The sequence below is a fragment of the Leptodactylus fuscus genome, chromosome 11, assembly GCF_031893055.1.
Source record: "Leptodactylus fuscus isolate aLepFus1 chromosome 11, aLepFus1.hap2, whole genome shotgun sequence".
In the NCBI taxonomy this organism is placed as follows: Eukaryota; Metazoa; Chordata; class Amphibia; order Anura; family Leptodactylidae; genus Leptodactylus; species Leptodactylus fuscus.
In genome coordinates, this window is record NC_134275.1 from 85,991,069 (window position 1) to 86,058,450 (window position 67,382).

Below are 67,382 nucleotides of genomic sequence, written 5' to 3' on the forward strand. Positions count from 1 at the left end.
TAATCGAAACTTGCTCATTTAGGTATATACTGCCAGGAGGAATAACAGAGGAACATCAGACTATAGCTGTATATACTAAAAGAAGGAGTATAGTTATAGGGGTTGTAGTGGTAGTATGTACTACCAGGACCTGGACTATGAGGGTGCTCCAGAGGACCCTCTGACACTTAATGGCAAATGGTAAGCAATGGCCTCAAAACAGATTTTGCATTGGGACCCTGGGGCTTCAAGTGACACCTGTGAAAACAAGTCACTAAATCCAGTGAGAGCCATGATGGTAATGCCAGTGTACACAGAGTATACATGATACGTGGATTATTTGCTGGCAGGTGTTATAGTATAATCCTGTGTTATAAATGTAATAATCCTATGTCTTGTGTCTTTCTGTTTTGCAGTTCCCACATCTGGTGTACGCCGCTGTGGCCTCCTCCGCCCCGGTCAGAGCAGAGCTGGACTTCACCGACTACAACAAGGTCAGTCGCAGCTCTCTGGTTATTAAAGGGATTTTCCAAGACTTGCCTATTGATGACCTAACCTTAGATCTGGCCACTTTTCACAGGCCAGTGTGTGTCCACCAGCACCGAGCTCATTAGGTGGACATAGTTCCTCCTTCAGTAGGTGTTGCTGAGCTAATTTATATAGTATGGCGCCATCTGGTGTGCAGAGTTAATAGAAATGTGGATGTCCCGCTAGTGGGCCCGCTGCTGGTGGACACACATGCTCAGTCACTCTCCCCATACCCAGGTCTCTGCCATTCACTGAACAACAGCCAATAGAAATTGCTTTCTGCCTTGCGTGTTTGGTAGGGGCCGGAGCCTCTTCACTAATAAGAAAGGAAAAATTCTACATATTCTCTTCCTATTTTGTTCTAATGTCCTATAATTTTCTTTTCCTTTTTACAGGTGGTGGCTCAGAGCTTGTCCGATCCAGTCATTGGAGGATCAGCCAAGGTACAGTCCAGTCCTCTAACCTGTAGACAATTCCTTATGTCACGTGAACCCCTTAGTGAATGTCCTGTCACCCTAAACAACATCTTGTCATCAATTTTTAAATATCTTTATTGGTACTGTTTTTCTGATGTTGCACAATAAAATTCTGTCACCACTAGGGGGAGCTTACTGTATACTAGATCAATGTACAAACCGTATTCAGGAGGCTCCTGATCTCCCCCTAGTGGTGGATGCAGGCAGCCAGAACTTTACCATTGAACTCTGTCTATGCAGCTCTGTATCATATGGATAGCTGTGAGCACCAGAACATTGGACGTTCACTTTGCAGAGGAATATTCCCTTATTACATATAACATGTTACTGTCTTCTCATCATTGTGGATAAAACTCCATACAGTACAGAGTTTGCCGCATGTGGCTATAAACCCCATCTTACATTGACTAGATATGTGTATAGCTATGTCATGAGCATAGCCAGATAGATATATACAATATATATCCCTACACTCCAGGATCGCGACCAATGTGGAATTTCCACTCAAAGGCTTTAGGTGAATGCAAAAATCAAATGTTTAGAGAAGACTCTTAAAAACCAGCGGCTCTTGAAGGTCTGACGTCAGCGACATTCTTGACATATATTATGTGCCCATACAATGTTAATCCTCATTAGATGTAGCTTAAAGTGTAACTCACTTTTTTTTTTCCCCACTACTGTATCGGGGGTTGTTTGGTGGCCATGCTTGTAATATATTTTATTAGCCTACCTAACTTAATTTTTAATAGAAAACAGGCTGTAAAGTTCGCTTTAGCAACCCTCGAACTGATATGTTACAAAGGAAAATCCGTACATAGTTACATTGTAAATATGAAGCATTTACTAAAGAGGGGGGGGGGGGGTCACTATACATGGCTGTATCTTTGGTGTTATACCACCTACTATAAGGTTCTGTTACACAAGACTGCCTGCATATTCTACAAGAGGTATTAGATATAACCAAACCTAAAGTAACACAACTGAGTAATTGAACTTACACATCAGCTCGAGCACAATATAAAATAACGTCCCTGACTGTTTTTATCTGGTGATCTCTCTAATTCCTTCCTAGTAATTCAATCTTGCAGCAAACGAAAGCTGAGAATCTGGGTGATATTAAACCAGAGATACAGCCATTTGAAGTGACCATACGCCTTTCTTTGGTAAATGCTTCAGCTTTACATGCAGTCCAGGTGTATGGACAGACTCTCCCTGGCAGTGCTTAGTTACATCATTGCTAATGGGAACTTTACAGCCTGTTTTCTATTAAAAAGTAAGTTAGATAGGTTAATAAAGTATATTACAATAATAGCCCCTCCCTCCCCAGACAACTTAACTGCCATGATCCCCAATTGGGGATCGGGTACTCTAACCCGCCTATGAACGCCATCTGTCATTGAGGAATAGAAACAGGACATTCACATGTTCCAGGAGGATATCGCCCGTAATAGACAACCTAAATTGATTACGTGCATGCATTGCCTGGCGCATACGAGGTCATTTTCCAGCGCAGTTCCCATATTATTGAAAAAATAAGTAAATAAAAATTGGCAGTTAATGGGTTAAGATTACTTCTCATAGTTGCTTATGATTATGGGGTCTGCAATCTTGCTTGGGCTTCTTCTCTACCCTGTTAACAACATTTAGTGATCTGCTTTACGGCACGTTTAAAGCCATAGGCAGCAATAATGAGGAGCCGACTCACTGAGGTCTATGAGAGAGCTGGGAAGCATTGGAATGGGGACAGAAGTGTTCCCTGGAGGGGAAGTGAAGACATACGGCCTTTATATAGTCTGTTCTTACCCAATTATGAATGCAGTTTACGACTTCACTGGCTGGTTTGTGTGAGATCTGTTTTCTCTGCTAAAAGGTGAACTCCAGCCTGTCAGAGGAAAGAGAGAAAGCTTAAGCCCAGGCCCATTTTCAGTACATGTAAGATCAGCGTGTATCAGGCCCACTATCAGCACTCTAGTACAATGACTGGATACCACATAGGGATCACAAGCTACATTTTTCCCTATCAGTATGTCATTCAAGTATGGGAGGAAATCCTCGCAGACATGGGGAGATCATACAAACTCCTTGCAGATGTTGCCCTTGGCAGGATTCAAACCCAGGACTCCAGCGCTGCAGTGCTAACCACTGAGCCACCGTGTTGCCCTGAATCCTAATATTCAGGTATTTTATGTTCGCAGTGTCTGGACAGAGTGAGGGAGAGTTTCCAAGAAGTAAACTCCATGCTTCACCCAGGTAACACCTCTAAACTTGAGAAAGACTTCTCCTCCTGCTCGCCTCTCCACGCTCCTGAGGATTACGCAGAATTTGTCAGTAACCTGGCAGATATATTTATGGGAGCGGTGCAATACAACATGGAGTCTCCAGGCAGTGATGTGAGGAAGATTTGTGAGAACATGGTGGCTGCAGAGTCTGCCTATGAAGGGCTGAGGACTGTCAATAAGGTAAGTTCTGAGGGTACTAATGGGTTAATCTATGAAGATGTGCTATGATATGTGCCACACTACATGTCTATGGGCTTTGTCTCTGGCAGATGTACATGGAATTCATAGGACTGAAATGTGTGGAAAACTCCTACGAAAAATCCCTGGCAGACATAAAAAACACATCAATAAGCCTGGTGGGAGTTGGGGAGAGGCAGTGGTACTACCAGACGTGCACAGAGTTCGGCTACTGTAAGTGACTACTGGCTGTTTGCATCTATATTTATTTGTTGGGCGACCAATTTTCCTGACAGCTGTTAACTGTATTCAGAGATATGCTTTGTAGCAGCCACACGGAACATAGGAACAATATGGAGACTGGTATGGGGGAGTGTTGTGGGCATGCTCTGTGTAGAGAATGGCTACAAAAGGAATTAAAAATCTATAGGAAGCTTTTACCTCCTGCTCAGTCCACTCCTGGCTTTGGCTAAAAAAAAAAATGCAACAAAATCTGCAACAAAAAAAGCTGCGTTTCCGCAACATGGGGCCTTAGCCAAAGGGGTGTTTTTACAGGACTTGTTCATTGATTACCTTAAATGGGACAGAGCTGGGATTACACCATGTGACCAATGAATATGTTGTCAGATGATCTGTGAGCCAACATGAGTGCCACCTCAAGCAGCTGATCCACAGGGTCAGAGGTGTTGGCCCACATGGATCTTCAGATGAAAGGTCATCAATTTAAAAGACTTGAAAACCCCTTTAAATAAATACTTGTTTTATACAGTGGCTTATTTTTCACTATACATCCCCTTTAAGATGTAACCAGACACACACTTCCTTCCACAGATCAGACATGCGAGGACAGCTCTTGTCCGTTCTCCCCTCTCATGACTCTGAAGTCTCAGCTGGATCTCTGCACCGAAATCTTCCAGATCCCTCCAGATTCTGTCCGCCAGTCCGTTAAATTCACCAATGAGTTTTATGGAGCCGATCACCCCAAGTCCAGCAGAATCATCTTTGTTAATGGTAGGATAAACTAAATTTTGCATTTGTTGAAGGGGAATTTAATCACTTCAGGACACATTTTTGAAGACAAATAACACCAAAGAGTCCATGTGTCCTCCTCTACATTGGGGTAACGCCTCAGTTTTTCCCTTTAAATACCATCCCTTTAAATTGACATTTGCCTCCTCTTGTCATACCTGCAGGTGACATAGACCCCTGGCACGCCCTGAGTGTGTTGAAGAACCAGTCTCGTTCAGAAATCGCCATCTTTATCAACGGGACGGCGCACTGTGCAAACATGAATCCTTCTCGCACCTCAGATCCGCCGTCCCTGCAGAAAGCTCGAGAGGTCAGGAGAATACATTGCACTGCACGCTAATGTGTCCTTAATATAGAAAACGTTACTCACCGGATTCCCTTTTGTGTTGCAGGAAATTGCCGATAAAATTAGAGAATGGCTGCAAAGTGCTTCGATGATGGAGTAACACGTGACCCCTCTGCTTTATGGAGATGGAAGAAAATACCGCAATAGTTTAGAAAACACTGGAACAAACATGTCGGGGGGATTTTAAGCAATGCAAACACTCGTGGCTGCAGGGTGTCTATAATGCAAGGAGAAATGTGCAATAACAGGACTTTCTGTGCTCTGAGATGAAAGGCAATCTCTATCTCTGGAACTGAAGCGCGACGCATCCAAAATAATCAGGAATCTTCATATAATGTCCTACCATTTGGTGTCTGCAGCTCCTATGCAGAACTATGTATCTTCGTGGTGACAGACTACAAACAAGCCCTGTGTATCCAGTTAAAATACATTGGGTAGGCTAGCTCACAATGGAGGTCTGCGATATGTGACTACACGGGGCTCGTAGTCTGTTGCTATGGAGACGCATAGCTCTGCACAGCCTCTCTAGAAGCTAAGTGGTGGGAGATTTTTAAATCGAGACCATATGGAAAGATGCGGTGTACAAAACTCGTTTCCAGGTTGTTTTAATTGTTCTGGAGACATTAAGGGGTGCAGACAATTCAATGACCACTTAAGGTGTTTTTTAACGTTTTGTATATTTTCTATTTTTGTATTGTTTTATATGAATAAAGGTCTGTCCTGTGCCAGTCCGCGAGGCCGGGGAATCATGTCAGAATTCGGTCTCTGTTCTACAGAAATAAATGATGAGACTTTGAGGTTTTGGGTTATTATCTCTTGGATAACCTGATAGTTTATAGTGGGAGGGAATGTCCACGTGAGACTTACATGCTGAGGATTGGCCAACGTAGAACTGGGGGAGGAGAATCTTTGTTTCGGGAATCTTCACATGGTCGAGGCTGCAGTGAAAATCTTCTTACAGGTGGAAATGACTGACAAAGTAGCTGAGAATCAAAAAAGAAACAAAAGTTTAGCAGAATGTTGCTCCAGATTTCACCTTTGATTCTGCATTTCTACAGGTGTAAATGCCATCCCCTGAGCTGACGGCACTGTGGACCCTTAGGATGCTGCTAGAACACGTCACTGGACTGTCTACGGCCATCATGTATATACTATTCACTGAGGTTATCAAGAACCAGGGCGTAGCTGTAGAGCAATGGTAGGGAACCTCGGCTCTCCAGCTGTTGCAAAACTACAACTCCCAGCATGCATACTTGCTCTGCTGTTCTTGGAACTCCCATGGAAGTGAATGGAGCATGCTGGGAGTTGTAGTTTCACAGCAGCTGGAGAGCCGAAGGTTCCCTACCCCTGCTATAGAGGGTGCAGAGGGAGAAATCACTATCGGGCTCTGGAATTTACCCCAAGGCCTCTCTACCACCAAAGACAGCAGATAACATATGGTATGTGAGGGATTTGCATTGGGGCCCAGGAGATTCGGGTTACGTCTCTGTCCATGGCCCATATACAGCCTGGAGTAACTGTACTATGATTATAGGCAGTATCAAGGTGATATTGGATTCATAACAGGTTGAAAAAGTGGAATTATTTGCATATCTCTGCCCACTATGGCGGCAAACTTCATACATACTTATTAGAAATGTCTGCAGCTCAGGAATAAAGCGGCATCACTGATATTCACTACACCAGCAGGCAATACCCAGATCAGACATGCCGCCATACAGTGCACTATTATACACCGTGTAATGTCACACTAGTGCCCAGTAGTGATAATGGCAGGTTTTCTGTAGAAGCCATTACTGTACCCTGCCAACAGCGCCCACTGAATAATGGCGCCCGTCTTGGTTGTACCACCCACAATAGGTCCCTACTGTAACCCAAAGTGTAAGCAGCTGCTGATCTGTAAGCAGCACTTATGTGGGCATTATGGCGGACAGTACTTCCCAATATGGCACCCCGATGGGGGACGCTTTAAAGGTATTTTCTAACTGTATAAAGGTGGTGTGAAATGGGTTACACATGTAGAAGAGCTCACAGTCACATTCCCTGCTATGATGGGATGGAAGCAAGAAATAGATCCCAGCGGGACCGAGAAACAGACTAAAGTGCAGAGAAGGATCTGTCAGCGCGAGAAGAAGCGAATTTATTGTTTACTCATCAGCAGCCCAAGGACCCCCTTATACTACAGCTAAGAAGAAAATATTGTTCTGTGGGGGGAGGTGGCATGGAGGAATTCTTCTGTGGAGGGAGGGGGGCTCCATGGGGGCATTGTTCTGTGTATTGGGGGAGGCATTCTGAGATTCTTTTGTGTATTGGGGCAGTTTGGGGGCATTGTTCTGTGTATGAGGGCAGTCTGTGGTAGGAAATGCTGGGGGAGGGCAACATTCTGTGGGGGGAGGCGCTATGGGGGAATTGTTCTAATTGTTCTGTGTATGGGGGGGCATTGCTCTGTGTATGGGGGCATTGTTCTGTGTATGGGGGGCATTGTTCTATGTATGGGGGGCATTGTTCTAATTGTTCTGTGTATGGGGGGGCATTGCTCTGTGTATGGGGGCATTGTTCTGTGTATGGGGGGCATTGTTCTAATTGTTCTGTGTATGGGGCACTATGTGGGGTGGTTGCTCTGTGGACATTTTGTGTGTGGGGTATTTAGTGTAGGGGGCAGTAAAGGACCCTTATCCCGGTCAATGTACCCCACCAGTGCACGATGAAGGGTTGTGGGGCGCAGGAGAGTCATATACAGGAATCTGTTGCAGCTTTTACCTAATAACAAATCCTCACCTATAAGTCTGATAGTCTGCCCCCCCCCCCTGAGGTAACTAAATGCCCCCTGTACTATCTGCCCCTCTCTGAGGTAACTAAATGTCCCCTGTACTATCTGCCCCCTCTGAGATAATTAAATTATTCCTGTACTATCTGCCCCCTCTGAGGTAATTCAATTATCCCTGTACTATCTGCCCCCCTCTGAGGTAATTAAATTATCCCTGTACTATCTGCCCCCTCTGAGGTAACTAAATGCCCCCTGTACTATCTGTCCCCTCTGAGGTAATTAAATTATCCCTGTACTATCTGCCCCCTCTGAGGTAATTAAATTATCCCTGTACTATCTGCCCCCTCTGAGGTAATTAAATTATCCCTGTACTATCTGCCCCCTCTGAGGTAATTAAATTATCCCTGTACTATCTGCCCCCTCTGAGGTAATTAAATTATCCCTGTACTATCTGCCCCCTCTGAGGTAATTAAATTATCCCTGTACTATCTGCCCCCTCTGAGGTAATTAAATTATCCCTGTACTATCTGTCCCCTCTGAGGTAACTAAATGCCCCCTGTACTATCTGCCCCCTCTGAGGTAATTAAATTATCCCTGTACTATCTGCCCCCCTCTGAGGTAATTAAATTATCCCTGTACTATCTGCCCCCTCTGAGGTAATTAAATTATCCCTGTACTATCTGTCCCCTCTGAGGTAACTAAATGCCCCCTGTACTATCTGTCCCCTCTGAGGTAATTAAATTATCCCTGTACTATCTGCCCCCTCTGAGGTAATTAAATTATCCCTGTACTATCTGCCCCCTCTGAGGTAACTAAATGCCCCCTGTACTATCTGCCCCTCTCTGAGATAACTGCCCCTGTACTATCTGCCCCTCTCTGAGGTAACTAAATACCCCCTGTACTATTTGCCCCCTCTGAGGTAACTGAATGCCCCCTGAACTATCTGCCCCTCTCTGAGGTAACTAAATGCCCCCTGTACTATCTGCCCCCTCTCTGAGGTAACTAAATACCCCCTGTACTATCTGCCCCCCTCTGAGGTAACTAAATGCCCCCTGTACTATCTGCCCCCCTCTGAGGTAACTAAATGCCCCCTGTACTATCTGCCCCCTCTGAGGTAACTAAATGCCCCCTGTACTATCTGCCCCTCTCTGAGGTAACTAAATACCCCCTGTACTATCTGCCCCCCTCTGAGGTAACTAAATGCCCCCTGTACTATCTGCCCCTCTCTGAGGTAACTAAATGCCCCCTGTACTATCTGCCCCCTCTGAGGTAACTAAATGCCCCCTGTACTATCTGCCCCTCTCTGAGATAACTAAATGCCCCCTGTACTATCTGCCCCTCTCTGAGATAACTAAATGCCCCCTGTACTATCTGCCCCCCTCTGAGGTAACTAAATGCCCCCTGTACTATCTGCCCCTCTCTGAGATAACTAAATGCCCCCTGTACTATCTGCCCCTCTCTGAGGTAACTAAATGCCCCCTGTACTATCTGCCCCCCTCTGAGGTAACTAAATGCCCCCTGTACTATCTGCCCCCCTCTGAGGTAACTAAATGTCCCCTGTACTATCTGCCCCCTCTGAGATAATTAAATTATTCCTGTATTATCTGCCCCCTCTGAGGTAATTCAATTATCCCTGTACTATCTGCCCCCTCTGAGGTAACTAAATGCCCCTGTACTATCTGCCCCTCTCTGAGATAACTGCCCCTGTACTATCTGCCCCCTCTGAGGTAACTAAATACCCCCTGTACTATCTGCCCCCCTCTGAGGTAACTAAATGCCCCCTGTACTATCTGCCCCTCTCTGAGGTAACTAAATGCCCCCTGTACTATCTGCCCCTCTCTGAGGTAACTAAATGCCCCCTGTACTATCTGTCCCCTCTGAGGTAATTAAATTATCCCTGTACTATCTGCCCCCCTCTGAGGTAACTAAATGCCCCTGTACTATCTGCCCCTCTCTGAGATAACTGCCCCTGTACTATCTGCCCCCTCTGAGGTAACTAAATACCCCCTGTACTATCTGCCCCCCTCTGAGGTAACTAAATGCCCCCTGTACTATCTGTCCCCTCTGAGGTAATTAAATTATCCCTGTACTATCTGCCCCCCTCTGAGGTAACTAAATGCCCCTGTACTATCTGCCCCTCTCTGAGATAACTGCCCCTGTACTATCTGCCCCCTCTGAGGTAACTAAATACCCCCTGTACTATCTGCCCCCCTCTGAGGTAACTAAATGCCCCCTGTACTATCTGCCCCTCTCTGAGGTAACTAAATGCCCCCTGTACTATCTGCCCCCCTCTGAGGTAACTAAATGCCCCCTGTACTATCTGCCCCTCTCTGAGGTAACTAAATGTCCCCTGTACTATCTGCCCCCTCTGAGGTAACTAAATACCCCCTGTACTATCTGCCCCCTCTGAGGTAACTAAATACCCCCTGTACTATCTGCCCCCCTCTGAGGTAACTAAATGCCCCCTGTACTATCTGCCCCTCTCTGAGGTAACTAAATGCCCCCTGTACTATCTGCCCCCCCTCTGAGGTAACTAAATGCCCCCTGTACTATCTGCCCCTCTCTGAGGTAACTAAATGCCCCCTGTACTATCTGCCCCTCTCTGAGGTAACTAAATGCCCCCTGTACTATCTGCCCCCCTCTGAGGTAACTAAATGTCCCCGGTACTATCTGCCCCCTCTGAGGTAACTAAATGCCCCCTGTACTATCTGCCCCTCTCTGAGGTAACTGAATGCCCCCTGTACTATCTGCCCCTCTCTGAGGTAACTGAATGCCCCCTGTACTATCTGCCCCCCTCCGAGGTAACTGTCCGGCCCTTACCATCATTTACCGTATATAACGAGTACTGTCACCTGTAGAGATCACTCTCTTTAGGCCACACCCATCTCACGCACGTTCACCAATCAGCAGTCCCGGCGAAGCGAGTTCTGATCACGTGGTACATATTCAACATGGCGGCGCTCAGGCTGGTAGGTCAAATGTTAGAGAAATCTGTGTATTATGTGAGAGACTGGAGCAGACGGCCGGCAGCTGTATATACCCGAGTACGTGCGCAGTGTGCTGTACCGACCGCTGGTGCTGTGTCAGAGCCCGGACACCGGCTGTAGTTACCGAATATCACAGCGGCCGAATTTATGTAACCGGCGCCACTACAGATTCACTTCTATTCAGGGTAATACGGTACCAGCTGCAGTACGTGGAACACTTGTCAGCGACCAATTAGCGCGCTGCTTTTATTTTGTAACTTGTATTGGAATAATAAGAGCTGGAATCTGATTGGCTGCTGTGGACACGTGACCAGCTGTTGCCCTACAGTGTGCTTATAGAGTTCTATTGAGCTTATTAGTTTGTCAGTACTTTCCTTATAAAGTAGTTTCCTCTGGAAAATATATGAAAAAGTGACAACTGGGCGTTACCCTCCTCCTTGTCAGAGAGGCTTGTTGTATGCTGACACTGTACTGAGGGTGTGATATGTTTCCAGGAGGAGTAACAGAGGAACAACCCCATACAGGATTGTAAGGAAAGATACTCCAGGATTGTTGTTTAATGGGAAATACAAATATGTCAGGAGAGGCCACACCTTGTAGAAAAGCTGCAGGAGGGAGACGCAGAACAGAATTCTAAGCGCTTTACTATATAGCTCCCATTATTTCTGACGTCACCCAGCTTCTCTGCAGCGTGTGGCCCGTCCTTAAAGGGGTCTCCCATACACATAATCATATCCATACTTGTAGATAATTAAAAGTTAAACATTTTTGCAAATATAAGTAGTTAAAAATTCTGCAAAAATTTAAAGATTTTCTCTAACTTTCTTAGTGGTGACGGTCTGTTATCTTAATCGGTTGCCAATGGATATGACCACTAATGCAGAAACTTTCCATGGTCTGGGTCTTGTCAGGAATGCAGCTATGATTTCCTTATTGTAGCCGGGTTATCAGGCAGGGACACTCCATGTATCAGAAGATATCCCGGCCACAATAAGGACATCATGGCGGATATTCTGACCTTAGAAAGTCCCTGCATTCATGGTTGTATCCCCTGGCAACCGATCAGGATAACAGACTGTGACCAGAAGATATTTGGGGAAAATCTTTAAAACTCTGCAGAATGTTTAATTACTTATAGTTGCAAAAATGTTTAACTTTTAATTATCTACAAATTTAAAAATAATTATGTAGATGGGAATACCCCTTTAAGTGTGTCGGTCACCAGGGTGAAGTATATCCCAGCTCCATAGGTCGGGCTCACCTCTATGTAAACCTTTTCCACTTATGCAGATTTTGTTCCTCTGTTGCCCTGATATTTGTTCATTTCCATATATGCAAATAAGCAGTCCGAGGATGAGTCTGCTGCCTTGTTTTCAGTGTGAGGCAGAGATTGTAGCAGGACACTGAAAAATGATGCGTCCTGCTCAATCTTGCTGTGGGGGCAACGGCTGATTCACGATCAGATATGGCGGCTCGAGACTCCCTGCTCATAAGGGCCATTCCTCTGGGCTTAAGGCTGGTCTTACAATTGCGGACACATTATATTCAGTGCGGCCTCTTACACCACCGGATATTTTATCTGTAGTGTGCCGGTCCGCACTTTATAAAGCAGGTCTGCAAAGGCTGTGAATTCACGGCACTGCACGGACTCGCCCATAGAACTCTATGGGCGAGTGCAGCAGTTCACTGCGTCTGCGGTGTCTATGTTGCTGATCAGCATCCGTAAAATCATTGCGGCCGTGTAAGACCAGCCTAAATTTGTGACAGAGAGGCGATGTTCTACGTCGCCATCCCATTATGGGTACACCACTGCGGAAAATGAAGTGGTGTTCCACAACCAAATCCACGCCGACTTCCTCGGTGTGAACTTACCCTTAGGAGGTCGGGATTCCTTCTGTAACTGGGGCCAATGTATCAACCCCAGATAACGGGGAAGTTAACAAAAAAATAATGCAATGTTAAAATGTCCCCCAAATGTTATCACTTTATCTATGGCACAATGTGTGAAAAAATATACAAAAAGTAAAGAGTGTGATAAGGCAGACCATGGCTGATCCGGGTACTGTGTCCGTCACGTGGACTGTAATGGCGGACTGTGCGAGCCATCAAAGGTTCATTTACTGATCGATTATATATGTAATAAATACAGTCACCTCTGTATACTGGTGTCATACATGACATGACCTGCCTCACCCACTGATGACCCCAATAATGACCGGTCAGGATGTCGGTCTCACTATTATAATAACTTCTGTCCTGTCTCAGCTGCAGAGTGTCCGGGTGCTGCGCGCCCACAGTCACGGCGTCCTCCGATACAGCTCGTCCCCCATATCTTCAGAAACCATGGAGAAGGTCCGGCAGTATCTCATAAATAACTCACCGACTATCCAGACTTTAATGAAGTGGAACTCCAACTACAAGTTATGGAGACTGAAGAATCAGAACGAGTATGTATTGTGTGTCCTGCAGAACGTGGAGCGCGTCGTCACATGTCACGGATAGTCCCTGTTACCACCTGTGAGCTAGACTATATAGGAGCGCTGGTGTCACCAATAGGGCATCACCTGATTGTTCACATTATTTATTATGTTTCTCCTTCTTCTTTTTAGGAGTTTTCATGTGACCGAACGCTTGTATGGAAAGAATGGTGCAGCGGCATGTTACACGCTGGAGCAGAAGGGAGGTGTGAGGTGCGGCCCCCATACTGCATGTATCTATAGGGGGAGATCACAGAGAACAAGTACTATCCTTCCATGGTTGGGGACCAGCTAAAGGACAAGTGGGGGTCACGCTGTACTTTGTTTTTTGGGGTGGGGTAATCTACATGTTGCTGTGTGTTGTCTTAAAGGGGTCCTCAAAGCCATATGCTATTAATGTCTGGAACCATCACCTGTCTCCAGAACAGACATCTCCCCAGGCAGGTTGAGGGTCGGGGGACCTCTATTCTAGATTTGGGATCCACATCCATCTTTCCTGTAGAGATGACATAAAGACGGGAATACCCCTTTAAGGAAATACTTGGTGGGCTCTTCACTCCCTCATTGATAGCCAACCAAGAAGGCTGCAGTTACAGCTTCCACATATCATATTAGCTGTCACCCAGCTTTTCTAGAGCCATGAACTACAGATGTGCCTTGTTGTGCAGAGTATATGGAGCAGGGATGCATTGTACTTTAGGAAAGCTGGGTGAATACCCCTGTAAGGTGATGTTGCCCCCCCTTCCCCCATCCTTTACACTGAGCGTCACCTGCTTTTTTTTTCCCTCCAGGTTCAAAGGTCACACGGAGTGGTTCCGGCCAGACCACAAGGGACGTTATAATTGGGATTTCCTGCAGCACAAGAATGTTCCTATAGAATGTGTGGACTTGAGCGGCAGCACGGTGACCTACATGGGCCTGGGCAACCTAGGTAAGGCCACCAATGACCCATCACCTGCCTGCCATCTACTGACATCAATCTTTAGATCATTTTACAAGATTTCTGTTCGCTGTCAGTGAATGTGAACTGTGCTGTGTACAATATTCAGAGGCTGAATGTCGATCCTGAAGAAGTCACATGCTCCCATACACTTACTGTATCCTGCAAATGTGTAAGACCTAGGATATACAGCAACTGAATGTAAGCAATGATGCCGCTGTTCACTGACAGCAAGCAGAGGCTGTAAAACATAACGTATATGGGAGAGTCATTACATCAATCAGCCTTATTGTAGAGAAGGGAAGGAGAAGAAGAAATTACGGGATAAGCACAGACACCATTCAGATTTTCTAACATGGCGCACTTTCTTCCACACAGTGGGACTGCATGAGCTGCGGGAGCTGAACCTGAGCCGCTGCCAGTACATAGACGACTGGGCTTTAAGTCGACTGCATGTATTCAAGGATTCCTTAGAAGTTCTGTCATTGGCTGGATGTCGTCAGGTGACAGAACGAGGCTTGGCCACCCTGCACCACCTACAGTGAGTGCTCCCCTTTAAGTCAGTTCACTCCAATGTCTGTACTTCTGGTTTGTTGTGCAGATCTCTTATATAGAAAGTCTATTGTTTAACGACAACTCAGCGATTGTTAGAGCAGGTGTCCGGGTGTATACAGGTTTATTTGGCCACCCCGTCTACCCACATGGAGAAACGATCAAGAGCTAAAGGGGTCTTTCAATCTGGGCAAGATATGCATATTTAGAGGTAGCTTCTACATGTATATATGGAGGTGAGCACAGAGGCAGTCTCTACATGTATATATGGCAGTGAGCGCAGAGGCCGCCTCTACGTATATATGACAAATAAAAAAACAAGAAAACTTGGTGATCTTCAGTAGTTGATACCTTTTTAATGGCTAACTCAATGAGTTAGCCATTAAAAAGGTATCAACTACTGAAGATCACCAAGTTTTCTTGTTTTTTTATATTTCTAACCCACTGGCTAACACGGTACAACAACGAACATTTTCCTTATACTATATGACAGTCCGCACAGAGGCAGCCTCTACTTGTATATATGGAGGTGAGAGCAGAGGCAGCCTCTACGTGTATACATGGCGGTGCGGGTAGAGGCCGCCTCTACGTATATATGACAGCACAGAGGCAGCCTCCACATATATATATAGAGGTGAGAGCAGAGGCAGCCTCTATGTATATATATGACAGTCAGCACAGAGCCAGCCTCTACATGTATATATGGCAGTGAGCACAGAGGCAGCCTCTACATGTATATATGGCAGTGAGCACAGAGGCAGCCTCTGTATATACTGTATATATGGCAGTCAGCACAGAGGCAGCCTCTATGTGTATATATGGAGGTGAGAGCAGAGGCAGCCTCTATGTGTATATATGGCAGAAAGCACAGAGCCAGCCTCTACGTGTATACATGGAGGTGAGCGCAGAGGCAGCCTCTACATGTATATATGGCAGTGAGCACAGAGGCAACCTCTATGTGTATATATGGCGGTGAGCACAGATCAGGCGAGGATCACATCTGTATCTGCAGAGTCCGCTGAAAAGTTCTCCACGGAGGACTTTTTCCTCTGCTTTCAGTTTAAAAAAAAAAAATGGACCCCCATCATAATCAATAGGATCCGCCGGGCTCCATGTGTACCCACTTTTTTAGCAGTCCGTCTCCCCGTTGTTCGGCTCCCCCAGCAGGCCTGAACAATGGAGGGCTGGTGCGAGTCGAGCGTTACTCTTCTGCTTGTATTATTGGTGTGGCCTAACCCTCAGCACTTTCCTCAGGAATCTGAAGTATTTGGATCTGTCGGACCTCCCGGCCGTCAACAATAAGGGATTAACACTGATCCTCCTGGAGGAGGTGCTGCCGGCCTGTCAGATTGTAGGGATTCATTACACCGATGGGCTTCAAGCAGAGGGAGCTGCGGACGGCTCGGAGTGTGCGAATTGAGTCGAGTCATGGAGGCCGTCGCTGCTAAGGTGAGTGATATTTGCATTAGAAGGTGTGAGCGTGTACCTCGGACATGTCTTGTACTTATGACTACCTTGACATATTAAAGGAGTTTTCCAGGTTTTATTTACTGATGATCCATCCTTAGGATAGGAGTCAGTTGCAGATCAGCGAAGGTCCAGCACCTGGGGTCCCTGCGGATCAGGTCATGGGTCACATTGCCTGTCCATTGGTCACATGGCTTGTTTGCAGCTCAGTCCCTTTTACGTGAATGGGCTGAGCTGTGATACCAGGCACACACTATACAATGTACTTGGTAAGAGGCCGTCTGAATGCTGCAGCCTCTTCAAACAGCAGGTTGTTGGGGGTCCTGGATGCCAATCTTCAATTCGTAACCTACTTAAGGATAGTTCACCAAATATCAAGCTTGCAAAGCCCCTTTAAAGGCCATCCGTATCTGATCTGTAGGGGTCCCACTTCTGGGCCTGCACCGATCAGCTGCCTCTGGGCCTCCGAAGCTACAAGGCCTCCTATTTAAGCAGCCTGCCCACCTCTCCTGACATGTCTGGTTTACTAAATACTTGCATGGCCAACAATATAACAAAACTCTGTTATGCCTTTCCTCTGTTATTCCTCCTGGAAATGTGCTAATACATTGACAGCTGAGTGATCCTATCACCCTTACAATCGGCTGTATCCCCGCACCGTGTGATCGCAATTGGACAGCCCACCACTAATAACATCAAATATTGGATTATTTATGAATTCCCAGGAGGAATAACAGAGGAATGACATAATGTCCAGCTATAAAGAGATGATCCATAATTGTTATATTAAGGGAAATCTAAGTATGTCGTAAAGCAGACATTACAGGAGAGGACACGACCTGAATTATAGTCCGGAGCTGCGGTCACGATTTCCCAGGCTCTATTACTCCAGTATTCCTTCCTGGCAGTGCTTGTTCATCTGATGCCCCGTGAAGAGCGATGTAGGGAAAAAATATCATCTTGACCGGAGTTCTCCTTTAAGTAGCCGAAACACCTTTATAGGAATGGCGGTCACATGACAGGAAGTCCAAGCATGGGTGAGGTAGTCTGTCGCTGCTATCATGGCAACTGCAGGGCCCGATTAACCATTACATGGCTGTTGTTGTTCACCAATTAGGAGAAGCTGAGAAAAAATAAAGTAAGACGTATGCCGGGCCGTGTTCACATTACACGTAAGTCTTCTATCCAGGGTAGCAGACCGTACAGGTATATGTCTTGTATATCACACGTCGGCTTTCTTGCTAGAAGCCATATATATAGTGTAGTATACATTTTTAGAATAGCGCGGCCTACTGCACAATAGTATATATGTTGCCGTATAGCGGCCTGACCGTGGCCTAGTGTTCTTGGCACCATACAGCTTAAGGCCAGGTTCACACAGAGTATTCTGGCTCGTCATTTGGTACATAGACGCCGCGGGAGGATTTGCGGGCCGTATACGCTCCCATTGTTTTCAGTGGGAGCCGATACCGTACACGTGGCGCTATTTTGCGGCCGCCGCAAAATCACGGCCGCAAAATAGCGCCGCGTGTACGGTACCGGCTCCCATTGAAAACAATGGGAGCGTATACGGCGTCTACGTACCAAATGACAAGCCAGAATACTCCGTGTGAACCCGGCCTAATAGTGAGGTGAACAAAGCCTTAGGACGCAGATTACGGATAAACCGATTCACATAAATGGTTCTCATGAACTAAAATACTCTAAAAACTGTGGATCTGCCATTAAAGGCCTCGTTGCCCCTAACAACCAATCACAGCGCAGCTTTCATGCCAAATACTGCTCTGAAGAAATGAAAGCTGCTCTATGATTGGTTGTTATGAGTAATAGGGGACTGTTTGCTGTTCCTTCCCTACATCCCTATTTTCCCAGCGTAGTCGCACCGGTGACATCTGACATTGACCCCCTGGTTGTGAAATGGACGTGCAAACAAAATGGTAAAAAGACAACGCGAGGATTTGGCTGTAAATTCTCTTACGCCATGACTATATAATACATAGTTATCAGGTTTCTCTACTTGCTGACTGACCTCATTTACACTGCAGGGCAACAAGACATCTATTCGGGGACATAGCAACAAGCTCCGCCTTACAGACTCCTTTAGAGATGGACACGCCCCTTAGACTCACCTGATATTTCCTGAAACAGCAGCAGCGCCCTCCAGAGGGGAATCCATACACTGTGGCCTAATGGGATGACTCTTTTTAAAGGGGTTTTCTGGCCCCAAATGAATTTTCCATACTAATCTGTATGTGATCTGGGGCGTCTGACACCTGGACCCTGCACAGATCCGCTAGTGTACAGGCAGTACAAGTTAAAGGAGCGGTGCTGCAATTCCCGGGTCCAGCGCTATGCAGTGGATGGGGGCGCTGTACTGCTCCTATTACCTACAGAGATTCGGGGGAATATTGTACCTTTGCATGGTATATTAGGAGTAGCCTGTCAGGTCTCAGAGCAGGGGGACTTTAATAGAAGCAGCAGTGCACCTTCTGATGAAGCAATGCAGAAAGAATGGTTTTTTTTTAGGTATATGCAAATCAGCCTGCAAGTGCACCAGGGGCGGGGCCTGACTTACCAACAGACTGCCACAAGTGCTTTCACTTTCCTCTGCCCAATACCATCCCTTTAGCTGTTTTTGACATTTGTGCCCCCTGTCTGTAGGCAAATCAGGCCCCGCCCCTGTTGCACTTGCAGGCTAATTTGCATATCAATAAAAAGATGATTATCTCTGCATTGCTTTATTGGTTTGTTTCCACTCCCCTACTTGCACTATTGTTAGTTTCGGAGGCATTTTGGACCCAATAGACTCTCTTTTTAAAGGGATTTATATTAGTGCTCATCCTGAGCTGCCTGGTTCATAGCCAAAGCAGAACTGTCAGATAAATTATTACACCCTTCTAGATTATAGGAGATAAGAAGCAGGAAGGTTATTGTAGACTTATAGGCCATTCAGAGTCTGTAGAAAGCTGAGTGACAACCTCACAGGCACGGTAATGGCTTGTGTTGTTGTCAGCGCTCCAGCGCTGGGATGATCCGACTACCCCAGTACATTAGATTCTGGAAGTGATCGCCAAGGTTCATCCTTTGCTGAATAATTTAGTGCTGCTGAGACTCTTGGGTTCTTGAGAATAAAGTCACTGGTGAGACAGGAGGAAGGAGGAGAAAGAGAGGGGAGGGGGGAGAGGCTGCTGGTACATAGGAGGAGGCCGCGGGCTGGCAGGGAGTGGTGACGGCACAAGTCACTGGAGCGATGCTGGAATTATCTGTGCCACATCTGTGTAAGGTAAGCCGAGTGTCAGTGACAGCCACGCTGTCCGCCGCAGGTCACATGGAGCCGCTGCTGTTACCAGTCCATTTATCTGCATAGGAGGCTGAATATTCCAGTGCTGTAGATATATATACACTGCAGGCAAGGGATTTACTGTGTCAGCTACAAGCTGCATCTCTCCGGGAGCGTCTAGACCTTAGGGAACATCCATCTAGAGGAGACGCCGCTTCAACACCAATATGGGACATTACCAATGTGGAGAACTGGAGGAGTCAGGACACTCGGCTGCCGGGGGTCTGCCTTATAGCAAATGTGGTGGAAAGTAGGCGAAAATGTGCACCCTGGAAGCATGGGGTTATCGGGGGGGGGGGGGGGGGGGGGTAGCGTCCAGTACCTGTTGCTGATACATTGTGACATCAGCCGTAGTCTGCAGACTAATTACATTACCATTAGAGACGATTGGACATGTCGTAATTCAGTCTTATTATAGTGATGGATATTCTGTATCCTCTGCCATCAATATAATATTCTGTATCCTCTGCCATCAATATAATATTCTGTATCCTCTGCCATCAATATAATATTCTGTATCCTCTGCCATCTCTATAATATTCTGTATCCTCTGCCATCTATATAATATTCTGTATCCTACACATCTATGTAATATTCTGTATCCTACACATCTATATAATATTCTGTATCCTACGCCATCTATATAATATTCCGTATCCTCTGCCATCTATATAATATTCTGTATCCTACACCATCTATATAATATTCTGTATCCTCTGCCATCAATATAATATTCTGTATTCTCTGCCATCTATATAATATTCTGTATCCTACACCATCTATATAATATTCTGTATCCTCTGCCATCTATATAATATTCTGTATCCTACGCCATCTATATAATATTCCGTATCCTCTGCCATCTATATAATCTGTATCCTACACCATCTATATAATATTCTGTATCCTCTGCCATCAATATAATATTCTGTATCCTCTGCCATCTATATAATATTCTGTATCCTCTGCCATCTTTATAATATTCTGTATCCTCTGCCATCTATATAATATTTTGCATGCTATGCCATCTATATAATATTCTGTATCCTATACCATCTATATAATATTCTGTATCCTCTGCCATCTTTATAATATTCTGTATCCTACGCCATCTATATAATATTCCGTATCCTCTTCCATCTATATAATATTCTGTATCCTACACAATCTATATAATATTCTGTATCCTCTGCCATCTATATAATATTCTGTATCCTACACCATCTATATAATATTCTGTATCCTCTGCCATCTATATAATATTCTGTATCCTCTGCCATCTATATAATATTCTGTATCCTACACATCTATATAATATTCTGTATCCTCTGCCATCTATATAATATTTTGCATGCTATGCCATCTATATAATATTCTGTATCCTATACCATCTATATAATATTCTGTATCCTCTGCCATCTATATAATATGCTGTATCCTACACATCTATATAATATGCTGTATCCTACACATCTATATAATATGCTGTATCCTACACATCTATGTAATATGCTGTATCCTACACATCTATGTAATATTCTGTATCCTACGCCATCTATATAATATTCCGTATCCTCTGCCATCTATATAATATTCTGTATCCTACACCATCTATATAATATTCTGTATCCTCTGCCATCAATATAATATTCTGTATTCTCTGCCATCTATATAATATTCTGTATCCTACACCATCTATATAATATTCTGTATCCTCTGCCATCTATATAATATTCTGTATCCTACGCCATCTATATAATATTCCGTATCCTCTGCCATCTATATAATCTGTATCCTACACCATCTATATAATATTCTGTATCCTCTGCCATCAATATATTCTGTATCCTCTGCCATCTATATAATATTCTGTATCCTCTGCCATCTTTATAATATTCTGTATCCTCTGCCATCTATATAATATTTTGCATGCTATGCCATCTATATAATATTCTGTATCCTATACCATCTATATAATATTCTGTATCCTCTGCCATCTTTATAATATTCTGTATCCTACGCCATCTATATAATATTTTGCATGCTATGCCATCTATATAATATTCTGTATCCTATACCATCTATATAATATTCTGTATCCTCTTCCATCTATATAATATTCTGTATCCTACACAATCTATATAATATTCTGTATCCTCTGCCATCTATATAATATTCTGTATCCTACACCATCTATATAATATTCTGTATCCTCTGCCATCTATATAATATTCTGTATCCTCTGCCATCTATATAATATTCTGTATCCTACACATCTATATAATATTCTGTATCCTCTGCCATCTATATAATATTTTGCATGCTATGCCATCTATATAATATTCTGTATCCTATACCATCTATATAATATTCTGTATCCTCTGCCATCTATATAATATGCTGTATCCTACGCCATCTATATAATATTCTGTATCCTCTGCCATCTATATAATATGCTGTATCCTACACATCTATGTAATATTCTGTATCCTACACATCTATGTAATATTCTGTATCCTACACATCTATATAATATTCTGTATCCTACATCATCTATATAATATTCCGTATCCTCTGCCATCTATATAATATTCTGTATCCTACACCATCTATATAATATTCTGTATCCTCTGCCATCAATATAATATTCTGTATCCTCTGCCATCTATATAATATTCTGTATCCTACACCATCTATATAATATTCTGTATCCTACACATCTATGTAATATTCTGTATCCTACACATCTATATAATATTCTGTATCCTACGCCATCTATATAATATTCCGTATCCTCTGCCATCTATATAATATTCTGTATCCTACACCTCTATATAATATTCTGTATCCTCTGCCATCAATATAATATTCTGTATCCTCTGCCATCAATATAATATTCTGTATCCTCTGCCATCTCTATAATATTCTGTATCCTACACATCTATATAATATTCTGTATCCTCTGCCAACTATATAATATTCTGTATCCTACGCCATCTATATAATATTCTGTATCCTCTGCCATCTATATAATATTCTGTATCCTACACCATCTATATAATATTCTGTATCCTCTGCCATCAATATAATATTCTGTATCCTCTGCCATCTATATAATATTCTGTATCCTACGCCATCTATATAATATTCCGTATCCTCTGCCATCTATATAATATTCTGTATCCTACACCATCTATATAATATTCTGTATCCTCTGCCATCTCTATAATATTCTGTATTCTACACATCTCTATAATATTCTGTATCCTCTGCCATCTGTATAATATGCTATATCCTACACCATCTATATAATATTCTGTATCCTCTGCCATCTATATAATATTTTGCATGCTATGCCATCTATATAATATTCTGTATCCTCTGCCATCTATATAATATTCTGTATCCTCTGCCATCTATATAATATTCTGTATCCTCTGCCATCTATATAATATTCTGTATCCTACGTCATCTATATAATATTCTGTATCCTCTGCCATCTCTATAATATTCTGCATCCTCTGCCATCTATATAATATTCTGTATCCACTGCCATCTATATAATATTCTGTATCCTCTGCCATCTATATAATATTCTGTATCCTCTGACATCAATATAATATTCTGTATCCTCTGCCATCTATATAATATTCTGTATCCTACACCATCTATATAATATTCTGTATCATCTGCCATCAATATAATATTCTGTATCCTACGCCATCAATATAATATTCTGTATCCTACGCCATCTATATAATATTCTGTATCCTACGTCATCTATATAATATTCTGTATCCTCTGCCATCTCTATAATATTCTGTATCCTACACCATCTATATAATATTCTGTATCATCTGCCATCTCTATAATATTCTGTATCCTACGCCATCAATATAATATTCTGTATCCTACGCCATCTATATAATATTCTGTATCCTACGTCATCTATATAATATTCTGTATCCTCTGCCATCTGTATAATATTCCGTATCCTCTGCCATCTATATAATATTCTGTATCCTCTGCCATCTGTATAATATTCTGTATCCTCTGCCATCTATATAATATTCTGTATTCTACACATCTATATAATATTCTGTATCCTACACATCTGTATAATATGCTATATCCTACACCATCTATATACAGATAGGAAGGACTAAGCAATTGCAATAACCTGCGAGCAGGGCAGGATGGCTTTGGTGCACTTTGCTGCCTTTTTATGGTGCAATCAGACATTGGATGTTTCCCAGATTTTTCTTAAATTTCTGACATGAATCCAATGTCTCAGGGGCGATTCCCATCTTATAAAGTGACAGCGTGTCTGTAAGTGGGGACCCAAATGATCTTGAGACTAAAGGGGCTCAGGGTGCTGTACCGCTGTCACTATTTTTCCTTGCACAGCAGCGCTCCATCTGCAGGAAGTTGCACCATTGCTCCATTCAAGGTAATTGGTCTGGCTGCAGTTCCCTGCACGGCCAGGTGGTCAGGGGCGCTGCTGTGCAGGGGGATCCTAGAGTGAGATACAGCACTACACCAGCGATGCCACACCTTCATTCTTAGGCTCTGCGGGGGTCCTGGAGAGATATGACAACACTTTATATAAAATGGAGAGACCCTTTAAGACTGAGATCACACAATACAAAAAAAGATGCATTTTTCGTCGCAGATTTTTCAGTTTTTAAGTCAAAGCCAAGAGAGGCTTCAGAAGTTCTAGGAAATCTAGAGGAACACTTTGTACTCCTCCCTTCTGCCTGGCACACCTGGCTTGGCCTAAAAAAAGAAAAAATTACAAAATCTGCAAAACAAAATGCGGTGGGCCTCAGCCTTAAAGGGGAACTCCACAGTGAGCGCTCTGTATCTGAACCTTTATTAAGCTGTATTAAAGGAGTTTCCCTGCTTTTCTGTTTATGGCCTGTCCCAAACAGCTGATAGGTGCGGGAGCTTTCCAGGATCGGGGTTGGGTCTGTTATTATAGGGTGCCCCATATTGGGCAATCAGTGGGGTTTGTTATTATAGGGTGCCCCATATTGGACCATCGATGGGGTCTGTTGTTATAGGGTGCCCCATATTGGGCAATCGATGGGGTCTGTTGTTATAGGGTGCCCCATAGTGGGTAATCGATGGGGTCTGTTATTATAGGGTGCCCCATATTGGGCAATCGATGGGGTCTGTTATTATAGGGTGCCCCATATTGGGCAATCGATGGGGTCTGTTATTATAGGGTGCCCCATATTGGGCAATCGATGGGGTCTATTATTATAGGGTGCCCCATATTGGGCAATCGATGGGGTCTGTTGTTATAGGGTGCCCCATATTGGGCAATCAGTGGGGTCTATGAGCTCAGATCCCTTCTTTATTTCATCGTTGCATATACCAGTAGTCTCCACCCATTGGCTCTCCAGTTGTTGTGGGGTTACAATCACCAGACCGTCACACAACGTCTGGAGAGCCGCAGGTTGGAGACCCCGGTCCTCTTCAGTATGGCGTCCTGTAGCTTGACCTTCTTCCTTTTTGCTTGTTCTTGCAGTGTCTGGCTCTATAGGCGACCCCTAGACCTTCTGCTGGACTAATGATTTCTATATGTGATATCTTTCCAGCCCATGTCACGGTCAGCCATGGTGCGATGCCGGAAGTTCAGCATCTCAGTGGTCGCCCTTTTTGCTCTCGTTGTCATCAAAATTTTCATTGATGTGAATTACCCTCCACTCCAACTCTCTGACCCGCCATCTATCTCCCCAGAACCGGACAGGAACCCACTGGTCTTGTTGGAGCCCTTACAGGATGATGAGAAGTCCGCCATGGCCGCCCTTCATTCCTTGGCACAGAACTTGAAAAAACTGGTGCCCACTGCGGGCGCCTACTGGAACATGGCGCAACTTCAGCTACTGGACCTAAAGAGGCCGCAGGCATGGACGTGCAGCAAACCCACCGCTCAGGTAAAACCCGCCGAGCCATATCCAGAACTCTTAGTGTCCTTTTTGGCCCAGGATCAATGTCGAAACCATAAGATGATCATAAATCAACCAGACAAATGTCCGCTCAATAGGACTTTTCTTCTTCTGGCCATCAAGTCTTCTCCACAGAACTTTGCACAGAGGCAGGCGGTGCGGGACACCTGGGGGGCCGAGAAAAGCTATGGGGGCAAGTACGTAAAATTAGTCTTCCTCCTGGGCACGGTCTCGGTCATTGATCTATCGCCTTTCTTGGAGTATGAGAACAGCCGCTCACACGACCTTCTTCAGTGGGACTTTGAGGATACCTTCTTCAACCTGACCTTAAAGGACCAGTTGTTTTTGGGGTGGGCGAGGACCTATTGTGCCAGGGCCACTTATATACTGAAAGGAGACGATGACGTTTTTGTCCGGACGCCCAAGGTGGTGCACGTCCTGTCCTTACTGGGCGGCCATAAACATCAGTCACTCTATATGGGACATGTCGTCAAGTTAGCCAAACCCTACAGAGACCCTCAAAGTAAATATTATATTCCTGCCTCTTTCTATATGGGGATGTATCCGCCCTATGCGGGGGGAGGAGGGTACGTCTTTTCAGGCTCGCTCACCCCATGGCTCTACTTGGCGTCCCATTTTGTGTTCCCCTTTCCCATTGATGACGTCTACACTGGGATGTGTTTTATGGCATTGGGGGTGAAACCAATCGGGCATCCTGGATTTAAGACATTCAGTACACCAAAGAAGGAGAAGTCGTCCGGCTGCTCGGAGAAGAACCTTCTCTTAGTACATCAGAAAAGCCCCCAAGACATGTTGAAGATGTGGGGGGAGAATCTGGAGGGGGCACCGACGCAGCAGTGCTGACAGTGACAGGGCCTGGTGTACCGTCTGAGTCTTCTCGGTCCATTCTGACAAATCCAAATAGGACCTGCTGTAAAAACATGGGAACGGAAGACCGGAAGGTTCTCAGGTAGCATGGCGGCGGTGTGCATGACGCCTTATCGTACACCGGACCGCCCCTTTATTCCCGTGCCTCCACCTACTTGCCTGTTCTTGCAAATATGTTCTGGAGTATGGCCAAGGCGAAATGTGATGTCGGGACGTTGTCTGGTTTGTGCTCTTTATAGGAAACAATACATTACATTATTTATAATAAGAAGGGTTTCATCTCTTGTCCATGTTCATTGAAATATATGGATGTCCAAAATTCTGCACTCTGATCCTAAATGATCTGAGAATCTGCCCCTATCAATACAGGGCTATGTGCTTCCAACAACAGCGCCACAGCGGTGCACAGGTTGTGTCTGGTATTGCAGTTCGATTCAATATTATGCACAATCTGGGGGGAGGGGAAAGCAGCCTTGTTTTTTTTTTTTATTATTATTTTTCTGTACAGTCTCATGCACGTGGTGGAGTCCGGACTGCAGAGTCCATGTTTGTCGGCCATGTTACCTGGCTCGGACTCCCTTCATCATAGTGATCTATAATGGCCAACATGTAGACCATAGGGCGGGATCATATATCACTGGGGCGCAGGAGGTTTGGTCAGGATTCCTCTGTGTGCACAAGGTCTTACATTTCATGGAATTGTTCACACGGTGGTGAAAGGTAACTGAATTCTGTGACGTCCTCGCGGTTTCCATTAGCACTGGGATGAGATGAGAGCGGTAATCTCCTTTCCTCCCTGCTTTGCTTTACAATCCATCACGGTTACAGAAGTGATTATTGTAGCGTTAAATAATGGGTTAAAAGCGCCGACTTCCCGCCATGCCGGAGGACCCCGGGCCCCATGGTGGCTGCTCAGCTGCATTATCTCATGTGGTGTCATTAGGACGCAATTACAGGGAATACTGGGAGTAATTATGGCGAGACTACTACAGAGCGGGATCAGACGGAGACGATTGTTACCGCCATAAAGGGCAATTATATACCGCAAGGAACCGTGTCATGGCCGCCCTCGCATCTCATCGTACAGATATGGGTTGTGGTGTGAATACAGGAAATGGAGATGACAGTCCAGACGGGAATAAGATTGTCGATGAGCCCTTAACCCTGTAATGACTGAGACCACTAATTTTTATTTTTTACTTCTGAATTTCTGGTAACTTTGTTATTTTTACACTGTTAGGGTGCATTCACACTACGGACCGCCAGCGTGTATCAGAGCCGTACACGCTGGCATTACAGCAGGGCTGCCGGACACTTCCCATTCATCTCTATGGGAGCCGGCATGCGAGCGCTCCCCATAGAAATGAATGGACTGCTTTTTTTCCATTCATTTCTATGGGGAGCGCTCGCATGCCGGCTCCCATAGAAATGAATGGGAAGTGTCCGGCGGCCCTGCTGTAACGCCAGCGTGTACGGCTCTGATACACGCTGGCGTTCCGTAGTGTGAATGCACCCTTACAGCTGCGTGCGGCCATCTTATTGGTGTTTTTTTCTGCAAAGTGCAGATGGGATTTACGTGAAGCGACAAAGAGATCAAACCTCTTTCATAACATAATTCAGGATCCCAGGAGAGAAGAGTATAACGGTCTGTTAGGTTTCGCCTCCGCTTATTATACGTGTAATTATACAGAGTATCACATTAGCAGTTCCGGATCTTGTGAGATAAATCCCTCAAGGTTCGCCAACCCTGGTATTTACTACGTCAGGGGAGGAGATCGATGCACTTTGTGTAAGGAAAAGTCTTAAACGCCCCTATAGACTCCTTGTCGTAGCATCTTCACCTATAGGCCCCTATTATACATCTATATACCCCATAGACACGCCTGATATGCTGGCACACCCCAAGAACGGCACAGAGAGACCCCGCTGGTGCCCAGAACCATGAGACATTTATTCACTGCAATGCCATACAACCTCGCCCACCATTAGTTAGATTTAGTGTTCTCATGTTATAAAATAACTTACGTGACGTCACCATTTCCTACCCAGGAGTTCCCCTCGTCCCCCTCCTACTATTTACAGACCCCGCAGAAATCAGAAATGTATCTATAAAAAGGAGGAATGAGCAGCCCTGAGGAGGAGGAGGAGACCCCGCCGCCTGTAACAGGAATCCTAGGGTACCGGCGTCTTACCGCCATGTCTCTGCCGCACTGGGCCGAGCTTATTTCTCAAAGTTGTCCAAGGGGTAATGTTCCCCATAAACCTTTAGATGTTTCTTCAGAGACTCCTCCTGTTTCTTCAGATGTAGCGGCATCTCGGAGTAGACGTCTGTGAACATGTGTTCGATGCTGGGCTTGCGTTTCCGCTCCGCCTGTTCAAAGGCTTCCATAACCTACGGGAAGAAACCGTCTGTTATACACAGAGACAGCGCGGAGCCCGGACAGACCTGTCATCTCTCACAATGGATTCCCTCACCTCCACCTCTATTGGTTCTGAGAACAATTCTCACTTCTGACTATTTTTTCCTGAAATGAGGCCGGCACTTAGGTGAATACGGCCTCGCACCCGCAGGGGTCCGCGCTTCAATTTCCACAACAGGGGATTCTTTGATCCATCGACTGCCAAGCCATTACAGCCAACAGCGGAGCAATAACTAGCATTAGCTTTAAAGGCGACCCTAAGACCCAACGTTGCGAGTTGCAGACAAATAAATTCAGTTTTTTTTCCTGCAGCAGTTTTCATAGAAATTTCTCGGAGGTTTTCTCTGCGGACTTTCTGCCCCTGTTATACCTATAGGGATAATGCCAGCGTTGCTGTAGGTATAATTGAGATGCTGCAATTTACAAAAACGCTAGTGTTTTAGAAATTGCAGAAAAAAAAATCCACAGCAGAAAAGCTTCAATGTGTAGATGAGATTAGCCAGGACCCCGTCCTACTTTGCAGGCGGCAATATGGGGCCCTGGCCTTACACTGGATTTTTTTTTTTTATTGTTCATTTGCTTCCAAAATGCAAAATTTAGGCTGCAATCACATGACATTGTGAGGTACCTTTAGTGTGTCTGTCCGAAAGTCTCCTTATCTACATTCTGAGGTTAATAGATTGTCCATTTGGCTGCTGTCTGGCCAGTGTGCAACAGAACAACAGTATATAGACTAAAAAATATCCCATGCTAGTCTAAGGGCTAGTTCACATGTGGGCAAAGGGGAGGTTTTTGACAGCGGATTTCGCTTCGAAATCAGCCCCTTTACAATGGAGCCCTATGTGAACAGCTAGCTTTTTTTTTTTCTGCTAGTTATTTTTCAGCTAGCAGAAAAAAGAAGCGACATGACCTTTCTTCAGGCGTTTTCCGCCTGAAGAAAGCAATAGAAGTGAATGGGAGGCAAAAACCGCACGTTTTTTTGCAAGAATAAGTGACGCGTTTTTTTGCAAAAAAACACGCGGAAAAAAACAGCTAGCGGTTTTTTCAGCCCATTCACTTTATGGGAGGGGAAAACAGCCTGGCTTTTTTGGAAGCGGTTTTTACAAAAAAAAGCTTGGCAAGGTCAAAAAAAAAGCTTCCTAATTAGGAAGCGGTTTTTTTCAGGACCAAAATAAGCCAGGAGGTTTTTACGTGTGAACTAGCCCTAAGGGTATGTTCACATGTATGTTTTTTGCAGGTGGATTTTGATGCAGAATCTGCCTCTCTGCAAAATTGGCTCTCATTGAATTCAATGGGAACCGCTCGCTTTTTTTCCCCCTAGTGGAATAAAGAAATGACATGATCTATCTTGCCACACATCAGCATGCTGTCGCGGCTAGCTGCACTGACGTTTACACAGAGGAAACCATTTTCCATCATGTGAACATACCCTAAATAATCTTCGTTCCAAATGTCCTATCTTGCTGCTGTGGATTCTGTGCGACTCCTTCACCCAGCCGCTGCCACAGACCTAACAGGGCGCTGCTCATGGCTGTGACCACTAGGTGTTAAGCTCTTCTTGTTGGGGTACGTCATTGAGCCCCAACAATAAAGAGATGGACGGCTAAAACAGTGGTTACACCCGGAGCCTGACAGACTCCATCGACTATAATGGGGTCCATCATTTTGAAACTCAAAAAATCCTCTGTGCAGGACTCCGGAAACGCTAAGACAGGGGTAGGGAACCTTCGGCTCTCCAGCTGCTGTGAAACTACAACTCCCAGCATGCTCCATTCACTTCCATGGGAGTTCCAAGAACAGCAGAGCAAGTATGCATGCTGGGAGTTGTAGTTTTACAAGTATGCATGCTGGGAGTTGTAGTTTTACAAGTATGCATGCTGGGAGTTGTAGTTTTACAAGTATGCATGCTGGGAGTTGTAGTTTTACAAGTATGCATGCTGGGAGTTGTAGTTTTACAAGTATGCATGCTGGGAGTTGTAGTTTTGCAACAGCTGGAGAGCCGTACGTTCCCTACCCCTGCGCTAAGAGATGTGAACCCGGCCTTAGTAACACTAGCTGTAGTGGCTGGCCCCAGTTCCTGAACCTCGGCTTCCCCCTCCAATACCAAAACATAAAGCCTCACCGTTTTCCGCGACTTCTTCCTCCATATTTTCTCCTGCTCATCGTCCCACCAGCCTCTGTGCATCATGTAGTGACGAAGTCGAGAAATGGGATGGTCCTGTTTGTCCCAGTAATTGACCTCATCTACAGAGCGGTAGGCAGAGCTGTCATCGCTAGTGCTGTGGTGTCCGATCCTGCAATAAATCGTAGTGAGACGTATTCAGCATCATGTACGTACTGCAGGTAGAAGCCCCCCTCCCCCGCATATCTCACACAGCCATACTTACCTGTAGGTCATGGCTTCTATGAGGAATGGCTGGTTCTCTGCCACTGCTCGTCGTCTTGCCTCTTTGGTAGCATTGTACACAGCAAAGACATCATTGCCATCGACTCGAATGGACATAATACCGTAACCAGGACCGCGGGCAGCTGAGACAACAGAGACACCATAATGGTTACAAGGGTGCACCTTTATGGGGGTCGTACCCATTACATGTGATATTAAAGCACCAATGAAATGACAGGGTGCTCCTGACCGGTCTTACACTTTATTACTACCATGTACACACACGTTCACACTCACCGATTCCGTCCCCGCGGTACTGCTCCGAGGTGGGGGTAGATATAGCATAGCCATTGTTCCTGCAGAAGAATAGCACGGGGCACTCCAACGTGGCGGAGAAGTTAAAAGCAGCGTGGGCATCTCCTTCACTTGCTGCGCCTTCACCAAAATAGCAGATGACAGCGCGGTCGGCATTTTCCTGTTTCATGGCATAGGCGGCGCCCACAGCTACGAGAAGAAGAACGGGTTTATTATAGAGTAGGTGTATAAAGATGGCAGACGTCAGGGTCTTTGTGGGGGCACTAATGGGAGACACGGGAAACCCTCCCACTCTGAATGTTTAGATGCCCTTGATTTCAGCATCTTAAGGGTTAAACGGACAGGAAAAGACTTCTCTCTGATCTGAGCCATTGAAACGGAGTCTCAGCTGTGCAGCCAAGTACACAACATAACATACATATTCAGAAACTAATGTAATATACACACACGGTGCGCAGGGACACCACGCACCCTGGATAGCAGCACAGCGTCTGTAGGGCACCATATTATAGACCCCTGGTCACTCCTAGACTTTGCACCCAGACACATCTGCCTAATAACCAAAGGCTAACAGGAATTTGGTGGAAGCAGGTTGCCCTGCACCGATATTCACCTTGTGGTATTTGCGTTGCTAACGGTGAGGAAATAGTCACGAAATTCAGATCTTTGCAGCCGTAGTGTACAGGCATTTGTCTTCCTTTGCCAGGATCGGAGGCGTTACCATAACATTGCGCCATGAACAGATCTAGCGGATACCCCCGGTACATCAGGACACCTGGAGAAAACACAGAACACTATGAGCTGACATACAGAGTGTATATGGTGTATGGCCGCAGTATGGACGTCCTCTCACCTGCCTCCCGATACTGCCCAAACACAAGGTCTGTGTCCCGAAGGGCGGCAGCACTGCCCACGTGTGTCCCCTCCTCGCCGTAGTTTGTCATATAGAAGGAAATTCTTCCCTAGGAGAGAAGAATAATGGTCAGTGGAGATGTATAAAGGCCTTTACAACCACGGCAGCAGGTATAGGGGGTAGCGGGACCCTAAAGTATATCCTACTATATGATGATTGACTTACATAAAACCTATGCAATATCTAGTGTCTCTTATAGGTAGTGACCCTACAAGACAATGACTGACTCATTACAGACACTTATCCCCTCATCCTCTAGGCCAGGGGTAGGGAACGTTCGGCTCTCCAGCTGTTGCAAAACTACAACTCCCAGCATGCATACTGGCTCTGCTGTTCTTGGAGCTCCCATGGAAGTGAATGGAGCATGCTGGGAGTTGTAGTTTCACAGCAGCTGGAGAGCCAAAGGTTCCCTACCCCTGCTCTAGACTATGGGGCTGCCAGGACTGCAATCTGCGGCATCCACATAGCAGTGAATGGGGTGTTGCTTCATCCACAAGAGTATGCAGGGGAAGGGGCTTTAAGTCCTCCATTCTCCTGATAAGTGGGGGACCAAGTGCAAATGGAATAGGAGTCTGTAATCGGACAGCCCCTATCATGTCCTTACTTCCTTCTGGAGGGGAGTTAATTTGCATTGTCTTCCCAGGAAGCATTGCCTTACAAACCCCCTATACCTGCTGAATCTCCACAAGGAGTACCCGGATCTTCAAGAGTCCGACACGAATCCACCTACCTGTCTCTGGGACTCGTACAGGATTCGATCCATGGTGTTCAGCAGCGTCATCGTGTGGTAAAACTTCAGGACCTGCTCCTTAGGGAGCTGCAACAAAACAGACAGATATGTGAAGGAGTCCCTGCACGGCCAACATGGTGGCTCAGTGGTTAGCACTGCAGCCTTGCAGCGCTGGAGTCCGCGGTTTGAATCCCGCCAGGAACAACAACTGCAAGGAGTTTGTATGTTCTCCCCGTGTTTGCGTGGGTTTCTTCCCATTCTACAAAGACATACTGATAGGAAAACAAATGTACATTGTGATCTCTATATCATATATCCCTATAGGGGGCTCATAATCTACATAAAAAAGGAGTCCCTGCACGCTCCATGTCTAGTCATTTCTTGTATGGCCTCATTATGTTGGCAGTAGGTGCCTGTTCAGACAGTGAAGTGCTGCTGACAAATAAAAGACAGGGGCGTTTGTTTTACACAGGCCTATGAATAGGGCCGGGATGCTGCGGTACCAGGTGGTCGGCACAGGCAAAAGTGCTCCCGAGGGTCAAGCTGATCATTGGGGGTCCCGACTGTCAGACCCCCACCCTCACATATTGTAACCTACTCTAAGGATAGGTCATCAACATGTCAGCTCCGTAAAAACAAAATACGTGGCACTTACATTGGGGTCTTCACTGGAGTTGAGGATCTGCCCCTGACGGTCCATCACCCTGTAGATGGGGATCCCAGAGATGACATTGGGCTGGATGAACTCCAAAGAGTCCACGAACTCGGCCGAGGCTCCGGGAAACTGCGGCTTCTCCTCCAGGGATGTGAACTCGCTGCGGGATCGGGTCACCTGCAAGTAAGTGACAGTCTGCATGAGGACGTGCACGGGTCACTAATGTCAAGCACTGCTATGAGCGGAGAGGGTATGGCCGTGCCGGGGGGCCCAGACACATGAAGCAAAGACTACAGACATAGAACAGGGGTACAATCTGCAGCCACCAACACATGCTGACTATTGTTATGTGTGACGCTGCCACGCAGCCACGTTTGTCCTTCAGGGTGCAGTACATTTTTATTTTACTCATCTTAAAGGGTCACCACCATACCTTTAAATGTCTGAATTGGGGAGGTGCTGGGGTAGTGGTGGTAGAAGGTCGCCCCCTACCTGCACTTGATGCACTGCAATGGAGTCCCGGACAACTAAGGGGTAGATCTGTCTGATAAAGGTATAGCTGGCCAGGACTTTATAAATGGGGAATCAATCTCTGAATCTGTCACCGAAAAAGGGGGCCACAGAACTGATTTACAGCCGGTTCCCTCCTAAGTTACCTCTGCACAGCAGCACCCCGGTCACCCGGCTGTACAGAGGACAACAGTGAGCAACATTCACAGGGGTACGTGCAACTGTGCACCAAAAACACTGAAGGATCTGCCATCGTCCAGAGGTCGGACCCCCACCGATAGGTCATCACTTATCAGATGAAATATCCCTTTAAGAAAGAGCCAATAAACACCACACTGGAAACTACTGGTCTCCCCGGGACTTGTGCAGTGATATTGTGTGTGGAGGGGGGGGGGGGGGGGGGGGCGGATTTTCCGGTTTACACACCTCCCTGTGAGCAGCCAGTCAGGGCTTAGATCTGCAGCCGAGCCTCCTCATACAGGCGCTGACCTTCTAGTCACTGGGATGCCGGCAGCTGTACGGGCACAATGTCACCCTGTCACTGGGAGCCCGAGCTGTGCAGCCGCCTACTGACATCAGATCTGCCACAATACACGAACTGAATGCAAACACCTCCAGCTGCTGCCCGGGCAAACGTCCTCTAAGGTGGCAACACACAATAACACGTCCAACAAGGTCTGTGCCAACAGAGACCACCGGACAGCTTATGGGATATACACAAGAGTCACCCATAACACTGCGCCCGCACACAAGGGTCACCCATAACACTGCACCCGCACACAAGGGTCAGCCATAACACTGCACCCGCACACAAGGGTCACCCATAACACTGCGCCCGCACACAAGGGTCAGCCATTACACTGCGCCCGCACACAAGAGTCAGCCATAACACTGCGCCCGCACACAAGGGTCAGCCATAACACTGCGCCCGCACACAAGGGTCACCCATAACACTGCACCCGCACACAAGGGTCAGCCATAACACTGCGCCCGCACACAAGGGTCACCCATAACACTGCGCCCGCACACAAGGGTCACCCATAACACTGCGCCCGCACACAAGGGTCACCCATAACACTGCGCCCGCACACAAGGGTCAGCCATAACACTGCGCCCGCACACAAGGGTCACCCATAACACTGCACCCGCACACAAGGGTCAGCCATAACACTGCGCCCGCACACAAGGGTCACCCATAACACTGCGCCCGCACACAAGGGTCAGCCATAACACTGCGCCCGCACACAAGGGTCAGCCATAACACTGCACCCGCACACAAGGGTCACCCATAACACTGCGCCCGCACACAAGGGTCACCCATAACACTGCGCCCGCACACAAGGGTCACCCATAACACTGCGCCCGCACAGAAGGGTCACCCATAACACTGCGCCCGCACACAAGGGTCAGCCATAACACTGCGCCCGCACACAAGGGTCAGCCATAACACTGCGCCCGCACACAAGAGTCAGCCATAACACAGCGCCCGCACACAAGGGTCAGCCATAACACTGCGCCAGCACACAAGGGTCAGCCATAACACTGCGCCCGCACACAAGGGTCACCCATAACACTGCGCCCGCACACAAGGATCACCCATAACACTGCGCCCGCACACAAGGGTCACCCATTACACTGCGCCCGCACACAAGAGTCAGCCATAACACTGCACCCGCACACAAGAGTCACCCATAACACTGCACCCGCACACAAGGGTCACCCATAACACTGCACCCGCACACAAGGGTCACCCATAACACAGCGCCCGCACACAAGGGTCACCCATAACACAGCGCCCGCACACAAGGGTCAGCCATAACACTGCGCCCGCACACAAGGGTCACCCATTACACTGCGCCCGCACACAAGGGTCAGCCATTACACTGCGCCCGCACACAAGGGTCAGCCATTACACTGCGCCCGCACACAAGGGTCAGCCATAACACTGCGCCCGCACACAAGAGTCAGCCATAACACTGCGCCCGCACACAAGGGTCAGCCATAACACTGCGCCCGCACACAAGAGTCAGCCATAACACTGCGCCCGCACACAAGGGTCAGCCATAACACTGCACCCGCACACAAGGGTCAGCCATAACACTGCACCCGCACACAAGGGTCACCCATAACACTGCACCCGCACACAAGGGTCACCCATTACACTGCGCCCGCACACAAGGGTCAGCCATAACACTGCGCCCGCACACAAGGGTCAGCCATAACACTGCACCCGCACACAAGGGTCAGCCATAACACTGCGCCCGCACACAAGGGTCAGCCATAACACTGCACCCGCACACAAGGGTCAGCCATAACACTGCACCCGCACACAAGGGTCAGCCATAACACTGCGCCCGCACACAAGGGTCAGCCATAACACTGCGCCCGCACACAAGGGTCACCCATTACACTGCGCCCGCACACAAGAGTCAGCCATAACACTGCGCCCGCACACAAGGGTCAGCCATAACACTGCGCCCGCACACAAGGGTCACCCATTACACTGCGCCCGCACACAAGGGTCAGCCATAACACTGCGCCCGCACACAAGGGTTGCCCATAACACAGCAGTGGCCATGAAATATGTAATCACACGGCAAAGCCAAACCCTAACACATGGGGCAGCCATGTCATAGATGGGGATCATTACCAAAGTAATGGCCCCCTCACAGACAGGAGGAGTGTTATGTTGGGAGTGCATGCCCCTGGTGAGGGTCCCACAGCTGGGGCCCCAATGATGATGAGAATAGGGGCCCTGTGCACCCTTGTCTGATCTGAGGAGGAGCTGAGTTCATCTCTATGGGACTACAAGACAGAGCATTCCCATCCTATTGGGAGAAGAAGAGTCCACCATGGAGATCGCTGCCCAATAGTGTCCAGCTGTCACCAAGCAAGAGGAAGATGAAATCCCAAGGGCTATTAAACCCCCCATCCAAAGACCTTTAAGCCCCCCCCCACGTCCCAAACAAGAACGATAAGACCCCAAGGACACACGAACCCCCAACCCACACACCCCTTATCCACCCCCTCCTCCCACCCGTTCTTCGCTTTGGCAAAACCAAATGTTTTTCTTCGGTCATGCCAATAAATTACATTTGTATAGGTAAGAGGAGTGGCAGCGTTTATTACAAGGAACAGGGGACCCCCCACTCTAAAGATCAGTGGGGTCCCCGTGGAAAACTAAACTAGCTGTAAACCTGGATTTGTGGAATTATAATAAAATGCCATCAAAGGAGCTTTCCAAGACTGTAATAGGATGGATCATTAATATCAGATTTGTGAGGATCCGACACCCAGCACCCCCACCAATTTGTAGTGACAGGGCTGGGTTACTGCAGTACTCAACAGAGACCACAACATTCAGGTGAGCATTGCAAGTGAATAGCAAGCACAGCGCCATACAATGCCTAGAGGTGGTACTTGGTATTACAGCTCAGCTTCAGTCTCTTGAATGGGACTGAGCTAAAAACAAACCACATGACAGATGAATGTGATGTCATATGGCCTGTGATTTGGATCTGACGACCTCACCTATGAACAGGATATCAATAGTGAAGTCCCCGGTAGGTCCTTAGTCAGTCTTTTTCCGCAGTGTCAGGAATCCTGGACTGTCTCACCAAGCTCAGTCCCATTCAAGTGAACAGTCAGAGCTGTGATCCACGTACAATGCAATTGCGCAGACTCACATGAATGCCGCCGTCAGCTGATCCACGAGGGTCCTGGGTGTGGGACCACCACCGATCTACAGTGAAGCCCTATCCTAATTTGTACACCTAGCAATCCCCCCTCACATTCTTGCATTTTTTTTTTTTTTTTAGATGTACATTGTGAGCCCCACTTAGAGCTCACAATGTACATTTTTCCCTATCAGTATGTCTTTGGAATATGGGATGGAAATCCATGCAAACACGGGGAGAACATACAAACTCCTTGCAGATGGTTTTATGCCCTTGGCGGGATTTGAACACCAGGACTCCAGCGCTGCAAGGCTGCAGTGCTAACCACTGAACCACCGTGTGGCCCCTTCTTGCATTCTGTTTGATAGGTGATGTGCTGCTCCTCTGTTGTTCCTCCTGGACTCTACCATTCCCCTTGTCAATGGCTGACTGGACAACCCCTGCGGGAAATAGCTGTTCATGCTTCTATTTCCAGGAGGAATAACAGAGGAACAGCAATACAGTGAGTTGCTCCTGAATCCAAGCACTTACTGACGCGGCCAGGACAGGATAGAACATGCGGATTATACTGAGGAGTTACAGCACATTCTGCCTTAAAGGGGAACTCCATAATAAACCCCCTCAATGGCCAAATGAATGGGGGACTGTATAATAGGGAGAACTCCCATGTGTTGCTTTCCAGCTGTTGCAAAGCTTCCATTTCCAGCATGCTGGGACTTATAGTCCTACAACAGGGCACTATGGGAGTGGATCAGTGCAGTACATGGTATACAGGACAGGTGACCCCTGTACCCTATAGACCCTATAGACCCTATAGACACACCGCCCCTGACTGACAGGAGGAGGGCTGGAGGATCTTCTCACCTGTCTCCCCCCGGCCAGTCTCCATCCAGCTGCAGCTCGGACCCTCAACAACGTCCTCAGCGCCGCCATCTTTTTTCGGACTGCCACTGCTCTCGCCTGTTTTCGTCTCAGGTCCCCGTCCGCACCCTAGGACCGTGTTCACTCCTGACGTCAGGAAACATCGCAACGGTTACCCTGCGTCTAGAAGAGCACACGGAATATTGTCACTACCGGACACAACTCAGACCGGCAGTAACCGGGACAGGCCGGCGAAGGACCCCGGAAGTGAAAGTGCCCAGCACGTGCCGTGATTGGGAGAAGGATGGAGGTGTTGGAGCCCGGGCTGAGGGAGATCGCGTGTGAGCAGAGCCCGCTGAGCAGACCGGATGGCTCCGCCACGTTCGTGCAGGGTAACGATAGACGTCACGTATAAGTTATAATGAGAGCGGTGAAAAACCTCCGAACGGGGACAGACGGAGGCCGCCACAGAAAGCACCGGCGCCGAGAAGAGTGGGGCGTGGCCCGCAACAACCAATCAGACTCCAGCTTTCATCTTTACAGCTGATATTAGAATATGAAAGCTGGCAGCTGATTGGTTGCTATGGCAAGTACTTTAGTCTCTATCCTACACAGCCAATCAGACTCCAGCTTTCAGCTCTACATCTGATATTAGAATATGAAAGCTGGCAGCTGATTGGTTGCTATGGCAAGTACTTTAGTCTCTATCCTACACAGCCAATCAGATTCCAGCTTTCAGCTCTACATCTGATATTAGAATATGAAAGCTGGCAGCTGATTGGTTGCTATGGCCAGTAGTATATATAGATGGATCAGAGTTTATAAGGCCTTGTGTTGGACCGAACCACATTATAACGGTATGACTGGAGTGTCCGGTTGTGCAGGCGTTACTCCAGTCATGGCTCAACACTCTACTCGGCTTCTCTAACAGTCCCCATAGAGATGACTGGAGTGGTCGTGTGCCATTGATATGTATAAAGCAGGACCCCGTTCTCAGGATGGCCGGGGGTCTCAGTGGTCAGACTTCTACCAGTCTCTAAGCTCTCGCCTGTCTTGTGGATTCTCTTGCAGGGACGGCTCAGCCCAACAGATTTGCTAGAATTTCTGACGAAAACGTTAGCCCAGCTCCCGGCTGATGTAAGTTTGGGTTCTGGTGTTCGGGACCTCCCAAGAAGCACCAGGATTATTACAAGGCTGAAACAACTTAATATTTGGAGCACCTCTCACACCAGCAGGGAGCATGATGAAGCTACCTGGTCTGGGGGTCCCGAGTCATGTGATCTGAAGCAGCGCTCCTCCCTGTACTACGGGGACTGGCTTTACTATAGTCTGCCAGCCCGGTGAGATTACCTGTGAGACTGAAGAAGGGGTGAAGTGACCAAGGAAGCCGAACTCTGTTTTGGATCACTTGACCCCGGGGTTGTGATGTTGCTGGAACTTCCAGGTCCATCATCAGCTATCTTCAGACCAGCTAAGAAAATTACATCTGTCCAGACGACCCCTTTAATAAGTCCGGATGTCAATTTTTGCATTATCATAAACTTACATTGTATACTTTGCAGTGATCAGCCAGGAGGCCACTGATATACATGATGTGCAGGCTTCCTCTGCTCTGCAGCCTCTGATTGACAGCTATTGCTTTGCATAGGGAGTAATCTGACGATCAGCAGGAAGGAGAGGAGGGCCGGTAGTTTATGAATATTAACAGACTTGGGCTACATTTACATTTCTGATGGAGACGCTGAAGAAAAAGCCCTGCATGAAGGACACTTCCCTCTGTCGATTTCATTTTTAACGTCTCGCCCAGAAGACAGAGAGACAGACTAGTGTGAACCTATTGTGAAGTTCAGCGCCGGTTGTCTTATCCGCTGCAGAGGATACGCCTGATTAATGGGAGGAACACGTCTCATAAATCAGGCGCACCTTCCACATAAATATCCAACTTGCGCAAGAAAAATTGTGTTTCTTTCATGTGTAAATAAATCTGCCTCATTACCTCTGACCCCACGTTGTGACCGCTATAGAGGGTTCCTGCAGCCATTCTCTGGGACTCTCTTGCACTCGCAGATATGTCAGTCAGTTTACTAGAGTAATCCAGCACCATGGACAGTGAGGCTCATCGGAGCTCCTTTCGGTAAACTGCGCCTTGTTCTGATGGGACTTGCAATTTTGCAACATATCCAGACTATGGCATTGAAATAATGGACTTTGTTTTGCAGCTTGTTGTAGAGAAAATCTTTCTAGTCTCTGCTCAGATTATAGTTCTTTATTCTGGATTACCAGATTAAATACATTGTGATGTCTATGAATACAGGGCCCTGGTTATATTTGTGCTTCTTACTTTTGCTCCAGGAGACACATCAGTCCTGGCTGGAGTATACGGCCCCGCAGAGATTAAAGTCAGCAGAGAGATGCATCATAAATCCACTATTGAGGTGATGGTGCGGCCAAAAGTGGGATTACCCGGTGAGTACGTGTAACGGGGCTGTGGTTAGTAGATGTAGGACTTTCACCTGTTTCTTCCTATCCTCTCGACTTTCAGTTCACACGGCCGAATCTGCCATAAAAATTCTGTTTCCTGTTTAATTTCAGTAGGAGGCAGACTCTTATTTCACGGCGCCCTGTCCGTCCCTGTCGTCAGGCTGATTCTGCCCCAACCTCCCATTAAAGTGAATGGGATCAGGAAATGTTTCTTGTGACAGCAGGGAGATTTCTATGATGGATTTTGAATGGCCGGACCTGCAAAATCCGCCGTGCGAACCTAGCCATAGGATTACTTACATATTAAATACCATGGTTAGCGCAGAGGCCAGAGTCCTCCATATAGTTTACATCCAGTATAGTAAAGCAGACCGGCTCCAATGTGCAAATCTACTATCCTAAGTCCGAGCATCCCATCACCCGCAGGTACCAGCGTGCGCTTATGTGACTCTCTTTGCAGCGAGCTTGAAATTCCCTGTATGGCCATAGAATTAAGGTGGTACTCCATCTCAGATATGTATGGCATATCTACAGGATATATATATCCATATATGTGCAATAGATGCAACACCCACAGTTGTATAAAGGGTCCCCCAAATCCAATTCACATGGATGAGACAGCTGGGACTTTGGAGGCAGCCAAGCTCACTTATATATTCTGTTTCTCTGGCTCTCATAGAAGTGAATAGGAGTTACAGAAACAACGTTGCGTGTTAAGCCGCACTTGTAGCCGTCAGGTCTTAAAGGAATCCCAACTGCTGTGAGACCCTCCCTCTGTAAAACCACTTATTGACCACTTATGTTGGAGGTTGAGCATGCTGTCAGCCGTATAATTCAGATGACTTCCTCCTCACTTCTTCATCCCTCTTGGCAGATGCTGTAGTCGTCCTACTAATGGAGCCATCTTAACTGGAATTCTGCTTTTAAGGGGCACCCCAGCACTGTAATATTGAGGACCTGTCCTGTGGGGGGGGGGGTTCCTGCTGCAGCGGCGACTCCCCAGTATAATGGCATATATATCTTAATCTCATATCTTTATTTTTTTTGCTTTCCCAATCAGCCATACAAGAGAAGAACCAGGAGCAGATGATTCGGGAGACCTGTGAGGCTGTTATCTTGGGCACACTGCACCCACGGACATCGATCACCATCGTACTTCAGGTCATCAATGACGGGGGATCTGTATCCTTATTCCTTTACTGTACCTGTAATACCCATGACTGGCCACCGGAGGGCGTTCTTCACACGATAATCCTAATGAGCCTCCCTGCAGTTCTTTCAATTACTTCTCAGCCTCTGAATGTTATCCTGCAAATGTTTTATTCCTTTTCATGTCTTGCGCTATCAGTACACGCTTTTCTTCCTGTTGCCCGTTCCCTTCTGGTCTTATCTTGTCTTTATCTTCCATTGATAGAATGCCAGCCATTGTGCCGCGCCGTTTGATTTTATGCCACAGTTGGCTCGGCCTGATAGCGGCACAACAGAGAGATTACATTCTAGGACAGATTTCGACTTCTTTAAGGAGCCGTAGAGATGGAAGTGTCACATGTTTCTTTCAAGCCCAATCAGGACACGCTTAGATTAGAGATATAATCCCGGCTCATGGAAATTTGTTAAATTGCTTACAGTGAGGTGTTCTGGGTGACATATTAGGAAATTGCATATTCTCGTTACATCCTTGTAGCAGGATCAAGTTTATGGGACTTCGCTAAAGCCCTGTAACCCTCTAATGGCCATCAGTGGGCCCTTATAAGGGGCCATATTGTACCCCAGCATGTTGTTACAAGCATGCTTGTCTCATGCTCCACAGTTGGACCATGAGACAACTTTCGCCGCACAGTTGGAATTTTTTCTCTCGCCCCCACCATTCCTGAGTAACTGGTCAGTTTTGGTGCCATTTAGACTCTTTATGGTCAGGAGGAGCAGACATGTGACTGTGTGTTTGGGCAGGGAGCCCGGGTATCAGACCTCACGATCATATAGTGACGATCTAAGGTTAGGCCATCTATATGGATGTTTGTGAAAAATCCCTCTAAGGTTCCTATGAGACTTGAGAGCAAAATCAACCAAATCTTCTAATCTTGGCAGAATCGTCCGGCTTAGCTATGTGTAGTGATCGGCAACAACAGAAAGATGGATCAGCATCTTGGATTTAAGCTCGATTCTTAGGGAAGGATTCTGGTGGCCGCTTCCACTCCTAGACAACACATGCACAATCTGACCTCCAGAGGGCAGTATAGATATACGAGTTCCATTATGATTGATCAGGGGTCACTGTAGCGACCACTGACCACAGCCACAAAACAATAGGAAATCTGGTTTATGAGATAGAAGACTCTATTGTGCACCTTGGGCTGAGTATTTGGTCTGTACAATGGTGCCTGGAGAAGTAGTGCAGCCTCCTGTAATACGTAAAGTCGTCTTCGTTAATTTGTCAGGAATTAGCAGGGTAATTAAAGCTGCACAGGTAGCGCTAGAATTAAGATGTCATGTACTCCCGAATGGAGGATGTCGGCACTGCTGGGAAATCGGCTTAAAATAGGATGTGGCTGATTCTTGTCTCCGCTCTCATCTTCTTGTCTGGGTGTTCGAGAAGCGTCATGGCTAAACTTCTTTAATGTCTGTTTCCAAAGATTTCGACAAAACGCTGTTCAGAGTCTGCGCCTCGGGGGTTACGATAACACTGTCTGTCTTTGCCTGGCTGACGGCTATTTTTGTATTGTAGGAGGAGAAGATGGCGACTTCCTAATGTTAATAGTAAATCACATTTCCCAGCGGAGCTTGTCGCTCATATTGTCAAACTTTGTTCACACATTCAGGATTAGGGCTGGGGAGGTCTCTGACTGTGACTAGGGAGGTCTCTGACTGTGACCGGAGAGGCCTCTGACTGTGACTGGGGAGGTCTCTGACTGTGACTAGGGAGGTCTCTGACTGTGACTGGGGAGGTCTCTGACTGTGACCGGAGAGGCCTCTGACTGTGACTGGGGAGGTCTCTGACTGTGACTGGGGAGGTCTCTGACTGTGACTGGGGAGGTCTCTGACTGTGACTGGGGAGGTCTCTGTGACCGGGGAGGTCTCTGACTGTGACCGGGGAGGTCTCTGACTGTGACTGGGGAGGTCTCTGACTGTGACCGGGAGGTCTCTGACTGTGACCGGGGAGGCCTCTGACTGTGACCGGGGAGGCCTCTGACTGTGACCGGGGAGGTCTCTGACTGTGACCGGGGAGGTCTCTGACTGTGACCGGGGAGGTCTCTGACTGTGACCGGGAGGTCTCTGACTGTGACCGGGGAGGTCTCTGACTGTGACCGGAGAGGCCTCTGACTGTGACCGGAGAGGCCTCTGACTGTGACCGGGGAGGTCTCTGACTGTGACCGGGGAGGTCTCTGACTGTGACCGGGGAGGTCTCTGACTGTGACCGGGGAGGTCTCTGACTGTGACCGGGGAGGTCTCTGACTGTGACTGGGGAGGTCTCTGACTGTGACTGAGGAGGTCTCTGTGACTGGGGAGGCCTCTGACTGTGACCGGAGAGGCCTCTGACTGTGACTGGGGAGATCTCTGACTGTGACTGGGGAGGTCTCTGACTGTGACTGGGGAGGTCTCTGACTGTGACTGGGGAGGTCTCTGACTGTGACTGGGGAGGTCTCTGACTGTGACTGGGGAGGTCTCTGACTGTGACCGGAGAGGCCTCTGACTGTGACCGGGGAGGTCTCTGACTGTGACTGGGGAGGTCTCTGTGACCGGGGAGGTCTCTGACTGTGACCGGGGAGGTCTCTGACTGTGACCGGGGAGGTCTCTGACTGTGACCGGGGAGGTCTCTGACTGTGACTGGGGAGGTCTCTGTGACCGGGGAGGTCTCTGACTGTGACCGGGGAGGTCTCTGACTGTGACCGGGGAGGTCTCTGACTGTGACTGGGGAGGTCTCTGTGACCGGGGAGGTCTCTGACTGTGACCGGGGAGGTCTCTGACTGTGACTGGGGAGGTCTCTGACTGTGACCGGGAGGTCTCTGACTGTGACCGGGGAGGTCTCTGACTGTGACTGGGGAGGCCTCTGACTGTGACTGGGGAGGTCTCTGACTGTGACTGGGGAGGTCTCTGACTGTGACCGGGGAGGTCTCTGACTGATTGTGACTGGCGAGGTCTCTGTGACCGGGGAGGCCTCTGACTGTGACCGGGGAGGCCTCTGACTGTGACTGGGGAGGTCTCTGACTGTGACTGGGGAGGTCTCTGACTGTGACCGGGGAGGTCTCTGACTGTGACTGGGGAGGTCTCTGTGACCGGGGAGGTCTCTGACTGTGACCGGGGAGGTCTCTGACTGTGACCGGGGAGGTCTCTGACTGTGACCGGGGAGGTCTCTGACTGTGACCGGGGAGGTCTCTGACTGTGACCGGGGAGGTCTCTGACTGTGACTGGGGAGGTCTCTGACTGTGACCGGAGAGGCCTCTGACTGTGACCGGGGAGGTCTCTGACTGTGACTGGGGAGGTCTCTGTGACCGGGGAGGTCTCTGACTGTGACCGGGGAGGTCTCTGACTGTGACCGGGGAGGTCTCTGACTGTGACTGGGGAGGTCTCTGTGACCGGGGAGGTCTCTGACTGTGACCGGGGAGGTCTCTGACTGTGACCGGGGAGGTCTCTGACTGTGACTGGGGAGGTCTCTGTGACCGGGGAGGTCTCTGACTGTGACTGGGGAGGTCTCTGACTGTGACCGGGAGGTCTCTGACTGTGACTGGGGAGGCCTCTGACTGTGACTGGGGAGGTCTCTGACTGTGACCGGGGAGGTCTCTGACTGATTGTGACTGGCGAGGTCTCTGTGACTGGGGAGGCCTCTGACTGTGACTGGGGAGGTCTCTGACTGTGACTGGGGAGGTCTCTGACTGTGACTGGGGAGGTCTCTGACTGTGACCGGGGAGGTCTCTGATTGTGACTGGGGAGGTCTCTGTGACCGGGGAGGTCTCTGACTGTGACCGGGGAGGTCTCTGACTGTGACCGGGGAGGTCTCTGACTGTGACCGGGGAGGTCTCTGACTGTGACTGGGGAGGTCTCTGTGACCGGGGAGGTCTCTGACTGTGACCGGGGAGGTCTCTGACTGTGACCGGGGAGGTCTCTGACTGTGACCGGGGAGGTCTCTGACTGTGACTGGGGAGGTCTCTGACTGTGACTGGGGAGGTCTCTGACTGTGACCGGGGAGGTCTCTGACTGTGACCGGGGAGGTCTCTGACTGTGACCGGGAGGTCTCTGACTGTGACCGGGGAGGTCTCTGACTGTGACTGGGGAGGCCTCTGACTGTGACTGGGGAGGTCTCTGACTGTGACTGGGGAGGTCTCTGACTGTGACCGGGGAGGTCTCTGACTGATTGTGACTGGCGAAGTCTCTGTGACCGGGGAGGCCTCTGACTGTGACCAGGGAGGCCTCTGACTGTGACTGGGGAGGTCTCTGTGACCGGGGAGGTCTCTGACTGTGACCGGGGAGGTCTCTGACTGTGACTGGGGAGGTCTCTGACTGTGACCGGGGAGGTCTCTGACTGTGACTGGGGAGGTCTCTGTGACCGGGGAGGTCTCTGACTGTGACCGGGGAGGTCTCTGACTGTGACTGGGGAGGTCTCTGACTGTGACCGGGGAGGTCTCTGACTGTGACCGGGGAGGTCTCTGACTGTGACCGGGGAGGTCTCTGACTGTGACTGGGGAGGTCTCTGACTGTGACCGGGGAGGTCTCTGACTGTGACTGGGGAGGCCTCTGACTGTGACTGGGGAGGTCTCTGACTGTGACTGGGGAGGTCTCTGACTGTGACCGGGGAGGTCTCTGACTGATTGTGACTGGCGAGGTCTCTGTGACCGGGGAGGCCTCTGACTGTGACCAGGGAGGCCTCTGACTGTGACTGGGGAGGTCTCTGACTGTGACCGGGGAGGTCTCTGACTGTGACCGGGGAGGTCTCTGACTGTGACCGGGGAGGTCTCTGACTGTGACTGGGGAGGTCTCTGACTGTGACCGGGGAGGTCTCTGACTGTGACTGGGGAGGTCTCTGACTGTGACTGGGGAGGTCTCTGACTGTGACTGGGGAGGTCTCTGTGACCGGGGAGGTCTCTGACTGTGACCGGGGAGGTCTCTGACTGTGACTGGGGAGGTCTCTGACTGTGACCGGGAGGTCTCTGACTGTGACCGGGGAGGCCTCTGACTGTGACTGGGGAGGTCTCTGACTGTGACCGGGGAGGTCTCTGACTGATTGTGACTGGCGAGGTCTCTGTGACCGGGGAGGCCTCTGACTGTGACTGGGGAGGTCTCTGACTGTGACTGGCGAGGTCTCTGTGACCGGGGAGGCCTCTGACTGTGACCAGGGAGGCCTCTGACTGTGACTGGGGAGGTCTCTGACTGTGACTGGGGAGGCCTCTGACTGTGACCAGGGAGGCCTCTGACTGTGACTGGGGAGGTCTCTGACTGTGACTGGGGAGGTCTCTGACTGTGACTGGGGAGGTCTCTGACTGTGACTGGGGAGGTCTCTGACTGTGACTGGGGAGGTCTCTGACTGATTGTGACTGAGGAGGTCTCTGACTGTGACTGGGGAGGTCTCTGACTGTGACTGGGGAGGTCTCTGACTGTGACTGGGGAGGTCTCTGACTGATTGTGACCGGGGAGGTCTCTGACTGACTGTGACTGGGGAGGTTTCTGACTGTGACTGGGGAGGCCTCGGACTGTGACTGGGGAGGCCTCGGACTGTGACTGGGGAGGTTTCTGACTGTGACTGGGGAGGTTTCTGACTGTGACTGGGGAGGTTTCTGACTGTGACTGGGGAGGCCTCGGACTGTGACTGGGGAGGCCTCGGACTGTGACTGGGGAGGCCTCTGACTGTGACTGGGGAGGTCTCTGACTGATTGTGACCGGGGAGGTCTCTGACTGACTGTGACTGGGGAGGTTTCTGACTGTGACTGGGGAGGCCTCGGACTGTGACTGGGGAGGCCTCGGACTGTGACTGGGGAGGTCTCTGACTGTGACTGGGGAGGTCTCGGACTGACATGGAGCGCCCTCTGGTGACGGTCGACCATGTTCACTACTTCCTGTCCCGGACACTGTATATAAGATAAGTAGGGGCCCTGTACATGACGAGAGTGCACTCGAGTTGAGTATCATGGAATGAAGTCAGATGACGCTCAGTCCCATCCAAGTGGATTCTGTGACACATAGACATCTATGGGGCTTCTCCATTCCACCCCGATAACACGGATGATATTGGAGCAGATCCTATTCTGCACCGTTATCAGAACAAAATGGATCCAGAAGACCCGTAGACATAGATGTAACCGTATCATGGAATCCAACTTCATTCTGAGATAAACTCGGCCCCATCTTGGATTCGCACTTGGTCGTGTGTTTGGACCTTCACAGAGCCCCATAAACGTCTCATCACGTCCACACGTAGTAAGAACAGCTCTGACCGATCTCATCCCTCATCCCGCCGGCCTGATATGTGACCCTATGTAAGGGCGGAGTTCTGCACTACAATAGCACAAAGTCTATGGCGCTGTCTGACCACTAGGAGTGCGGGAAGAATCCGTCACCCCATTACTTACAGGATGTGCCCGCTCAGTCATACACTGCCCCCGTAGTCATCATCCAGAGGGGCATTTCCTGGCACATTCATGCGGATATGAAAGGTCACCCAGGACCCTCACCGATCAGCTGTTTAAAGAGGCCGCAGCCATGAATACCAAGCGCAGCAATGTACATTGTATAATGGTTGCGCTTGGTTTAGTGGCTCTGCCCCTTTTACCTGAGTGGGACTGAGCCGCTACTTTACCCTGTGACCGGTGACCTCCGTTATTGGGCAGAATCCCTAAATCAGCTTTTCTTGCCTATAGTCACCAATCACAGGGACAGAGACAGGTTTTCTTTTAGACTCTTTCATAGACTGAATCCCCGACACGTGGCTTTAACCCCTTAACTGCCCTTCCAGCTCCTTGCCTGCCACCTGAACGCAGCCTGCATGGGTATGATGGACGCCGGCCTCCCTATGCGCGCCATGTTCTGTGGCGTCACCTGCGCTCTGGACGATGACGGCCATATCACCATTGATCCCACTACTAAGGAACAAAAGGTCAGTAATACAATAGCAGGGGGATTTGCCACAGCTGCTTTAGCGCCCCCTTGTGTTGTGGGCAAGGACTTTTGCAGTGTAGCATCACCTTAGGTCAATGGAAGGAGATTCCAGCTCTCATATTTTGGAGACTCTTTTGAAGCTAAAGGAAGTGATCTGATTGGTTGCTATAAGTTGTCACCGGCTTGGGCTGACGGATTCCGTGTTGCTTTACGTTCCCAGGAGAGCCGCGCCGTATTGACATTCGCCATTGAAAGTACGGAAAAGAAAATATTAACCGTTTCCTCTCGCGGTGTCTATTCGCATGCAGAGGTAAGTGTCACTCCGCTGTACCAGCTCTACACAGAGGTGCCCAATCCCACATCCACCTGTACATATGAGCCCCCACCCCCTATGGAGTGATCACCCATGGAGCAATGGAAGAAGTGCGCCTGGTCTGATGAATGTGATGTGGAGGGCTGGGGATGCATGTGTATCTGTAGAAGGAAAGGATAGTCCATCATCTGATCAGTGGGGTCCGATACGAGAACCCCGCACCAGTCAGCTGATCTGGCTCCTCCTGGCAAAAAACCAGGCCGCAAGCAGCTTTGTTCTTATTCCAGTATGAGGCTGAGAGCTGCAGTACCCCGGTGCCACCACTGTACAGTGGATGGGGCTGCAGAGCTAATTGCAGCCCCTTACACACCTGGTTCGGATCCTATGGAGAAGTCATCAGTATAAAACACTGCTGAAGCTGAGAAACCCCTGTACTGTTCTGGCTGATTGATACAGGCGCCATTGCTTTCCGTATACCTTTGGATTGTATATATACAGTATATAAGGTGCAGCTTTCTATAGGGGATGCCGTATACACGCTCTGTAGATATGTTATATATCAATAAGCCAGGTCTTAGGACATTGCAGCTGCGGCTGGTCCAGGGGGCAGAACCTTCAGCTTTCTGCTGGTGTTTGCATTCCTGTATCCTCCTGGAGACGCCGGCGCCCACATGCTGCATTATGCTAATACCAATATTTCTGGACAGTCCTGAGCAGCCTCCAGGCCCGCGCACTGATGATGGTCTGGCAGGCTCGGTGTCTGCACAGTTCTGCAGTCTGCCGCTCTGCTCAGGCGCCTTGTACTGAGGACACTTCTGTCACTGACCAATGGACGGGGCTGCAGGCTGGACACCGCACTGGGAAACCAGTCAATGTGCCAACACCTCTAGGACTGGGGATTAGGAGCCGCAACGTAATTAGAGCAGATGTAGGAACCTCTAGGACCAGCGGGTGAGAGAAGAGATCTGAGTGACCTGCTAGAGACACCATACACTACTATAGACACCTCTAGGACTGATGTATGAGAGCAGAGACTGGCACACCTCTAGGACTGGTGTATTAGGGCAGAGACTGGCACACCTCTAGGACTGGTGTATGAGAGCAGAGACTGGCACACCTCTAGGACTGGTGTATTAGAGCAGAGACTGGCACACCTCTAGGACTGATGTATTAGGGCAGAGACTGGCACACCTCTAGGACTGGTGTATCAGAGCAGAGACTGGCACACCTCTAGGACTGGTGTATCAGAGCAGAGACTGGCACACCTCTAGGACTGGTGTATCAGAGCAGAGACTGGCACACCTCTAGGACTGATGTATTAGGGCAGAGACTGGCACACCTCTAGGAGTGGTGTATGAGAGCAGAGACTGGCACACCTCTAGGACTGGTGTATGAGAGCAGAGACTGGCACACCTCTAGGACTGATGTATTAGGGCAGAGACTGGCACACCTCTAGGACTGGTGTATTAGGGCAGAGACTGGCACACCTCTAGGACTGGTGTATTAGAGCAGAGACTAGCACACCTCTAGGACTGATGTATTAGGGCAGAGACTGGCACACCTCTAGGACTGGTGTATGAGAGCAGAGACTGGCACACCTCTAGGACTGATGTATTAGGGCAGAGACTGGCACACCTCTAGGACTGGTGTATTAGAGCAGAGACTGGCACACCTCTAGGACTGGTGTATTAGAGCAGAGACTAGCACACCTCTAGGACTGATGTATTAGGGCAGAGACTGGCACACCTCTAGGAGTGGTGTATGAGAGCAGAGACTGGCACACCTCTAGGACTGGTGTATGAGAGCAGAGACTGGCACACCTCTAGGACTGATGTATTAGGGCAGAGACTGGCACACCTCTAGGACTGGTGTATTAGAGCAGAGACTGGCACACCTCTAGGACTGGTGTATTAGAGCAGAGACTAGCACACCTCTAGGACTGATGTATTAGGGCAGAGACTGGCACACCTCTAGGACTGGTGTATGAGAGCAGAGACTGGCACACCTCTAGGACTGATGTATTAGGGCAGAGACTGGCACACCTCTAGGACTGATGTATGAGAGCAGAGACTGGCACACCTCTAGGACTGGTGTATTAGAGCAGAGACTAGCACACCTCTAGGACTGATGTATTAGGGCAGAGACTGGCACACCTCTAGGACTGGTGTATGAGAGCAGAGACTGGCACACCTCTAGGACTGATGTATTAGGGCAGAGACTGGCACACCTCTAGGACTGATGTATGAGAGCAGAGACTGGCACACCTCTAGGACTGATGTATTAGGGCAGAGACTGGCACACCTCTAGGACTGATGTATGAGAGCAGAGACTGGCACACCTCTAGGACTGGTGTGTGAGAGCAGAGACTGGCACACCTCTAGGACTGATGTATTAGGGCAGAGACTGGCACACCTCTAGGACTGATGTATGAGAGCAGAGACTGGCACACCTCTAGGACTGGTGTATTAGGGCAGAGCCTGGCACACCTCTAGGACTGGTGTATTAGAGCAGAGACTGGCACACCTCTAGGACTGATGTATTAGGGCAGAGACTGGCACACCTCTAGGACTGGTGTATTAGCGCAGAGACTGGCACACCTCTAGGACTGGTGTATGAGAGCAGAGACTGGCACACCTCTAGGACTGGTGTATTAGGGCAGAGACTGGCACACCTCTAGGACTGATGTATTAGGGCAGAGACTGGCACACCTCTAGGACTGATGTATTAGGGCAGAGACTGGCACACCTCTAGGACTGGTGTATTAGAGCAGAGACTGGCACACCTCTAGGACTGATGTATAAGAGCAGAGACTGGCACACCTCTAGGACTGATGTATTAGGGCAGAGACTAGCACACCTCTAGGACTGGTGTATGAGAGCAGAGACTGGCACACCTCTAGGACTAGTGTATGAGAGCAGAGACTGGCACACCTCTAGGACTGATGTATTAGCGCAGAGACTGGCACACCTCTAGGACTGGTGTATTAGGGCAGAGCCTGGCACACCTCTAGGACTGGTGTATTAGAGCAGAGACTGGCACACCTCTAGGACTGATGTATAAGAGCAGAGACTGGCACACCTCTAGGACTGATGTATTAGAGCAGAGACTGGCACACCTCTAGGACTGATGTATTAGGGCAGAGCCTAGCACACCTCTAGGACTGATGTATTAGGGCAGAGCCTGGCACACCTCTAGGACTGATGTATCAGGGCAGAGACTGGCACACCTCTAGGACTGATGTATTAGGGCAGAGACTGGCACACCTCTAGGACTGGTGTATTAGAGCAGAGACTGGCACACCTCTAGGACTGGTGTATTAGAGCAGAGACTGGCACACCTCTAGGACTGGTGTATTAGAGCAGAGACTGGCACACCTCTAGGACTGATGTATCAGAGCAGAGACTGGCACACCTCTAGGACTGATGTATTAGGGCAGAGACTGGCACACCTCTAGGACTGGTGTATTAGGGCAGAGACTGGCACACCTCTAGGACTGATGTATTAGGGCAGAGACTGGCACACCTCTAGGACTGGTGTATTAGGGCAGAGACTGGCACACCTCTAGGACTGGTGTATTAGAGCAGAGACTGGCACACCTCTAGGACTGATGTATCAGAGCAGAGACTGGCACACCTCTAGGACTGGTGTATTAGGGCAGAGACTGGCACACCTCTAGGACTGGTGTATTAGGGCAGAGACTGGCACACCTCTAGGACTGATGTATTAGGGCAGAGACTGGCACACCTCTAGGACTGGTGTATTAGGGCAGAGACTGGCACACCTCTAGGACTGGTGTATTAGAGCAGAGACTGGCACACCTCTAGGACTGATGTATCAGAGCAGAGACTGGCACACCTCTAGGACTGATGTATTAGGGCAGAGACTGGCACACCTCTAGGACTGGTGTATTAGAGCAGAGACTGGCACACCTCTAGGACTGATGTATTAGGGCAGAGCCTAGCACACCTCTAGGACTGGTGTATGAGAGCAGAGACTGGCACACCTCTAGGACTAGTGTATTAGAGCAGAGACTGGCACACCTCTAGGACTGATGTATTAGGGCAGAGCCTAGCACACCTCTAGGACTGATGTATTAGGGCAGAGCCTGGCACACCTCTAGGACTGGTGTGTGAGAGCAGAGACTGGCACACCTCTAGGACTGATGTATTAGGGCAGAGACTGGCACACCTCTAGGACTGGTGTATTAGAGCAGAGACTACACACCTCTAGGACTGGTGTATTAGGGCAGAGACTGGCACACCTCTAGGACTGGTGTATTAGCGCAGAGACTGGCACACCTCTAGGACTGGTGTATTAGGGCAGAGACTGGCACACCTCTAGGACTGATGTATGAGAGCAGAGACTGGCACACCTCTAGGACTGGTGTATTAGCGCAGAGACTGGCACACCTCTAGGACTGGTGTATTAGGGCAGAGACTGGCACACCTCTAGGACTGATGTATGAGAGCAGAGACTGGCACACCTCTAGGACTGGTGTATTAGGGCAGAGACTGGCACACCTCTAGGACTGATGTATGAGAGCAGAGACTGGCACACCTCTAGGACTGGTGTATTAGGGCAGAGACTGGCACACCTCTAGGACTGGTGTATTAGAGCAGAGACTGGCACACCTCTAGGACTGATGTATGAGAGCAGAGACTGGCACACCTCTAGGACTGGTGTATTAGCGCAGAGACTGGCACACCTCTAGGACTAGTGTATTAGAGCAGAGACTGGCACACCTCTAGGACTGATGTATTAGGGCAGAGACTGGCACACCTCTAGGACTTGATGTATTAGGGCAGAGACTGGCACACCTCTAGGACTGGTGTATTAGAGCAGAGACTGGCACACCTCTAGGACTGGTGTATTAGAGCAGAGACTGGCACACCTCTAGGACTGGTGTATTAGCGCAGAGACTGGCACACCTCTAGGACTGGTGTATTAGGGCAGAGACTGGCACACCTCTAGGACTGATGTATTAGGGCAGAGACTGGCACACCTCTAGGACTGATGTATCAGGGCAGAGACTGGCACACCTCTAGGACTGGTGTATTAGCGCAGAGACTGGCACACCTCTAGGACTGGTGTATGAGAGCAGAGACTGGCACACCTCTAGGACTGGTGTATGAGAGCAGAGATTGGCACACCTCTAGGACTGGTGTATGAGAGCAGAGACTGGCACACCTCTAGGACTGATGTATGAGAGCAGAGACTGGCACACCTCTAGGACTGGTGTATGAGAGCAGAGACTGGCACACCTCTAGGACTGGTGTATGAGAGCAGAGACTGGCACACCTCTAGGACTGATGTATTAGGGCAGAGACTGGCACACCTCTAGGACTGATGTATTAGGGCAGAGACTGGCACACCTCTAGGACTGGTGTATTAGAGCAGAGACTGGCACACCTCTAGGACTGGTGTATTAGAGCAGAGACTGGCACACCTCTAGGACTGGTGTATTAGCGCAGAGACTGGCACACCTCTAGGACTGGTGTATGAGAGCAGAGACTGGCACACCTCTAGGACTGATGTATTAGGGCAGAGCCTGGCACACCTCTAGGACTGGTGTATTAGCGCAGAGACTGGCACACCTCTAGGACTGGTGTATGAGAGCAGAGACTGGCACACCTCTAGGACTGGTGTATTAGCGCAGAGACTGGCACACCTCTAGGACTGGTGTATTAGAGCAGAGACTGGCACACCTCTAGGACTGGTGTATTAGGGCAGAGCCTGGCACACCTCTAGGACTGGTGTATGAGAGCAGAGACTGGCACACCTCTAGGACTGGTGTATTAGAGCAGAGACTGGCACACCTCTAGGACTGGTGTATTAGGGCAGAGACTGGCACACCTCTAGGACTAGTGTATAAGAGCAGAGACTGGCACACCTCTAGGACTGATGTATTAGGGCAGAGACTGGCACACCTCTAGGACTGGTGTATTAGGGCAGAGACTGGCACACCTCTAGGACTGGTGTATTAGAGCAGAGACTGGCACACCTCTAGGACTGGTGTATTAGAGCAGAGACTACACACCTCTAGGACTGGTGTATGAGAGCAGAGACTGGCACACCTCTAGGACTGATGTATTAGGGCAGAGACTGGCACACCTCTAGGACTGGTGTATTAGGGCAGAGACTGGCACACCTCTAGGACTGGTGTATTAGAGCAGAGACTGGCACACCTCTAGGACTGGTGTATTAGAGCAGAGACTACACACCTCTAGGACTGGTGTATTAGAGCAGAGACTGGCACACCTCTAGGACTGGTGTATTAGAGCAGAGACTGGCACACCTCTAGGACTGGTGTATGAGAGCAGAGACTGGCACACCTCTAGGACTGGCGTATCACATTGGCGTATAATCCCTCTGCCCTTTTCCAGATTGCTGGTATTTATTCCGACAACCTCTGCGCTGAATTAATTGGCGGTCTTTTCCCTCGCCTGCCAGGCAGACGTCGCCTCCAGGTGGCCGCAGATCATCAGAATCATCTCGGGGTAATTGACTGGCCCATCTCTCAGCGCTCGTCATTCTTAGGCTGCGCACGGATCTGTAGCCCGCCATCATTGTGCTGCCAGCCCCGCGCCTCAGCTAATGTCAGCTCAATGACCAGGTGGCTGAACAATGAGACAGGACATGGCGGCCGCCCCTGCAGCTGAGCTGTATATACAGGCCGCTGGTGGCTGAGCTGCATATACAGGCCGCTGGTGGCTGAGCTGTATATACAGGCCGCTGGTGGCTGAGCTGTATATACAGGCCGGTGGTGGCTGAGCTGTATATACAGGCCGGTGGTAGCTGAGCTGTATATACAGGCCGCTGGTGGCTGAGCTGTATATACAGGCCGCTGGTGGCTGAGCTGTATATACAGGCCGCTGGTAGCTGAGCTGTATATACAGGCCGCTGGTGGCTGAGCTGTATATACAGGCCGCTGGTGGCTGAGCTGTATATACAGGCCGCTGGTGGCTGAGCTGTATATACAGGCCGGTGGTAGCTGAGCTGTGTATACAGGCCGGTGGTGGCTGAGCTGTATATACAGGCCGGTGGTAGCTGAGCTGTATATACAGGCCGGTGGTTGCTGAGCTGTATATACAGGCCGCTGGTAGCTGAGCTGTATATACAGGCCGGTGGTGGCTGAGCTGTATATACAGGCCGGTGGTGGCTGAGCTGTATATACAGGCCGGTGGTGGCTGAGCTGTATATACAGGCCGGTGGTGGCTGAGCTGTATATACAGGCCGGTGGTGGCTGAGCTGTATATACAGGCCGGTGGTGGCTGAGCTGTATATACAGGCCGCTGGAAGCTGAGCTGTATATACAGGCCGGTGGTAGCTGAGCTGTATATACAGGCCGGTGGTGGCTGAGCTGTATATACAGGCCGGTGGTGGCTGAGCTGTATATACAGGCCGCTGGTGGCTGAGCTGTATATACAGGCCGGTGGTAGCTGAGCTGTATATACAGGCCGGTGGTGGCTGAGCTGTATATACAGGCCGGTGGTGGCTGAGCTGTATATACAGGCCGGTGGTGGCTGAGCTGTATATACAGGCCGGTGGTGGCTGAGCTGTATATACAGGCCGGTGGTGGCTGAGCTGTATATACAGGCCGGTGGTGGCTGAGCTGTATATACAGGCCGCTGGAGGCTGAGCTGTATATACAGGCCGGTGGTAGCTGAGCTGTATATACAGGCCGGTGGTGGCTGAGCTGTATATACAGGCCGCTGGTAGCTGAGCTGTATATACAGGCCGGTGGTGGCTGAGCTGTATATACAGGCCGGTGGTGGCTGAGCTGTATATACAGGCCGCTGGTGGCTGAGCTGTATATACAGGCCGCTGGTGGCTGAGCTGTATATACAGGCCGGTGGTGGCTGAGCTGTATATACAGGCCGGTGGTGGCTGAGCTGTATATACAGGCCGCTGGTGGCTGAGCTGTATATACAGGCCGCTGGTGGCTGAGCTGTATATACAGGCCGCTGGTGGCTGAGCTGTATATACAGGCCGCTGGTGGCTGAGCTGTATATACAGGCCGCTGGTGGCTGAGCTGTATATACAGGCCGGTGGTGGCTGAGCTGTATATACAGGCCGGTGGTGGCTGAGCTGTATATACAGGCCGGTGGTGGCTGAGCTGTATATACAGGCCGGTGGTGGCTGAGCTGTATATACAGGCCGGTGGTGGCTGAGCTGTATATACAGGCCGGTGGTGGCTGAGCTGTATATACAGGCCGGTGGTGGCTGAGCTGTATATACAGGCCGGTGGTGGCTGAGCTGTATATACAGGCCGGTGGTAGCTGTTGTCACCCGCCATTATCTAATGATCAGCCAGTACCTCAGAGAGAAGCCTCTGTACCGGCCCTGTCTGGGCTCTTTGGGCCGCCATGGACCAGCCAATACGAAATCTGCGCACATTGGTAGCCACTAGGCCTCAGTGATCAAGCACATAGTAACCAATCACAGCACATAGCAACCAATCACAGCACATAGCAACCAATCACAGCTCAGCTTTCATTTCTGAAACTACCTAGAATGTATGAAAGCTGAATTGTGATTGGTTGCTATTGGCAACAAAGAGACTACGTGATAAGTGAGGACCAGCATGGGCGGCCATTTTTATTTAGTGACAACAGTAAGTTCTAGTCTGTTGGTTGTCGGCTGTGGAGTCGCGTCTTCTCTATCCGTCTCTTAGATGCTGCTGTTCTAGGACAAGATGCTGAACCCTAGTGACTGGAGATGTAGCGCTTATCTGGAAGGGGGGGGGGGCGTATATATACACATATATCCAGTATATATCTCCTGCGTTGTGTTATCCGTCGGCCATGTCACTCTCTCCTCTCTGACCGCGCACATCTGCCTCTGCTCCTCCGCCCCGTCCTTGTGGATTCTCTGCTCAGGTTTGAGCTCCAGCGGTGCCAGAAATTGGGGCGATTACATTCTGGCCTCCTCTGCAGATATTCGGGTCCCAGGTGGTGAGAGAGCGCAGGGCGATTATTTATGGCGGTTTATTCCCGCTCCTCTCCTGTCGTCCTCCTGTACAAATCTCTCCCAGCTGGAGCGGATATTTGTCTGATCGCACCTCTCTGGTGAATACTGATGATGTAACGTGTGCCTGCGCCCCGCACCCAGCTCGCCACTCGCTCAATGTCACCCTGGAGTGGGGTGGAGATCTTATAGTTGTCCTATAGTGGGAGGGGCATCCATGTCTTATAGTTACCTTATGTTACCCTATAGTAGGCGGGGCATCATGTCTTATAGGTCCCCTATGTTACCCTATAGTAGGCGGGGCATTATGTCTTATAGCTACCTTATGTTACCCTATAGTAGGAGGAGCATCCATATCTTCTAGCTACCTTATTGTTCCCTATAGTAGGTAGGTGTCCATGTCTCGTATCTACCTTATGTTACGCTATAATAGAAGGGGCATCCATATCTTCTAGCTGCCCTATGGTAGGTGGGTCATCTTGTCTTATGTTACCCTATAGTAGGCGGGGCTTTATCATAAGCTTTCCTTGATCCCTGTCATCCTATAGGATAAATGCCAGACCCTTTACTCTGTTTCTGGTTGCAGGGGAGTCTTCTTTGTCTCCTCGCCCCTTCTGTATAGCGCTTTGTCTTCTTTCCCCTTTTGTATCGCCCCATGGTGGGAGGATAAGACCCCATTTATCATTTCCCGGTCTGTGTCGCCCGGTGATGTGAAGGCCGATCTTCTTTTATCCTGCTTTTGGTGTGTTTACATTCGCCGCCAGTCCCTGTTTTTTAGCACCAGTCCCCCCCAGGCAGACAGAGGGAGAGACAATTTAATAAAATGATGTTAAGAGAATCATTAAAATTGAACAAATAGCTGCGTCTCCCTGTGGCAGTTCATAAAGTGAGGGGGGAGGGGAGGGGGAGGCGGTGGGTGCGGGGCGCCTGGGGGTTTAATAATGTCTCTCTCCTCACCGCCGCTGTCTCTTCTCTCCCCAGCTCCAGCAGTGTATAGCAGCCGCCCAGACCTCAGCCCAGAAAATCTTCCTCTTCTACAGGGACTCTGTCAAGAGGCGCTACTCAAAATCCTAAGAGAAGAGCCATACCTCACTGTGCGCCGCGGACGAGCTGACGTTATCAGACTGAGTTTTTTTTATTGTGGTTTTTTTTTTTTTTTGCTTTTTTTCTCCTCAATGCATTTGCATCTACAATATGGCAGCCGTTGCGCTCGCCTACACAATACACTTTATTTCAATTCACAATGAACCGCCGAGGCGTGAGGCACAACATGCCTCGAGGATCTCAGCAGGGCATTCTGAATTTATTGGCGGCCGTGGGGATCGGCTTGCACAACAGCTGCCACCACTACGGAGGGATAACAGGTCGGGAAGTGTCTCCAGGAGGCCATATAGATTTTCAGGGATTTCCCAAGATCCTTTGCTGAATTCATAGAAAAATAAAGAATTTCTTGCAAAGGTTCAAACACAAAGGTGAAGCCATTCGAGAGAATAAATCTGTACATAGTAACCCTGCGTAAGCCCGTATTACCGGAACCTACAATGTCATGTACTTGATGATTGAGTAGTTTAATAAATATTTCTGCAGTTTTGTATAATTCTTCCTGTTTGTGTCTGTTTATTGACCTTACATCAAACAGCGCCCCTAGTGGATGTGCTTTGTAAATCCCATATGAAGAAGACATGATGGCGTGTTGTAAGGGTTGTGCAGGAATAGTAACATATTCCCGTTCTGCCAGAACAGCGCCACACCTGTCCATGGTTGTGTCTGGTATTGCAACTGGCTGCATTGAAGAGAATGGGACTGTTTTGGAAGTGATATTCATTACATAGCAAAGCCAACTGTGTATTGTTGGTTCACTTCTTCTACAGTATGGGCCCCGTGCGGGGTACTGAGGGGCTATAGGGACATGGGCTTGTAGCCTCAGTGTGAAAAAGACAACGGGGAACAGCTTTTGTGCAGAAAACCCCCAAAAACTTTCTTAAATTTCCCCCATTCTGTATAAAGAGTAGGAAGTTCCTCTTAGTGGTCACAGTTTTAGTATGTATGTGCAGGGGATTTGGAGCTTTGTATCAGGAAAACGGAGCCCTGACCACTGTAAAGATATATTAAGCAATGAATCGGCACCGAATATTGGACGTACTGAGATGAAAAGTAAAATAATAAGGTGGTTCCTTGGACTTGTGGGGTCATGGGCAGGTCTGGCCGCCCCTTATATTTCCCTGTTTCAGACTAAAAGCTATCGCTATCCAAAGTCTTGTGTTTGCAGTTTTGCAATAGTGCAAGGTAACGGCGCTACCCACAGAGCCCTGTCTAGGAATGGGTTAACACTAGTGAAACCTGCATTCTCTCGCAACCCATAATATTAACCCTTACGAGGGTAGCTTTTATTTCTCCGATCTTTAAAAAGCAGCCATTCAGCAAATCTTCATCTCGTCGGGTGACAGAAGGAACAATCGGTCTTTGAGACTTGAAAGAGCTGAGAGTGACAGATCGTATCTATCTGCGGAGAAACGTGTATGTGGGATCCCCCCAATATCAGCCCCCTCCATGGGATGTATACGGCTTATCTCCTGGTCGCTGCTATGTATTGTCAGGGCCCCTGTACACACAATGCATCTCTGTAAATCACGTCTCCTCTTCTGTCACAGCCCTAATAACCTGCTATGAGTTGTGCGCTGTCCTTGCTGGCGTTGTCTGACCGGACCATAATAAGGTGCGTTTATTGTCCTAATGTGTGATGTCACCTCTGCTATCCATCGGCAGTGCGGAGCTGATGAAGTTCACCGCCATCGCGCTCAAGATATAAAATGCAAATCAAGAATTGTTTATTAGAGATGGTAACAGATGCCTTCATCGCCGGCTCCTCTGGTGTCAGGCCTGGTGGCCGCCGCTCTCCCGCAGCTTAGTCATCCTCATTTACTATATTACTAAGTACTGGAGGAGTGAAATGCGTTAGCGCCTTGCGGAATAAAAGACGGAGACAGATAAATTGTGGCTTATCAGGAATGTGTCCGCGCAGGCTCCATCATCATCCTTATTGTATTAGACAAGGCTGCACAGAGACGTCCCTGCTGTTACTACCCGGAGGAATTGGCATCAGTTTGTGCCCAAGCGTTGCAAACAATCTACTCGTCCCATACACTTACATAGCTGACCGTCATCCCGACTGCTTCCCCTATGCACATGCATGCTCAGCTCAGTGGTGCATGTATCTTGGAAGGGGAGATTGAGTTGATTCCCGATCCAATCTCCCCTGACATCCGCTATTGGGGAGAGTTGGGGGGTCACATATTTCGTAGATGGACCTTCACCAGGTTCAGCCGATATGTATGTAATGTGAACAACCCGCTTTAGGGGAAGTCTCTGAGACAGATGCCATGAGCTTAGGATATATTGCCGATGCCCGAAGGCCCCATGCACGCAACACAATCTGGAACGGAACATTGAACAGGTTTTCCGACTTGCTTTCCATCTGGAGGCCTAGACATCGTAGTGGCGCCAGACGTTCCGGCCTCCTCACAGTCCCACGATCCTATACTGTATGCCGTAAGGGGCAGCGGAGCCCCTGGGTCACTATGATGTGGGGAGTCTGGGCCAGGAGACTCGGGAGCAGGGACAGCAGGATCCGACTACACACGGTTTGTTGTCTGTCGCCATGAAGACGCGTCGGTCTGCAGATACAAAACTATAGGACATTTTTAATGAAGACCATTTACAAAGCTGTTGCTTTTTGTTAATTAATCATCTACAATGGCGGCCATAGCCTAGAATAGTATAAAACCAGGCGCGGGCTGCTAAGCAGAGTCCTCACTGAGGTCTGAGCCGGGTAATAATCTGACTATTCTCTCTGACTATTTGTTCGGTTGCCTTGGTCACATGACGGCGCCATCCTTGGCTTGTAGCCGCTGCTTTAGGGCTCGTCTTCCTTTAAGTGCGTTCAGCAGGTATAAGTGTTGTGAGCCGGTAAATGAGGATTGAAGACGTTGCGGTTTGTGACTAATACTCAGTAAATTGCATGCGGTGAAGGAGATTAATATGTCATTATATAATAAAATTACAGCTGAAATACAATCCCCGCCGCCCCGCACGAGGCTCTGACAGTTAAATACAGGCAAGGAATGACAGCTCGGGGCTCGGCGCCCTGTATGAGCTTGCTGTGTCCTCAGCCTATTAGACAGATTATTAGAATATAGAGATCTCCGGATACGAGGACAGGACCTGGATATAGCGCTATGAGGTCAGCGGCCGCACACGTCACCGCCATCAATATCTCAGGCTCCTATAATCGCCATTACCACCGGCAGGGCGAGTCTTCCCTTTAATATCTGTCCCCGAACACCCCATTACTGGCGGTTTTGTTCTTCGGTGCCCCCCTTTAATAAGAGCTGTGTTTAGTAACTTCACCATTAATGACAGATCTGTCTTAGTCTGACTAATCCAATTACTATAAATCCTTCCGACGTCGCAGGCAGCTGTCACACAACCTTACGTCGTGTCACTCCCTGTCACTTTGCTCCATGTTATCCTACAACTTACTATTCTCTACTATAATTGATAGCAAACACATTATAATACGGTCGTGTCGTGTAGCCGGCGCACTACAAGTATCAGCAGCACGTCTATACAGATCTCTGTTATCTCAGCATTGCAGCTGTCTCCTGCCCTCCAGCCATACATACCTGTATAATTCCTATGATAACAGATATAGGGGCTACATTATATAACAGCGACAGTGTCCCCATAACAATTGCCCATGGGGGAGGGGGACTGTAAATGTCCGTTACCCACCCCCTTATTATATTATTATATTTTGCAGAGTTTTGGGTTTTATTACTACTTTATATTGTGCTTTGCCCTGATGCCTGCCACACTTATGTTCACCACCAGATGGCTCTGCACCATCATAGACTATCAGTGCGGGCTGTAAGCAGAAAGTGAGTCCATGTGTGGCAGCGGCGGCCATGGGGAGGGATTGGGGGGCCCATGGGGAGGGATTGGGGGGCCCATGGGAGGGAATGGGGGGCCCATGGGGAGGGATTGGGGGGCCCATGGGGAGGGATTGGGGGGCCCATGGGAGGGAATGGGGGGCCCATGGGGAGGGATTGGGGGGCCCATGGGGAGGGATTGGGGGGCCCGTATGTCAGTCAGAGTCTGTGGGCCCCTGACTAAGCCAGAGCCTGGAACGTGTGCAGAACAAGGTCATGGCCAAATGTGAGACAAGGTCTGGAACAAGAAACCTCATAGGGTCACTTGAAGACTTGGAGAAAGCAGCAATGGCTGTATATTGTCCTGGAGCAGGGGCGTAGCTATAGGGGGTCCGTTAGGGGGCCCCAAAAGTCCTTCTGCCACATAATATATACCATTACTCTAAATGGCACAATGCGGATCGGGGCCCCATTACAGATTTTGCTCAGGTGCTTCACCTCTGCCCTGGTGCATTACGAGGGCCCCAAGTTCTGCTTTGTATTAGGATGGTGGATATAGCAAAATATAACACTCAGCTGTCCCAAGGATGCAGATAGGGGTGCGGGGGTGCAAGATATCCCTGTTCTCATGATCGTTGGGGGTGCCAGTGGTTGGATAGGCATACCTCCCAACTTTTGAAGAACTGAAAGAGGGACAAAATGTGCGGCGCGGCTCCGCCCACTTTTGTGTTGACTCCGCCCACTCGTTAATTTTTCATGTGCCCACACACAGTATAATCCTCCTACAGTCACCCGTAAATTATATGTCCCCCCTCTATCTCTCCCCCAGTTTCATATACACCCTTCATCTTCCCCCAGTTTCATGTCCCCCTTCCATCTCTGCCCCCAGTTTCACGTTCCACCTCCACATTACACTTACCTTGTCCTCCGCTCCCTCGCCGCTCTCTGCGCGCCTCTCTCGCTGACACATACAGTCCTATGAAAAAGTTTGGGCACCCCTATTAATCTTAATCATTTTTAGTTCTAAATATTTTGGTGTTTGCAGCAGCCATTTCAGTTTGATATATCTAATAACTGATGGACACAGTAATATTTCAGGATTGAAATGAGGTTTATTGTACTAACAGAAAATGTGCAATATGCATTAAACCAAAATTTGACCGGTGCAAAAGTATGGGCATCCTTATCATTTTATTGATTTGAATTCCCCTAACTACTTTTTACTGACTTACTGAAGCACAGAATTGGTTTTGTAACCTCAGTGAGCTTTGAACTTCATAGCCAGATGTATCCAATCATAAGAAAAGGTATTTATAAGGTGGCCAATTGCAAGTTGTTCTACTATTTGAATCTCCTCTGAAGAGTGGCATCATGGGCTACTCAAAACAACTCTCAAATGATCTGAAAACAAAGATTGTTCAACATAGTTGTTCAGGGGAAGGATACAAAAAGCTGTCTCAGAGATTTAACCTGTCAGTTTCCACTGTGAGGAACATAGTAAGGACATGGAAGAGCACAGGGACAGTTCTTGTTAAGCCCAGAAGTGGCAGGCCAAGAAAAATATCAGAAAGGCAGAGAAGAAGAATGGTGAGAAGAGTCAAGGACAATCCACAGACACCTCCAAAGAGCTGCAGCATCATCTTGCTGCAGATGGTGTCACTGTGCATCGGTAACTATACAGCGCACTTTGCACAAATAGAAGCTGTATGGGAGAGTGATGAGAAAGAAGCCGTTTCTGCACGTACGCCACAAATAGAGTCGCCTGAGGTATGAAAAAGCACATTTGGACAAGCCAGCTTCATTTTGGAAACAAAAATTGAGTTGTTTGGTTATAAAAAAGGCGTTATGCATGGCGTCCAAAAAGAAACAGCATTCCAAGAAAAACACATGCTACCCACTGTAAAATTTGGTGGAGGTTCCATCATGCTTTGGGGCTGTGTGGCCAATGCCGGCACCGGGAATCTTGTTAAAGTTGAGGGTCGCATGGATTCCACTCAGTATCAGCAGATTCTTGAGAATAATGTTCAAGAATCAGTGACGAAGTTGAAGTTACGCCGGGGATGGATATTTCAGCAAGACAATGATCCAAAACACCGCTCCAAATCCTCAGGCATTCATGCAGAGGAACAATTACAATGTTCTGGAATGGCCATCCCAGTCCCCAGACCTGAATATCATTGAACATCTGTGGGATGATTTGAAGCGGGCTGTCCATGCTCGGCGACCATCTAACTTAACTGAACTTGAATTGTTTGTCCAAAATCCCTTCATCCAGGATCCAGGAACTGATTAAAAGCTACAGGAAGCGACTAGAGGCTGTTATCTTTGCAAAAGGAGGATCTACTAAATATTAATGTCACTTTTCTGTTGAGGTGCCCATACTTTTGCACCGGTCAAATTTTGGTTTAATGCATATTGCACATTTTCTGTTAGTACAATAAACCTCATTTCAATCCTGAAATATTACTGTGTCCATCAGTTATTAGATATATCAAACTGAAATGGCTGTTGCAAATACCAAAATATTTAGAACTAAAAATGATTAAGATTAATAGGGGTGCCCAAACTTTTTCATAGGACTGTATGCGGCTGAAGCGAGGAGCTTACCTGTGTCAGCTCCTTGCTTCAGCCGCGTATGTGTTCAACTCAGATCTGCGTCCTCTGGACGCAGATCTGAGTTGAAATCGGGACATGCCTCCCTCCAACCGGGACCGTGGGACATGTCACCCAAATCGTGACTGTCCTGCGGAAATCGGGACGGTTGGGAGGTATGGGATAGGGGCTACGGTGATATCATGGGTTGTTATGGCGGCACGCTGGCTCTTTCTGGTAGCCCTGTTGGCTACGTTCGCCTACTTCTCATTTATTGTGGATGGGTTTTACGCTGGGTGATGATAGGGATAATGGCGGATCTTTTTGGGTAGTGTTATGTGGCGAGCACTGGGGCAGTAGGCGTCTGACGGCGGGTTCGGCTCTGCTACATGCACACAGCACAGTGATCACTTCTCTGCAGACTTTGCGCGGTCCTGCCTCCACATTAGCATACATTTCCATATCAGTCATTATTTTTTCATTGCCCCTCCTGTGATTTGGGGCTAGCGCTATATCCTATGGAGTGTACGCAGTGCACACTTGTGCCAGGATATCGTCTTCAGATAAGTCCCAGCGCGCGGCTTGTGCCGCCATCTCTGAATGAAGTCATTGATGTTAATGCTGTAATAAATAATCGGGCAGTAAAGCAGCAGCTTGTATCGCAGCGTCCTATAGAGAAGGAGTGCAGGGCTATGGAGGAGCTCAAAGAACGGCCGCGGATGCTAAATACTGAGCGGCGGCAGCGCCTTAGACTCTATTCACACCAACGTTGTGGCTTCTGATTTAAAGGAACAGTGCACAATGGATGTGAGCGGCCACAGACGGATCCCGCAGCCTTGTAAAGGGGTCTCCCGGCTCTTTACATGGTGATATATGGCTGCATGCTGAAGTTTTATTTTCAGCCACAAATGAGGCATCTCTGACACCAATGTGAACAGAGACCTACAAGGACTGGTAAGGTTTCCATTGTCTGACAGCAAATAGAGACCAAAGGGAAGGAACAAAAACCCGAATATCATAGAAATGACATTGTCAGCCGGAAACCACGGCCGGAGCCGGACATAGAGAGTCCCTGCGGCCACGGCCGAGTCCATGGAGACCACAGGCCATCACTAAGGGCTCGTTCACATCTGTGCTCAGTGACCAGTCGCGGATTCCTTCGTCCTACCAGCGGGATTGTTGTGGGCGGAAGCCCCGCCGGCCCCATGGACTGGTTTCTGGGGTAACCACTGTTGGGTCTCTGAGCAGCCCCGAAGAATGAAAACCAAAAAACAGGGATGACCCCCCCCCCCCCAACTATCTTAGTGGCCCATAGCAACCAATCACAGCGCAGCTTTCATTTTGTATTCTGCTCCTGAAAAAT

General features: G+C 48.5%; 4 protein-coding genes across 10 annotated transcripts in view; 3 read left to right on the top strand and 1 right to left on the bottom strand.

The window, feature by feature from the left end:
- Nucleotides 1-5,544, top strand: part of PRSS16 (serine protease 16) — a 13,110-nt gene extending 7,566 nt beyond the window's left edge. Inside the window, exons 6-12 of the mRNA XM_075259061.1 lie at nt 396-473; nt 903-950; nt 3,179-3,442; nt 3,532-3,673; nt 4,271-4,450; nt 4,633-4,778; nt 4,861-5,544. Of these exons, the coding sequence (XP_075115162.1) occupies nt 396-473; nt 903-950; nt 3,179-3,442; nt 3,532-3,673; nt 4,271-4,450; nt 4,633-4,778; nt 4,861-4,914 (912 nt within the window). The 3' untranslated portion in view covers nt 4,915-5,544. The remainder of the gene's footprint in view (nt 1-395; nt 474-902; nt 951-3,178; nt 3,443-3,531; nt 3,674-4,270; nt 4,451-4,632; nt 4,779-4,860) is intronic.
- Nucleotides 5,545-10,524: 4,980 nt separating this feature from the next.
- LOC142185379 (N-acetyllactosaminide beta-1,3-N-acetylglucosaminyltransferase 2-like) lies at nt 10,525-26,456 on the top strand. 6 transcript variants are annotated; one of them, XM_075260796.1, is made up of 7 exons: nt 10,525-10,550; nt 12,834-13,015; nt 13,178-13,258; nt 13,837-13,976; nt 14,364-14,526; nt 15,792-15,986; nt 25,090-25,178. In XM_075260796.1, the coding sequence occupies exons 1-6, from the start codon at nt 10,533-10,535 to the stop codon at nt 15,955-15,957; spliced, it is 750 nt and encodes a 249-aa protein (XP_075116897.1). In that variant the 5' UTR covers nt 10,525-10,532; the 3' UTR covers nt 15,958-15,986; nt 25,090-25,178. The 6 variants fall into 6 exon arrangements, with proteins under 6 accessions (XP_075116897.1, XP_075116895.1, XP_075116896.1 ...); XM_075260794.1 differs by lacking the exon at nt 25,090-25,178 and adding an exon at nt 24,948-25,079; XM_075260795.1 differs by lacking the exon at nt 25,090-25,178 and adding an exon at nt 24,878-25,007.
- Nucleotides 26,457-28,113: 1,657 nt separating this feature from the next.
- BCKDHA (branched chain keto acid dehydrogenase E1 subunit alpha) lies at nt 28,114-38,778 on the bottom strand. The gene is made up of 9 exons (XM_075260632.1): nt 38,657-38,778; nt 33,606-33,782; nt 32,951-33,037; nt 32,161-32,269; nt 31,921-32,082; nt 31,290-31,496; nt 30,994-31,135; nt 30,729-30,900; nt 28,114-28,578 (listed from the first exon to the last, which is right to left on the bottom strand). Exons 1-9 carry the CDS (start codon nt 38,723-38,725, stop codon nt 28,408-28,410), a joined length of 1,296 nt encoding a protein of 431 aa, XP_075116733.1. The 5' UTR covers nt 38,726-38,778; the 3' UTR covers nt 28,114-28,407.
- Nucleotides 38,779-38,937: 159 nt separating this feature from the next.
- On the top strand, nt 38,938-60,058 carry EXOSC5 (exosome component 5). 2 transcript variants are annotated; one of them, XM_075260443.1, is made up of 6 exons: nt 38,938-39,045; nt 41,006-41,119; nt 42,195-42,316; nt 49,077-49,217; nt 49,440-49,529; nt 59,481-60,058. In XM_075260443.1, the coding sequence occupies exons 1-6, from the start codon at nt 38,958-38,960 to the stop codon at nt 59,571-59,573; spliced, it is 648 nt and encodes a 215-aa protein (XP_075116544.1). In that variant the 5' UTR covers nt 38,938-38,957; the 3' UTR covers nt 59,574-60,058. The 2 variants fall into 2 exon arrangements, with proteins under 2 accessions (XP_075116544.1, XP_075116545.1); XM_075260444.1 differs by having other exon boundaries at nt 38,939-39,034.
- Nucleotides 60,059-67,382: the final 7,324 nt, after the last annotated feature.

Coding starts and splice junctions, on each gene's coding strand:
- LOC142185379 (XM_075260791.1), top strand. CDS start 15,966: ATGGAGGCCGTCGCTGCTAAG. Junction 15,987..24,947: donor TGGAGGCCGTCGCTGCTAAG/GTGAGTGATATT, acceptor ATATCTTTCCAG/CCCATGTCACGGTCAGCCAT.
- BCKDHA (XM_075260632.1), bottom strand. CDS start 38,725: ATGGCGGCGCTGAGGACGTTGTTGAGGGTCCGAGCTGCAGCTGGATGG. Junction 33,783..38,656: donor GACTGGCCGGGGGGAGACAG/GTGAGAAGATCC, acceptor ACTTACTTGCAG/GTGACCCGATCCCGCAGCGA. Junction 30,901..30,993: donor ATAGAAGCCATGACCTACAG/GTAAGTATGGCT, acceptor GATTTATTGCAG/GATCGGACACCACAGCACTA.
- EXOSC5 (XM_075260443.1), top strand. CDS start 38,958: ATGGAGGTGTTGGAGCCCGGGCTGAGGGAGATCGCGTGTGAGCAGAGC. Junction 39,046..41,005: donor CTCCGCCACGTTCGTGCAGG/GTAACGATAGAC, acceptor CTTTTGCTCCAG/GAGACACATCAGTCCTGGCT. Junction 49,218..49,439: donor CCACTACTAAGGAACAAAAG/GTCAGTAATACA, acceptor TTACGTTCCCAG/GAGAGCCGCGCCGTATTGAC.